Source organism: Eschrichtius robustus, chromosome X (assembly GCF_028021215.1).
Source record: "Eschrichtius robustus isolate mEscRob2 chromosome X, mEscRob2.pri, whole genome shotgun sequence".
NCBI lineage: Eukaryota > Metazoa > Chordata > Mammalia > Artiodactyla > Eschrichtiidae > Eschrichtius > Eschrichtius robustus.
The window spans coordinates 19,191,245-19,252,192 of NC_090845.1; the positions used below are offsets into that span (position 1 = coordinate 19,191,245).

Genomic DNA, 60,948 nt, shown 5'->3' on the forward strand with positions numbered 1-60,948 from the left:
ACTCTTCTGAATTCCTCAGGGAATGAGATTTATTTTGTCTCTTAAACTTCCAGTTGTCACTCCTCCAAATACTTCTTTTGCAATTAATTAATTAACTTATTTATTTATTTTTGGCTGCGTTGGGTCTTCGTTGCTGTGCGCGGGCTTTCTCCAGTTGCAGCGAGTGGGGGCTACTCTTTGTTGCGGCGCACAGGCTTCTCATTGCGGTGGCTTCTCTTGTCGCAGAGCACGGGCTCTAGGTGCATGGGCTTCAGTAGTTGTGGCACGTGGGCTCAGTAGTTGTGGCTCATGGGCTCTAGAGCACAGGCTCAGTCGTTGTGGCACACGGGCTTAGTTGCTCCACGGCATGTGGGACCTTCCTGAACTAGGGCTTGACCCCACATCCCCTGCATTGGCAGGCAGATTCTTAACCACTGCACCACCAGGGAAGTCCCCAACTACTTCTAATTGGGTCTATTACACCAAAATGGCGGACCAAGGGATTGAGATTTTACTTTTTTTTGTAATTTATTTTTGGCTGTTTTGGGTCTTCATTGATGCGCGCGGGCTTTCTCTAGTTGCGACAAGCAGGGGCTACTCTTCGTTGCGGTGCGCAGGCTTCTCATTGCGGTGGCTCCTCTTGTTGCGGAGCACGGGCTCTAGGTGCGTGGGCTCCAGTAGTTGCAGCACTCGGGCTCAGTAGTTGTGGCATGCAGGCCCTAGAGCACGCGGGGACTGAGATTTTAATCATACAAGACTCAGATCCAGGACTTGGAACTCAGAAATATTTCCAACTCGGTGTCTATTTTCCAAATTGAGGCAGGACTAGTCCCCCTTTTAGCAGGGAGTGGCCAGAGCTGTCGTAGCCCAGTTCCCTGAATTGAAACTGAGCAGGACTCTGTTGGGCTCTGGAGTACAAATCCTTTCTGTGTCCCCTATTTCTTGTTTGTAGGAAATAGGCTTCATTCAGCCTCCTTGACCTTCCCTGAGTTCCAAAGAGCAGATTCAAACAGTTGCTAATCAGGGAATGGTGGGGATATAGAAACAGGGGAGGAGCAGTCAAGGGATGGTATGGCCTTGGGGCAGGGTCCTGGTTCCTCCTCAAGGAGTATGCATAACAATATCTCTGAGTTCTTCTGCAGGAACTAAGGCCCCCACCCAGGTGAAGGATGGTAACTTCAGGCTGAGCACAAGACTCCTGGAGCACCGCCCTGTTACCTCACTACCAACCGATCAGAAAAAAGTCACACACACTGCAGCCCTCACCCCAAATTTTACCTTCCTTTTCTGGCCCCGGCAATGACCATCCTGTTCGGCCTCCTGTTTGGCCCTTGTCTATTTCAACTGCTAACAAGGTTCATCTCTGATAGGGTCCAACAGTTTCAGGCTAAACTGTTGTTACTACGAGGATGAATGCTGATTTGGGGCACAGAATACCTCGATTTAAATCAGGTGGAGAGAGTGGGACTTCCCTGGTGGCACAGTGGTTAAGAATCCACCTGCCAATGCAGAGGTCACAGGTTCGAACCCTGGTCCAGGAAGATCCCACATGCCGCGGAGCAACTAAGCCCGTGTGCCACAACTACTGAGCCTGTGCTCTAGAGCCCGCGAGCCACAACTACTGAAGTCCGTGCACCCTAGAGCCCACACGCCATAACTACTGAGCTTGTGTCCTGAAACTACTGAAGCCCATACACCTAGAGCCTGTGTTCCGCAACAAGAGAAGCCACCTCAATGAGAAGCCTGTGCGCTGCAACAAAGAGTAGCCCCCGCTTGCCGCAACTAGAGAAAGCCCGCATGCAGCAACGAAGACCCAACGCAGATCAATCAATCAGTCAATCAATCAGGTGGAGAAAGACTTCTATTCCACTAGGCAGGACTACGCCCACTCTCATCAGGAAGTAGTTACAGAAGAAAGAGACCTCTGCCCCAACTCCCAAGATGTATCTTGAGTATGAAGTCTCTCGGGGGGGAATTGTTAGGGGAACCACTGACTGAAACCACCCGCCCTAGCCAGGCACCATAGTAACCACTTACATGAGTTCTCTTACAACAGGAGGTCCTGGTAAGGAATGCGGAACTAACAAGCTACCACCAACCAGAAGAATTTGGGAAAGGTCAAAAGGAGAGAGGAGACACCAGTCCATATGTCCTACCAACCTCCCAGAATCCTTCTTGCTGGAATCCATCTTGGCTGAGCCATGCAAGTGCCACCAGGAAGGACCCTGAGTCAGAGTGATTGGCCAGAGACAACCAGGAAACTAACCCCATTACCATAAAACCCGAGGCTGCGAGCCACGTAGCAGAGCAGTTCTCCTGGGTTCCCTTACCCTGTTGCTCTCTGCCCCGGCGCCCCTTCCCAATGAAGTCTCTTGCTTTGTCAGCACGTGTGTCTCCTTGGACAATTCATTTCCCAGTGTTAGACAAGAGCCTACTCTCAGACCCTGGAAGGGACCCCTTTCCTACAACAGATTGATTGGGAGAAGGAAGGATTAACTACTTGCATCAAGTAAGGAGAACACTGGGGATCTTTCCCAAAGCAGTGTCTCCCCAAACACCAAAACTGGGGAAGTTTTAAGCTAAGGGTACATGCATATTCGTGAAGGGGTTTGGGCAGAGGTGACTATAGCATAGAATTGGGGTAAAGCTTGACAGAGTCCAAGCTGTAGTTGATCAAAGTCTTAAGGGTCAGAAAAGGTCAACATCCTCATTCCATCCTCCATCTGGGTGGGGGGTCTTAGTTCCTGAAGAACTCAAAGATATGTATCAGATTGTTATGTATATCCCTTAAGGAGGAACTAGGACTCTGTTTTATCTCTGAACTATTGTTTCTTGACTGTTTTTCCTTTGTTCCTGCATTCCCTCACTTCCCTTAAAATCATTACTTACTGAGACCTGTTCAAGGGCAAGCATTGTGGCCAGGCTTAGATCACAAAATGGCTTAGGCCAAAGATGGTTTATCTTATGTCAAGAAAGCCCTGCCTGGTTCTCTTTCTCTGGGGACCCCCTACCCTATCTGCTTACAGTCCTGGTCCCTGAGCCTTCATTTCACTAACAAGCATGTAAGCTTGAGCTGGTCCCTCAAACTTTCTGGATTTTTGTCCCATTAGGGAAGAAGTGTTGGCTGGAGAGAAACTAGGTCTAGTTGGAGGGGCGCTAGCATGCTGCCACTAATGCAAGGTGGAAAGTTCTTCACTGGAGAGCTGACTGCTGTGCTGTGGGAACACAGGTGAGCAAGGAAACGAGCAGTCAGCTCTGCCTGGATCAGGAGTGGCACCTGAGCTGGGCCTTCAGTGCTCACGTGCGGGCTTTTCCACTGGAGAAAGGAGGTGTTTCAGGTGAGGACAAAGACCCAAGTGTCCGGCACGTGAAAGAGCATGGTGCTGTAAAATGGCGGCTCATATCCAACCCCACTGCAGTCAGCTTCTGGGACTACCTCTGACTGTTGAGTTGTATCAAATACATCTAAGACAAGTGGACCCTCTGTGGGCTTTGGAAATCTTTTAGCTCTACTCTAGGGAAATGTTAACTGAAATGGGAGTTGCCCTGTAAACCCCAGGTACTCACCATTTGGACTGGGGCGAAGGAAACTACCAGTTAAACATAAGTCTTAACTCACTAATAATAATAACGAATCGTTCCATGGTGTGTTCTATGTGTCAGGCACTGTTGAAGTGCTATACTTCTATTAATTTATTTAATTCTCAGAACAATCATGTGAAAGAGGTGCTGTTGTGTTACTTCCTTCACAGATAAAGAAAGTTAGAAAAATTAGATCATTTGCCAAAGGTCACCTGCAAGGAAATGGAAGAATCAGAATTAGGATCCAGGCCCCCCGATCCTAACCATTCTGCAGGCTGCCTCCCTAGAGACTGAGGAAGTAAGGAATCAATGTTACAGAAAAATATAATAATAAAATAAAAAACATATATAGTTATATATATATATCATAATTTTTTAATCGAAGTATAGTTGTTTTACAACAGAAAAGTATATATTTAACTAGCACTAACAGTTGAGAATTTAGTCACATCTTTGAGTATAGCTGTAGGAAATGCTGCCTTCAGATGAGAAGCCAGGGCATTACTTTTGGTACCAAAACATGCTCTATTATTTGCTTTGGTAACAATTTTGATTGTGTCATTATTTGAGCATAGGCGCTTAGGTAATGCCTTACAACACTTCAGTCTCCCCTCCCCCTAATGCGCCATTCTTTGTTGGAAATGAGAGAAAAGAAGGAAGTGGAATGGGTTGGACAGCATTTTACTTGGAGCAATGTGGGCTTTGTAAAGAGTCTCAAGTGGAGATTCTCTTAAGGAAGGCTGGACCAGTGTGTCTTCTCTGGGCTGAGTGATGGAGCCTCAGGCTGCCAATCTTCCCTCTAAGTCAGGCTTTCTCAAACTGGAGGAACCCTTTGGTGGGGCGGGCGGTGTGCGGACATATCTCAGGGCACTGCGATTCTGCAAGGGTGAGGAAAGTGGCTGCAGGGTAATAATAGGAATCGACTTCTCATCCTTTTGTGTTCTACATGCTAATTCTAAAAGGGTCAGTGGGGACACAAATGAGGATTATGACTGGCACTCGGGGTGCTGGCTTGAAATGTCTTGCGGAAAACCTATTTTGTCATTTACTTTTCTTAAATAATCATCCAGAGGGTTCTGGCACTCGGGGTGCTGGCTTGAAATGTCTTGCGGAAAACCTATTTTGTCATTTACTTTTCTTAAATAATCATCCAGAGGGTTCTACCAACAAACTCTTAAGGAGGTTCTGAATGGGCTGTGAACTGCCTGGCACCCAGGGGGTCAGGAATACAGTTTGCCCCGGTATCTGTAGAGGATTGGTTCCAGGACCCCCCCACCCCAGCAAAATCTGAGGATGCTCAAGTCCCTTATATAAAATGGCCTAGTGTTTCCATTTAACCAACCTGGGCATACCCTCTAGTATACTTAAAACCGTCTCTCGGTTACTTTTTTTTTTTTTCTTTTGGGCGTGCCCCAAGGCTTGTGGGATCTTAGTTCCCCAACTAGGGATCTAGCCTGGGCCATTGGCAGTGAAAGCGCTGAGTCTTAACTGCCAGGGAATTCCCTCGGTTACTTATAATACCTAATATAATGTAAATACTATGTAAATAGTTGTAAATACAATGTATATGCTATGTAAATAGTTGCCAGACAGAGGCAAATTTAAGTTTTGTTTTTAGGGACTTTCTGGAATTTGTTTTTTTAATATTTTCAATCTGAGGTTGGTTGAATCTACAGATGTGGAACCCACGGATTCGGAGGGCCAACTGTATGAGTTGAATGACTGGGAGGAGAGTGGGGAAGTCCAGAGTGGGGAACAGAGTGGGTTGGCTGTCACCATCATCTCCCTTTCCCGACATAGGACTCCTGAGAACTGGGTCTCTGCTTGGGCTCCTTTGAGGTGTTGAGCATGATGCTCTATTCCTCAGTTCACTTCAAAGGACACAGATATGGAGCGCCTGCTGTGTGCCAGGCACAGTGCTAAGCACTGGGAACCCAAGGATGAAAGGTCAAGAGCCCTGAAGGAGCTCAGTGCCCAGAGTAGGGCGTGCCTTAGTAATAACATCAAACATCCTCATCGGCACAGCCATTTACTGAATACTTGTCATGTGTCCGATACTGCCCTCTACGCCGCTTGTCATATAGTTATTCATTTAATCCTCACACAGCTCTACTGTTAGTAGCTTCATTTTACAGAGAGGGGAAAGAGGCACAGAGAGGTCCGTGAACCTATTCACTGTCACACAGCTAGTAAGAGATTGGGTAGGGATTCAGCTCAGAAATTGGTGGAGATAGGCGATGGCTCCAGAGAGGAGGGGGGCAGGACACCCTCTCCAATCACACCCTCCGTGATGGGGAGGGGGCGCCTGCTGGTGGGAGGCGGGCAGACTCACACACCTCGGGTTTGGGGAGTTATAAGAAAAGTGGGGACACTTTGAGGCAACAGGCAGGGCAATCAGAAGCAGCACCATGAAGGGGTGACTAGCCAGACTCTGGAGCCACCTGCCTGGGTTTGAGTCCTGGCCCCAGCACTTTCTAGCTACCTAACCTCTTTGTGCCTCAGTTAATCCATTTGTAAAATGGGGATAATTGCACCTACCTCTTAGGGCTATTGTAAGGATTAAATAAGTTAGCATTCGAGGCTGAAGAATGCTTCTTTCTGGGAAAACCACAACCACGAGGCTGGTTTCGCAGCCGCCTTCAATTCTGCTCCTTTTTGCAAACATCTCACTTCAAGTCCACCCCATCAGGCATTTACTTGGAATTTGCTACAGGTGATGAAGTTCACTTAATTTCTATACAGCTTTACCTTACAAACTTGGTTTGGCTACATGTCTTTTTTTTTTTTTTTTAATTGAAGTAAAATGTACATAACATGGAAGTAGCCATTTTACAGTGAAAAATTCACCGGCATTTAGTACATTTACAATTTGGGGTAACTGTGTGTAATTCCAAGACATTTTCATCCCCCCCAATAGGAAACCCTATACCCATTAAGCAGTCACTTCACTTCCCTCCTTCTCCCAGCCCCTGGCAAGCACTAACCCGATTTCTGTCTCTGTGGATTTACCTATTCTGGACATTTCTAGTGGAATCATACAGTATTTGTCCTTTTGTGACTAGCTTCTTCCACTTAGCATAATGTTTTCGAGGTTCACCTAGGTTGTGCCATGTATCAGTACTTCATTCCTTTTTGTGGCTGAAAATATTTTGTTTATCCATTCATCTGTTGATGGAAATTTGGTTGTTTCCACCTTTTGGCCATTGTAAATAGTGCTGCCATAAACATTTGTGTACAAGTTTTTTTTTTTTTTTTTTTAATTTTTATTTATTTATTTATTTATTTATTTATGGCTGTGTTGGGTCTTCATTTCTGTGCGAGGGCTTTCTCCAGTTGCGGCAAGCGGGGGCCACTCTTCATCGCGGTGCGCGGGCCTCTCACTATCGCGGCCTCTCTTGTTGGGGAGCACAGGCTCCAGATGCGCAGGCTCAGTAATTGTGGCTCACGGGCCTAGTTGCTCCGCGGCATGTGGGATCTTCCCAGACCAGGGCTCGAACCCGTGTCCCCTGCATTGGCAGGCAGATTCTCAACCACTGCGCCACCAGGGAAGCCCCCAAGTTTTTTTTTTGAACAGCTGTTTTCCATTCTCTTGGGTATACAATACACCCAAGAGGGGAACGGCTGGGTTGCATGGAAACTGTTTTCCACAGTGGCTGCGCTCTTTGACATTCCCACCAGAAATCCCTCCACATCCTCGCCAACACTTGTTATTTTCTCGCTTTTAAAATGTATTTATTTACTTGTATCAGAGCCAGCCTCATGGCTTTATCTATTGGGGTTCACACTGCTTTGGGGGTTTGGCAGCGGCAGTCTTCACTTTGCACTGGAATCTCCTGGGTTTTTATATATTTATTTTAACAATCCAACGCCTGAGCTGCACCTGAGTCCGGGCCCAGGCAGCAGCAATAGCTTTTAAAGCTCCCTAGGTGATTCCAGTGTGCAGCCAAAGTTGAGAATCATTGTATCAAAGATTCCAGGCACCTCTCGGTTATACGCTCTTTTTAATCAGAAATTTAAATCGTGTTTAACTAGCTAGGCCAGGCCCACATTCATCTGAGAAATGGTGGGCTAGTGATCCAGATATCTGTCAGACATTGTAACCCTAACAGCTAAGGCCAGTTCTTCTTTTTTTTTTTTTTTAAGAGAGGAAGTGATTTCACCACAGCTGCACACAGGGGGCAGGGAGGCAGAATGTCTCCTAGGGTCCCAAGTGAACTGGTGAAAAAGCAAAAAACAAAACAGTAGAACAAACGGCTACTGGGTAGCGCTTGTCCCTGCCTCTCCCCCACCTCTCTTCACAAGGGAGGTTTGGACTGCAGCCCAATAGAATGGCCTGTGCATTCTTCCAGCTGGGGAAGTTTCCAGATAGCACCCCAACTTCCCTACCACGGCCACTATCTTCTCCTTTTTAACAGAAATCTTTTCTGTTTTCCATCCTCTTCTTCCCAGGAGATAGTTATTGTTGCTAACTGTGCAGGACAGTGTGGCTCTTTCTCTGAGTTTTTAAAAACTGTTGCAGACGTGCAAGTTGGCCTGACTGCCAATAAGCAGATGGGCCCATGTGAATGTGAGTTTTGGATAAGAGTAATATCTAACATCGAGTAGGATTTTGCTAAGAGGTCACTTTTCCGCTCTAAGTATTGACTTCAGCTTATTTTCACTGCCCTCCAGCCACTCCCCCCCACCCCTCAGGAGCACCTGCAGTGGAACAGCCGTGTACCATGGGGACCCGCGGGGCATCACAGCGAGAGGGCGTCAGGAAGGACCACAAGTAGCAGTGGGGCCTGTGTCTGGTGCTTTGGGGAGCGTTTAAGGAAGCCGGGCGTCGCTCTGGATTGGATGCTGTCAGGAAGCAGGGGTGAGTCCTGATCAGGGGTCTTAGTCATCTCACCTGAGAAGCGGGGAAGACCAGACAAAGGCTGGGATTGGTGAAGAAGCAGCAGTCTCTCCTAGGAGCCAGGACCCAGGGACGTTGGGTGGGTGACTTTGGTGGTTTGGACAAGTTCCTGCTTTGTCCGTGTTTTGACATGATTACGAAGTGGTCTTGTTCTTGTTCCGTCCCATCCTGGTCACAGAGTGGCCTTGTCTGATGTCAGGGTTCTGGGGAATTGTTTATGTTCAACAGGAGGGCACCTGGCCAGCTCCTGCTGGATGCCAGGTACTGCTTTTCTCTGTCTCAGGCCTCCTCTGGGCCAAGAGCAGACGAGGGCAGGCAAGAGGACATTAATCCATGATATCTACATTTTCACCATTGCCAGGATTTTGTTGATGAGGAAATGCAGGCTGGCTTTGGGTGAGCCTCTCCTGCTTTTTTGTTGCAGGATAAGTTGCTGAATTCTCTGATGTGGTAACAGTTGCACAGGATACACTGGTCAACTCTAACACAAGCAGTTCCCACAAACAAAGTGATTATTTGTCCTCTAACAGGCCTTGAAGCCAGGGGCCTAGATTATAAAACCCAGGCAAAGAGAACACGTTACAAAATCCAAATAGGTACCCACAGCCCAGTTGGAGGTATTTAAAAAGGCCTCAAGCCCTTGATTCCTGTCCATGTCCTACCTGTAACAGTCTCGCCAGGATTGTGTCATTGGTAGGTAATACAGGCACTGTGAACATGCTTAAAATTACCCAACAATGCCGGCTCCATTTCAAGGCCCATTTATCTCTGATGCTATGCTAACATTATGAAGCGTTAGGGTTTTGTTGTGGCTTTCTGATTAGTTAATGGCAGAGTATCTCAGGGACTTTTATCTCCGTCTATTTTGCACCTGCAGAAGCAAGGCGGGGCACTATCGCTGGCCACTGCCACCTGCCCTGGAGGACACAAGCTGCTGAGCAGGACCGGCTACATAATTTGCAGGCCCAGTACAAAATGAAAACACGGGGCCCCTTGTTCAAAAATTATTCACAATTTCAAGACAGCGAGAGCAGAAAGTTAAACCAAGTGCAGGGTCGTTCTGAGCCTGAGGAGGCCTGTGGAGCCTTGCTGCCCCTGCAATGTGGCAGACAAGGACAACTGGGTTCCCGGGGACCTGACTCCGGAGGAATGGCCAGAACTGGAGAGCATCCCAGGAAGCAAGCAAGAGCTGCAGTCTGAAGAATAGAGACTGAAGGCTGAGATAGCAGAAGAGCTATGGAAATTGAGGACCCTGGGATCCACAGAAGAAAGGAAAACATGCAGGGCAACAAACAGGTGGCCTGGGCTGGAGAAAATTAATGTGGGGGCTGAAAAGGGGCCCCGGTTCTTAACAGGATGGTCTATTAAAGGACACTTCTGAAGACACTGCCCAGTTCCTGTGGAAAGGTGAAGGACTCAGCAAAACAGCCACTAGGGACTGTTTGCAGGAGAGATTAAGCTTAATATCTAGGTTCCTCCTGCCCTTGTGGAGGTACAAGAGTTCACTGATCTAGACTTTGTCCAGCCATTACAGCAATTCCTGAGGAGCCTGGGAACGCCTAGAGAGGCACAGAGGACTGATGGGATGATGGAGGCATTTGCCCAGTGATACTGTCAGTGTCATAAAGAGGGCTTTAGTGCCCAGACACTGATGTTCTCTCCTTTGTCACATCTTGTTGATCACCAGCTACAACCCCGAAGTCAAAGACAAGCTCACAGCGAAAAGGTTCACTGCCACGAATGTAGACATCAGTGGGGGACGAGCAACTCTAGAAGCTGTAATTTCTCAAGTCAACATTAACAACGTTTTCCTCTCACTTGCTTCTTCCCCATTCCCATTTTTCGCAAAAACGTAGGCAACTAACTTGAATACCCAAGAGCTTTCTGTTCTGTGCCGAAACGCAGAGCCGGCCCTGGCTATAGATGATGGAAGTGACAATTCTAATAGATTAAGTTGTAGCATTTGAAGAGTTAAGGAAAAGGCGGCAGTACTTTTAGACTCCAGGGTGGATCCCAGCATTTTATTTTCTTGGCTTGGCCAGGAAATCAGAGGGGCCTGGGCTGGGGGGGGCCGGTCTCGGGGAAGTGCAGGGGGTGGGCCCCCCGGAAGTCGTGCTGCGTGGTTTAAACCTAAGGTGACCTAACGGATGGCGGGAGCGCCCGCCCGATCCTCAGCGCGGGGCGCGGCCATTGGTGACGCACGCCGGGGAGCACGGCGCCCACGTTTCCACCATTGCCTTAGCGCGGCCTCACACCCGGCGCTCGGAGTCCGGGGCTGCGGGCGTCCTCGCTTCCTCCCTCCCGGAGGCGGGCCCGACCCCGCCCCCGCGCCCCGGGTGGCTCCCGGCGGTCCCTCCTACCTCCTACCCTCGGCCTCCCCGGCGCGGCGCACTCCCCGCCGGCCGCAGCCTGACACGCCGCGCGGCCCCCCAGTCTCCCCGGCCGCCTCCCCCAGGCATGGCCCAGGGCCTCGCCTCACTATGGCAGCAGCACGGCACAGCACCCTTGACTTCATGCTCGGCGCCAAAGGTGAGGGCGCGCGCCCGCCACCTGCCCCGTCGCTCCCGCCGCCGGGCGGGTTGGGGCTGGCGGGGCCGGGCGGGGCGCGCGCCGCGGGCCGAACAATGCGGACGGCCGCGCGGCCCCGGCCCCGGCGCTGGCGTCTCCCGGGCTGCCGCTTGCACCGGCGCTCGCGTGGAGGCCGCGCTCCTGCTCCCGCCGCGCTCCGTCCCGGCGGCAGCGCGGGGCCCGGGGGGGCCGCGCCGGCTCCCTCCTCGACCCCGAGCGGGCCGCCGTCCGGGGCCCGGGTCGCCCACCCGCGCCCTACTCGGGCTCGGCCGCCCCCGCCGGGGGTCCCCTCGCGCCCTGGGCGCAGGAGGAAGAGTCCGGGTGGCCGCGGCCCCCCCCTGGGGCTTTCCCCGTTCCCCGAGGCGGGTAAATTCCCCCGGGGGTGGGGGCTCCCCTCGTGCGAGCCGGGGCTGGGGCAGGACCGCGCCGCGCTCGCAGAATTCTCAGCCGACTGCGTAGGAGACAGATCCCCCGGAAAGGGACGGGGCACGGGAAAAGGAAACGATGATTATATTATTATTGGGGGGGTGGGGGGTGAAGTCCCAGCGCGGGAACTATAAGTCTCCGAATCGGGGAGGCTCGGGAGACTGCGAGCTGGCCAGAACAGAGGGCTGGGAAAGTCCGGACCGACTGCAGAAATTGTGGAGAGGAAGGGTATTTTGCATCCTTTTTTCCTGGGTGCGTCTAAGGCGGAGGGGGGGAGGGGGGAGGGGTAGGTCTGCTGGTCTTTTTTCTGGTGGATTTTTTTTCTTTTTTTTTGCCGGGCCCAGCGGCATGCGGGATCTTAGTTCCCCGACCAGGGATCGAACACGTGCCCCCTGCATTGGGAGTGCGGAGTCTTAACCCCTGGACCGCCAGGGAAGTCCCTCTGGTGGCTTTTAAACGTGTGAGTGCCGCAGACTTGAATCTGCGCTTCCGGTTTGTCCCACTTGGAGCGTCTCACCCAGGTCTTGCTTTTTCACTGTCTTCCTCCAATTGGCTGGAGCCACCATTTCTGTTACCATTGAAAACATTACTTTCACACTTTCTTTCTTCCCTGCCCCTTTTTTTAAACTTCTGAGTAATCACTTTGCATTTTCTCCTCCAGTTTAAAGGATTTTCGAAGGCATAAGATGAGGGGAAAAAAAAAAGACCTCAGGGATTTGGACAAGACCTAGTTTTGTGTCCTGTGTTGATTGGCTCTGCTTGTGACTTCGGCTTTATTTCTCAACCTGTCTGAGCTGCTTCTTCCCTGTGGTAAAAAGGGGGAAGGGTAGGGCGCACTTCGTTGGGCACCCCCATCCCCCAGGGCTTTTAATGTTAATGGAATTGCTGGAAAACGCTACAGGGTTCTGAAGTAATATCAGTGTATTTGGGTGGTGGGGAAGTGACTAGGAGAAAAAGCATTTCTTTAGTTCCCTCCTTTCTTAGGTGAGGCTGGAGGGAAGGGAGGCGGCTGGGGAGAATCAGGAGATAAAATGGTGATTGGAGCCGGCTAAAAGGTTTTCTTGAGTAATTAGCCTGCCAGTTTCACTGGGAGGGTGAGGCTTGAGGAAGAAATAGTGGTTCAAGGCCACTCAGCTGCTGAGTTGAGTTTCTGGTGGCAGTCTTGTGTGAGCGCTCACCTGTGCTTATTGAGTGTGGGTTTTCCAGGCTCTAAGGAGGGTAACGATGAGGCCGGAAGATTCTGGCCCTTCCCTCAGCCTGAGTGTCCTTGCCTGAAGCCTTAAACAACTTTCAGCTAAATTCAGGTGTTGTCTGTTGAAATGGTTGCTCCCAATGGACTTATGTATTCTGTTGTAGAAGCCGGGAAAACCTTCCCTTAATTGTATGAAGAAAAAGTGAGAGAACCTGAACGTTTTGGGCAGGCACCGGCTAGGGAGGGAGAGAGAACCATGGACGTGCAGTTTGGAAGGGAGCAGGAGAAGCTGGCGGGCTCGAAGTTGGCGAGGTGTGGAAGTGGCATCTAAATAATTTAGTCGTGTGAAGAGAAAGTAAAAAATAAAAAAATTGAGAATTCCCAGTCACTCTTTTTTTTTTTTTTTGCCTGCGTTGGGTCGTCGTTGCTGCGCGCGGGCTTTCTCTAGTTGAGGCGAGCGGGGGCTAACTCTTTGTTGTGGTGCGCGGGCTTCTCACTGCGGTGGCTTCTCTTGTTGCGGAGCACGGGCTCTAGGCGCGCGGGCTTCAGTAGTTGTGGCGCACGGTGGCATGTGGGATCCTCCCGGACCAGGAATCGAACCCATGTCCCCTGCATTGGCAGGCGGATTCTTAACCACTGCGCCACCAGGAAAGTCCCCCAGCCAGTTACTCTTAATTCCCAGATTGTTGATCTTCAAGATGAGAAAGTTTTTTGTTTTTTGTTTTCAAAGATGAGAAAGTTTTGATGACAAGGTGAACATTCTAGAAAGAGATCCTAAGGGGACATGTATGTATGCATCTGTATTAGATCTTGAGTCCCTACAGAACTGTTTTGGGAGTAAGAGGACCCTGATTCTTATTGTATTCCCCCCATCACTTGATTCTGGGGGGAGGCATGATGCCCTTGCTGTCTGTAGGTATCCACCCTTGTAGAATAAGGGGATCTGGCTAAACTAGGATCTGTTTTTGGTTTTCATTAAGGGGCACTTGGTGAGAAGTCTACCACCTGTGAGGTCTTCAAAAACATTTATTTTAACTGATAATAATGAGTCAAAAGGCATTACTCTTGGCATGTGAGTATTGGATGTGACTCAAGGGTGAGTCAAATGCCTGTGGAGCCTGGAATTATGTTCTTTTTCTCATTTGTCAGTAATCCTTCCTCATGCTCCAGTTCCATGATGTGATTTTAATGGAATTAAACTTGAACCACTTAGTTATGTTATGTTGCGATTCTGTATAACTTGGTTACCAGTGCAAGCCAGCTAGTACCCAGCAGCCACTGGGCCACTGAGGGCAATTATAGGTTGGGCCTGGCGGTGCCTGTTTAGTTCTGGCTGATGAGGTAACTCAGGAAATTTTAATTTCTGCTGGAAAAAAATCTCACCTTTGATCCTCTCATAAGTGAAGTATTGGACTGTGAAGGCTCTTGAGCCCAGAAAACATTTTGTGACTTCTCAGCCTGAGGCTAGCAAGAATAAACATGTCCCACATTAGTATAGCTTAAGCATCTCTGGGCAGGTGGAGGACACGTGGTTTGTTTATGCTAGGCAGCCAGCGAGTGTTCTGCGTAGACCGAGTGAGGTACGCACGACCTCTGCCCACCCTGGAAGGGTAGGGTTGCAGTCTTCCTTTCCATGTCCATTTCTTCCCCGGGCTGGGAGTGTCTTTGAAGGGTGACCTCCAGGGTCTGTATCCTGGACACAGTTCTGCTACATCATAGATGTTTGAGAAGTACTGGTTAAATGGACCTGATTGATGTTATGATAAAGGTGGAAAGCTAGTTCAAGTCCACTAGGGGAAAACAAGGCACACATTTACCTTTAGAATTAAGAGGATGGGTCCTGAGTGAGGAGATGTGACTGATGCTGTTGTGTCTGTCCTTTGGATCACTGAGTTATAGTTTACGTAGGGAAACAGAGTGACTTGTGTCATTCAAATTAACAAATTAGTTTTATAACAGAAATTTATTTAGTAAATTAAGGACACGGGAGTTCCCTGGTGGCCTAGTGGTTAGGATTCTGGGCTTTCACTGCCATGGCCCAGGTTCAGTCCCTGGTCGGGGAACTGAGACCCCACAAGTGCGCAGCGCTGCCAAAAAAAAAAAAAAAAAAAAACCCAAAACAAAACAACAACAAAAAAACCATAAGCCTGCTCGGGAATTATGGGCTTAGCTGAAAAATGTTGAGGGTAAGGGTTCTTAAGTTGTGTGCCTTTGGCCCTCATTGGGGAAGCCTGTGGAGCGCTTCTCAGAATAAGAATTTTAAATGCGTAAAATAACCCATTTATTTAAAATAACATTCTCAAAATAAAACCCCTAATATGTGACATAGTAAATAGTAAGATGTGCTTCTTTCATAACACATTAAAATACAGTCTAGCTGCAGGCCTCATAATTTCCAAATTTCCGTAATTTCGGAGTAGAGCCGAGAAAATCAGTATTTCAGCTGTCATTTGATCAGGAAAAGCTGTGCTTCTGTTGTGACAATGGCCAGGTAGTTGATAATGTGTGGTTTTACAAGCATAATTGAAAAAAATGCTAAGTTTCAATTAGTGAAAATAAGGATGTATACTTTTTGCCATCCATGTTCACAGAGCCCCTGAATTGTGTCCCCTGGCCCTTGGGAGTCCATAGACCCCAGGTTCAGGCCCCCCAGGAGCTGGAGAGAGAACTGGGACTGTCATTTCTCTATATTGTTCCTTTTGGGAGGAGGTTTCCACTCAGGCCAAAGCTGTAAGCAAATGTCCCCACTTCTTCAAAACATCTTTTTGAAAACAAAAAAGCCAGTGTTTACTAATTGCTTCCTGGGCTACGCATTGCCCTAAGCGCATAACACATTATTTTATGTAATCCTCACAACAGCCCTATGGTGGGTTTTATCCCCATTTTAAAGATGAATAAATAGGCCCATTGAAGTTTTTCTCCTTTTAAGTGGGCTACCTGTGATTCAAAGCCCTGTCTATTTGATTCCAAGTCCTTTGTTAATTCCACAACCATGAAGCCTCTTAGTTAAGGCAATGGCTGCGTGTCCCGCCCCCCCCCCCCCCCCCCCCAGTTTATCACTATATGGAGACCTTTTTTGTCTCTTCACCTTGGGAGGTGCTACCAGCATCTAGTAGGCCAGGGGTGATTTTAAACATCCTACAGTGCACAGCATTGACAAGCCAACGTATCTGTGGTGCTGGGGTAGAGAATCCCCGGTGTAAGTTCTAACCAGGTTGTTGCAGTGATCTGGATGACAAATCATCAGCAAAATTTCCCTGGTTCTTTTTGGAAGTGTCCGTGGTGCAGGGAAGGAGGATGGGCCTTACCTTCCCCTGAGGTTTGCACTGGGGCCAGTTAGCACTTCCTACCGAGCAAAGCCTGTGGCTTCAGGTGACCCCCCCCCCCCATTTCCTGAACCATCTTGGACCTCTCCACCAAGCTCCCGCTCTTCCATGTATTTATTGAGCTCCTTTCTGGCGGAAGCATATCATCTTCATGTACTTAATTAATTAATTAATTTAACATCTTTATTGGAGTATAATTGCTTTACAATGTTGTGTTAGTTTCTGCTGTATAACAAAGTGAATCAGCTATATGTATACATATATCCCCATATCCCCTCCCTCTTGCGTCTCCCTCCCACTGTCTTCGTGTATTTTAAATTTATTTTATTTATTTATTTTGGCTGCATTGGGTCTTCGTTGCTGCGCGCGGGCCCTTTCCAGCTGCGGCGAGCAGGGGCCACTCTTCGTTGAGGTGCGCAGGCCTCTCATTGCGGTGGCCTATTTTGCTGTGGAGCACGGGCGCCAGGCGCGCCGGCTTCAGTAGTTGTGCCACGTGGGCTCAGTAGTTGTGGCTCGCGGGATCTAGAGCGCAGGCTCAGTAGTTGTGGCGCACGGGCCCAGCTGCTCTGCGGCATGTGGGATCTTCCTGGACCAGGGTTTGAACCCGTGTGCCCTGCACTGGGAGGCGGATTCCCAACCACTGCACCACCAGGGAAGCCCACCTTCGTGTATTTTAAATAGCTATAACTATAAGCATAAAACCTAAACAAGTTGTGATTGCATCTAGCTTTTTTGTTCTTTTGTTCAAGAGTAGAAAAAGCTTTCTCCCTACCCCCTCAGCATTATGATTGTCCCATCACACTTTATCCACCACTGTGATAGAGAACACCCACACCCGCTTTAACGATGAAACCTTGGGCGGCTGATGAATGGGAAAATGCATGCGTGGGCCCCACTCTAGACTGACTTGAATCACAGTCTTTGAGGGGAGGGTAGTACCTGGAATTTACATTTTTAACCAGCTTTCCTCCCAGCAATTCTGATGCTGATTTTATGAGAACCAGTATAATAGGATCCTCATTAAAAACAAAAAACCCCCGTGTATCAGAAACCTTCGAGGCACCCATCCACGTCATTAAGTCCTATGGATTCTACCTGCTGCCCTCTCAGATTCCTTGCTCACCTTTTTCCTGGCTACAGCCCTTGGCCACAGTCTCCCTACTTGTCTCCCTCCCTTGTTTGGGAAGGGCTCAGTCAACAGAAACGCCAACAGATCCCTGTCCCTTTTCCCATTTAAAAGCCCTCCTGTGAGTCCTCATTACTCTACAGATGAAGTTGAAACTCCTTATCAGCACTTCCAAGGTCCATGAAGGTCCATTTCTACCCGATTCTCCATCCTCACCCAACACACACTTGAGTCTCACACTCCTTGTGCTTCCAAGTAGAACCTGGACTCAATTTTCTAACAGCTCTGGGGAAGGTATTTTTCTGTGTGACGTAGGTGTTCTCTCATACCTTAATTGTCTCTGAAAATGTTTTCTGGATTGCTTGGGGGAGGTCCCTTGTTAGAGTCTGCCTACATTTGGCATGCTCCTTTGCTTTGTTGGGATTTAAAAAAAAACTCCCTTTTCCCCAACTCTGCAAGATTCTTAATTGCACTGATCATGCTCTATTTGACCCCAGGCTGAATAATTGCACATTGCTGGGAATTCATTTTGTGAGCTTGCCATTAAAAAATTGTGTAAACCTTAATGGTTTTTTAGAATATAGTTCCGCAGTTATACCTCTGTCTTTAAACCTGTAGAGGTGGTATATGGTAAAATTAGTTTGTGCTTTATATCAAAAAGCCTCATCTAGTTCCTACTTGGTAGTTCTCTATTGTTTTAAATGCTTTGGAAGGGATAACAGCTGTTTAAGAAATTGATTCCATAATCCAGGCATTTAGGAACAATCACCCCAGCTAACAAGGGAGGTATTTTTTCAAGTAATCTGAAGCTCTGCAGGTGATGTTTCTTTTTTTTTTTTTTTTTTATAAATTTTGTTTATTTATTTATTTATTTATTTATTTATTTATTTACTTATGGCTGTGTTGGGTCTTCGTTTCTGTGCGAGGGCCTTCTCTATTTGCGGCAAGCGGGGGCCACTCTTCATCGCGGTGCGCGGGCCTCTCACCATCGCGGCCTCTCTTGTTGCGGAGCACAGGCTCCAGTCGCGCAGGCTCAGTAATTGTGGCTCACGGGCCTAGTTGCTCCGCGGCACGCGGGATCCTCCCAGACCAGGGCTCGAACCCGCGTCCCCTGCATCGGCAGGCAGACTCTCAACCACTGCGCCACCAGGGAAGCCCTGATGTTTCTTAAAAAGAGTGTTTTCCAATTTAATAAGCAACTGGTAGATGATTTGTCTTTAGGGTGTTTTGTCTGTTTTGTTTTTGTGGGGGAAAGCCAGTTTTGTTTTGCACTGGAGGAGTTACCAATTTGGAATCTTTGTATCCTCTTTTTTTTTTTTTTTTTTTTGTTGGGCCTCCCTGCCTGGCATGTGGGATCTTAGTTCCCCCACCAGGGAATCAAACCTGTGCCCCCTGCAGTGGAAGCGCTGATTCTTAACCACTGCACCACCAGGGAAGTCCTGGAATCTTTGTATCCTCTTAATTGTATAATGAAATTGGCCATATTTGAATCAAAGGCCTTCCCTACCTTCTTGGGAGGTAGACTGAAGTGCTGTGGTCTCTCATAGCTTTGAAAAGTTAGAGCTTTTGGTGTTGGACTTGGGACCCTGGGTAAGATTTGGCATTACGGGCTTTATAATTTGAATTGAGACCACCGTGTTTATACTAACCCTTGGCACGTAAGGATTAGCTCGAAAGTTACTGGATTGTGGTTGGGCCTCTGTTTAAAAACGTGTTCAAGAAAGCTATTATTGAGTTTAGTTTTTGGAGTCACGCATGCTCTGCGCGTTTTAATCCACCATTTCACTGCAGTTGTAACCTAAGCCTGCTGGTGTGTGCTGCGGCTCCAACCACCATTTCATGGTAGTTTAATTACAGGCTCAGTTCTTTTGAAAAGTCAGGAAACCTCCTCAGTTGAATTCTGCCAGCCAAGTACGTAAACCATTGCACAAATGCTCTTTTAAACCCTTACGACTGGGCATTTTTCCAGACCCCAGGAAAAAGGCACCTCTGGAGCCCAAAGTTGTGGTGGGCCTGCAGTTCGTTAAACTGATGATGTCACCTGTGTTCTGGAATGAGCCCCTGAGTTAGTGGCCGCACCTGTGATCAAAGGCATTCATGGGCTAAGCGGCAAAGTCAAAAGGAGCTGGTAAGAGCCAGGAGCATGTTCTGGGTTCCTGAGCTGACTTGACCCTCTGGGTAGTTTCCCATGTACCTTAATTTCACCCTTTGCGTGAAGGCACCAGTGATACCAATATCCCACACACTGTGTTGTTGGGTGGGATGTCCAATAAAATGTTTGGAAGAGTGTGTCAAATGATACATAAAACACTTAACACTAATTGCAGTACTTAGCGCTGAGTACTTTGAAATTGTGCCAGTGGGTAAAGATGATCTGTTATAAAGAGGTGTGAATTTCACTTACTGAAAGATAAGGAAAGTTCTGCTGGCAGAAGAAGAGGCAGAAAATAAAGGGTTGGCATGTGATTTGAAGGTTGGTCTACTTAAAGGACCTCTCTAAGTTACTAAAGCAGAATTTTATGAAGACATTTTGATTTTTAAGATAACACTTCCATGGGTTTGTGTTGCATGACTGTTTTCCCTGGAATGGAAATTTCTCCTGTGAGAATCCTGAGCAATTTCTAGGATACTGTTACATTTAGCACCAAATTGTCTCTTCTGAAGGACTGCAGATCACAGTGGTCAAGCAAGACCGATAGGATAATGGGCATTCTGAATTTCTAGAAAATATTAGAAGATTTCTCAAACTGGGTTCAACATGGGGCCCTTTCTCTTTTTTTTATTGAGGTGTTACTGACACAATATTGTATTAGTTGCAGGCTACAACTAATTACAACATCGTAATTCGATACTTGTATGTGTTGTGAAATGATCACCACAATAAGTCTAGTTAACATCTGTCACCATACATAGGTTGAAAATTATTTTTTCCTGTGATGAGAACTTTTAACACCTACTCTTAGTAACTTTCACATATGCAGTATGGTATTAAAACTATAGTCACCATGCTGTACATTACATCCTATGACTTACTCATGGGACCCTTTTTCTTAGAACCAGTGCCATGGATCACACTTGGGGAAACAGTAGTGGTGTAGGTTTTATAAATGGTTTAACACTGAATTTTTGAACTGTTTAATGCTGCAGCTAAGTGGCCCAGTTGGTCTGGGGTTGTGAGGAAGGGGATCATGGGCCTGTCAGTCCAAGTGTTCCTAAGTGGGGTTTGTCTAGGTTGGAGAGAAAAAGAGCTTACTATCAGTTTATTCCCTTTGGAATATGATAGGTCTTAAAAAAAAAAAAAAGGCATTTTGTGAATGTTTTTTGTTTGTTAAGAGTTCCCATGTATATTTTTTTCTTTTGATGAAGGATATGGCTTTGCTTGAAGAAACTCCAGAAGCTGTTCAAATAATGGTTTATGCATTTGTCTTTTTACATGTTTTTGTTTAAGTTATGTGCTCATTTTAGACTACCTGCAGGGTGTAGGGAAATAGAAAGGGGGAAACCCAGATCTCTCATCTTATCACAAGTAGATAACCTGTTGATGCTTTGGTGTCTGGGACAAATGGCTTATTGTCCCATATTTAACTAATCAGGGGGCAACACAGTGTCATGATTAAAAGCACTGGATCTTTGGAGCCCGGCTGCTTGAGTTTGGATCCTAGCTCTTAGCTCTACCACTTACAAGCCTTAAATGTAACCTTGGGCACATCTTGACCTCTAGGCCTTATTGAGACATCCTTGCCTCCTTACTGATAGCATTCAGTCTATTACCATTAAGTAGGATGCTGGTTGTACGTTTTTTTTTTTAAATTTTTATTTATTTATTCATTTATTTTTGGCTGCGTTGGGTCTTTGTTGCTGCGCGCGGGCTTTCTCTAGTTGCGGCGAGCGGGGGCTACTCTTCGTGTGGTGCGCGGGATTCTCGTTGCGGTGGCTTTTCTTGTTGCGGAGCACAAGCTCTAGGTGCGTGCGCTTCAGTAGTTGTGGCTCGCGGGCTCTAGAGCGCAGGCTCAGTAGTTGTGGCGCACGGGCTTGGTTGCTCCATGGCATGTGGGATCTTCCCGGACCAGGGCTCGAACCCGTGTCCCCTGCATTGGGAGGTGGATTCTTATCCACTGCGCCACCAGGGGAGTCCCCAGTGTACAGTTCTGAGTTTTGACCAATGCATACTGTCCTGTGAACACACCACTGTGAAGATGAGAATATCTGAGAGGATTTTTAAAGCAGATACTTGAATGATTTCAAACTGTATTTGGAGTCCATTTTCCTTATCTTCCTCTTTTAGGTTTAGGGGTCTGTCGAGAAGACCAGAAAGCTGGTAAACTGCACAACCCAAGCCTGGCTCATAGGTTCTGTGACATGAGAGTCTGGGGTTTTTGGGAAAGGATACCTGCATTTATGTTTCCCCTTGCAGGGAGCTGCAAACGGATCTGCCAACAGCTTCGGGGCCATCTTCCCACTGAGCGCAATCTCTGAGAGGGGGAGGCGGGAGGAGGGGTGGGGCCTCTGACCTGGATGGTAAATGGGAAGTGTGCATGGAGGAGGCACATCAGGGGGCTCTGGAAATTCCAGGGTCTGGGGAGTGGGAGGTGGGATGGAAGGAGGCTGGGTTTTGGGCCTCACCACTTGGGCATGGTGCAACCATGGGAATAATTAACCACCTGTTGGAGCTTAAATTGCCCGAGCTTTGTGGGAGAGAGAGACCTAGGAGACAGTACAACTGGGGGGGGGGTGGTCCTTGATGGTGAAGTGTGGCATTTCCAGCGCATATAAAGATAACGTTTAGCAAGAATAGAAATTCATCTTCTAATTTTATAAGCCAGGTGCTGCTTAAATGTGAGAGAGCAGAGAGGAATGCAGCCACCTAATTTTGCAGAGGGGACTAGTGTGGCTCTGGCCCGCAGCTGGTGCAGGGTGATGACCCTGCAGCGGCAGAGACTTGGCATTGTGTAGCTTAAAGCCCTCATACTTTATGTCCAGGGTTTTCTTAGTTGAAGTGTTTGAAGTTGGAAAAGACTTAAAGGCACAAGTCATGGTCACGGGGTGGAGAGTCCCAGAGTTTTTCTGGAAGTGTGAGAATTGCTTATTTCCTGAGGGCAGCCTCTCTAGTGGAATTCACTTAGTTAAGGAGGTTACAGTATTTTAGCCTCTTGAAGCTGAGGAAGAGGGAATCTAACTGAAGCAGGGCGCCTGGTATAGATTTTTATTGGGTGGGACTCTCTTTTCTACTTGGGCTAGTAAGGTTGGGGGGCACAGCTAATCTACTTATGTCCACAGGGCTGCCCACCTGATGGGTAATGATTAAATGGCAGTGCCTGACTGTGAGGGACGGAGAGCTCGAACATTGGTGCTGGCTTCCTTATAGGAACCCTGTGAAGTGGTGCCTCCATTTTATGTTTGATGAAATGAGGTCTGTGAGTGAGGCCAGTGAGTTTGAGTGGTACAGAGAGGCTGTGGTGGGGGACTTGTGGGAGAAGCTTCAGGGGACCGTTAAGGGGGATCTTAAGTGGCAGAGGGGTATTAACCATTGGTGGGAAGGAGTGGGGAAGTCTGGACAGTGTGGTGAGCATTTGGGTGAGAGGCAGGTTGCAGCTGGATGTACAGGTTTGGGATTCGGCTGTCTGGAGCTGATGGCCAGGGTCAGAGGAATGAGGTTCATTCTCCAAGAGAGGCCTATAAATGGATCCCTGGGACAAAATGAGGCAGGGAGATGAAACCTTGTCTTCCCTTGTCTTCTTTTGACAGTGGTATATTTAATTTGGACTAGACCTCCAATAGACCTCCAAGTTGATTCTTCTTAAGTTATTGTTGAATAAACACACACAAAGTGGGCAGTGGTCTGGAAACGAGGACACTGAGTTGCCCATTGGACAAAGGACACATTTGCCCTGGGACAGGTCTCTGTGCTTCTGAGCACTTTGGAAGGCTCTGAGTGCTTCACTAGTTGCACATCATTCTTGCCTGGGCAGAGTTTTCTAAGAAGTTGTGCCAAGCAACATTTTATTAGCCTAGTTTAGATTACCATGTCTACCTGAAAGCAGTGTGCTTATATCTCTTTTAGCATTGAATCTATTTTCATATTTTCTGATTCATAGGCACTTAGACATCTCTGTTTTGTGTTCCCAAATTTGGGTGTGCTCTGACCCCAGGCTCCTGCTCACGCATGTGTAGAGCATCTAGTAGTTCTCAAGGGACTGCATTGCCCGCCTCCCTTCTGCCCCTGGGAAATTGGGGTGTGGGGTCTTTTTTTTTTTATTTTAACAAAGGCGGGCTCTTCTTGTATTTAGTGGGTATGGCTGGGATTATCAAAAGTCCTGTAAGGAACAGGAAAGTCATTTACACTGTATTTTCAACCCGCGTCGAGGAACCCTGATAGAGCAAGCCCATTTTGTTTGGTCGTGTTACGTGCTCCTTACTAGACAGGCATAAAGGTTGAAATTGGATAGTTAATTTCAGAGCATTTTCTGGGGGCCTGTCATGGGTTACCTGTGGCTATAGCTGGCAGGGAGTTTGGACTTTTTTCAGGCCTCCTGTTGTGTTGAATATTTTCTATAACCTTTTGGTGACTGGAGTGTAGTTAGCTTGGAGTTAGTGGGGGTTTATTTTTCTTTTTTTATCTAGTGGTTTAGATCAGTGGTTCTCACACGTGGCTGCACATTAGAATTTCCCAGGGAGCTTTAAAAAAGTGTTGCCTGGGTTCCACCCCCAGATTTTTCTTTAATTGGTCTAGGATGTGGCATCAAGTTTTATAACTCCCCAGGTGGTTATAATGCACAGCTAGGATTGAAAACCACTGGTCTAGGTGTTCCAGAAGCTCTGCAGAGATACAGGAATAAGGATGATTAATTTAGCTAGATGAGATTTTCATTTACCCACAAAACATTTGTTGAGCACTTGAGATCAAGATGACCAAGGAAGCTACCTTGTTAAGGCTAGTGGATCTCATTTCTTTGGTTTCCAGTTTTCATCTTAAAACCTTGGTTCTGGAAAAGAGATGCTAGGTAGTTGTTTCAGCTCCAGCTCTGCTTTCTGGAGTCCTCTCCAAGGGCTGGGAGCAGCTTGGGTGACAGGGGAGCCCCCAGGTCAGGAGGAAGGTGAATATGAAGTGAGGTGAACAGTGGGCAGAACGGCATGGTCCCCATGTCCCTGGCAGGGCCGGCACACTCTGGCCACAGGGACTGGGCGGTGGCGACAGCCAGCAGGATCATTCAGACCCGGGCTGTTTGTACTGAACTGGGGGCGTAAGCCCACAGTATAGGAATAAGGGAACACTAAACTGGATCTCTTTTGTAATGTGTTTTCCTTCAGTTTGAAACCTGGCTGGGGGGCCTCCATTAGCCCACTCAGTGCCTTTCTGCTAATTGTGCCAGTTTGAAAAAGGGGATGGTCGCCACGCTGGGCTTGGCCAGCAGTCAAGGGCTTTGCGTGTATCAGACAAAGACACCCCCTTTTCCTGCCCAGGGGACAGAGTTTGCTCCAGCTCAGCTCCAGGGCCCTCATTCGGTGCACAGCCTGGCCAGCGATCCGCAGGGTGGCCCTGCCTGCACAGCCCTCTTCACCAGCATGGGGGTTTTGTGTCCTGTTTTGTGATGTGCCAGCTGAACCCGGTCTTGAGGCCGTTTACCGGGAGTGATGATTTGTTTTATACACTTTCAAAACAGAAAACATCTGTTCTGGCCAGGGAGGGATTGAATAATTGCATAGTGGCTTTCCTAGTCACAATTCAAGTACTGCTGGGCGCACTTGTCTCCACCGCGCCGCAGCTCAGTCACTTCCACAGCTCAGTCACTTCCACGGTGGCCCGACCCCACCAGGCTTCGTTGACAAACACAAATGGAACGAGGTCAGTTCTTTGTATCAAGTTTGAAATTTTTTTCAGGGGCTGAATTCAGTCTTAAAACCACAGTTCTGGGGGATATAATTCAGGCCTCCCCCTTTTAATTTCCTGAAACCAGTTCCAGAGTAGCAAAGCCAGCTAGATGATTCTTTGCCAGATGAGTTTCCCAAAGGCACAGTTTTGCTGGGAACGAGGGAGACCCAAATGAGACAGGAGGCCGCTGCTCGTGCTGGGCGGTGCTTGTGCTCGGGTGGGGCGGTGGTGTGGGCGCTGCTCCGGTGGTCCCTTCCCGGTGGTCCCTTCCCGATGCGGGGCTTCTTCCTGAAGGGGCCTCAGGTCATTTTGGCCGGGCACAGGGCGTGGCTCCCCCCATGCTCTTCGACCCTGCCCAGGTCCCCGCGGCCTGCTGGGCGCTCGCTGCCTTCCCTGTTGGGTGAACCCCTGTTGGTATTTTTATGGGGGGGTTGCATTCCCTTCGCTCTGCTCACTTCTCTCACACTTGCTGGTACCCCACCAGGTCTCTGGGCCGGGGCTACTTGTCTCTACCTACTCCTGGTGTGCTGTTTGGGGATGCAGTCTGTCATTTAGTTTTGTTCTAAATGTTGTCTGTGAGGTTTGGTTGTGCTATCCTAATTGCTCCGTGTTTGGAGGTTGAGAAGATTAAAAAAATCACTACTCCTTCACTGCCATTTTTGCTACTCCATTTGCTTTTGTTTGTTAAGCAGAGTTAAAATAGGAATTTTGGTGGGTATATTAGTCAGCCAGGGCTGTTGTAACAAAGTACTGTAAACTGGGTGACGTAAAACTACAGAAACATGTTCTCTCCCAGTTTTGGAGGCTAGAGTCTGAAAACCAGAGTATCAGCAGGGCCACACTCACTCCCTCTAAGGGCTCTAGGGGAGAGTCCTTGCTTCCCTCTTCCAGCTTCTGTTGGCTCCACGTGTTCTTGGCTTGTGGCCATTTTCACGCCAGTCTCTACCTTTGTTGTCGTCGTTGTCTCCCCCTCCCCTCCTCCTCCCCCCTCCCCCTCCCCTTCCCCCTCCCCCTCCCCCTCCCCCCTCCCCCTCCCCTTCCCCCTCCCCCTCCCCCTCCCCCCTGTGTCTTCTAGGCCTCAGTCTCTAATAAGGACTTAACTGGAATTAGGACCCACCTGGATGCTCCAGGATGATCCATCTCTAGATCCTTAAATTAACTACATCTGCAAAAACCCTTTTCCAAATCAGGTCGCACTCCCAAGTTCTGGGGCTTAGGGTGTGGACGTATCTTTTGGGGGCCACTATTCCACCAACGACAGTTGGGGTGGATGAAATCATCTGCTTTTTAAGTGGCAATTTACATTTTTAAAAATGTCTGCGTAGGCCAGAATAAGACACATGTGCTGCCCAGTTTGGCCTCTGAACCCAGTTTGTGGCCTTCGTTCTTATCGTGCACCGGAAGGTGTTGGGAGCATAGTTCAGATGTCATTGGAGATGGACTCCTGCGTAGATTGAGGAAATCCTTCCAGTTTGTTTTGACACTCCTTAGTTTATGGAAGGAATTCTAGTGTAATTTTCTTGTGAAACCACACTGTGGTCAGCTGTGGATCTTGTTTTTTTTTCTTTTGCCCTCGGTTCAGGTCACAGGGATGCTTTGTTTTGATGCTTTGCAGCCCCTACTCTTTTCCTTCATGTGGAAAAAGCACCAGCCTGTGGAGGGCTCCTGAGACAGTACACAGAAATTCCTTTTGTCTCATCTTGGTTCTTTATCTTACCCTTCTCAAGGAGTGAGTACTTTTGCAGATACAACTAGATAAGAATAAATTGCATTTTGTTTTTACCTAAATATCATAATGATGGATGTTCTTGAAGATTGTGGCTTCAAGTGAACCTACAGCGGTTAATGCAATTTCTGTAACCTTGACCTCAGTCCTTGACCTGAGCTCCACTTTGGTAGCAGGGGGTGGGATGGGAGATGGGGTCACAACGCCTAGCAGCTTGTACCATATTGAATTGTTCAGTTTCTACCAGTTAGAGATAGGTTACTGAGTGGCACCATTTATTTTTTCCAATAATAAAAGCAAGCCATCCTTATTGTAGAACACCTGGAACACAAAGCCAAAAGTTTTGAAGTCGTTTATGATACCCATCAACAGTGGATGGAATTCTTTTTCTAGTACTTTGTATTCTCATTAACTTACTTAAGCTAAAGTGGAATGTCTTTTATTGTGTTTGTATTTCTGGTTTCTGGCTAGCCTGAATATTTTGTTAGGCTATTTCTAGTTTGCTGAATATCTGTCTGCATTTTTGGCACAGCTATTTTGTGGTTGGTGTTGCCATTCTTATTTTGTTCCCTGGTAATCTGAAGCCTCTCCTTGTAGGGTTCAGAACGTTCATGACAAAGGCGATAAACGACGCTGGCAGCTCTGTTCAGGTTTTCTTAAAAGTTCATTCATCAAACTGTGCCTCGCTGGCTTTGCTTCTGAATGTTTCACTCTGACCATCTTGCCTTCTCCCCCTGTTCTCCAGCTGATGGTGAGACCATTCTGAAAGGCCTCCAGGCCATTTTCCAGGAGCAGGGGATGACGGAGTCGGTGCACACCTGGCAGGACCATGGCTATTTAGCGACCTACATAAACAAAAACGGCAGGTGAGGCGGCCTTGAGTGCTCCTCTTCAGGTCTGAGCACTTCAGCAGTGTGTGTGTGTGTGTGTGTGTGTGTGGGGGGGGGGATGTGTGTTTGTGTGTGTGGGTGGATGTGTGTGTAAAGGGCGGTGGTGGGGTGGTGTCCTGGTTTTTTTCTTTCCTCCTTTGGCATCTTTGAGGAGGGGGCTAGAATTCAGTGCCTCTCAGCTCTAGCTGCACAGTAGAATTGCCTGGGAATGCCTTCACAAAATCCATGCCCAGGCACTCCCCCCAGAGATTGAGGCCACCGGGCATCGCTGTTTCTCCAAACACCCCCCGGTGATTCTGTGGGGCCAAGACCCAGAACCCTTGGGCAGCATAAGCAGTGTGAACCGGCAGGCAGCGATCCAGATGGCCGTGCTTCACTTCCAGAGTTTCTGCTGCAGCAGGTCTGAGGCAGCACCCCAAATAGCATTTCTGACAAGCTCCCAGGGGATGTCAATGCTGCCGGTCAGCTGACCCCACTGTGAGAAGCACTGTAATAAGTGGTTATCAATTAACGCAGACCGCAGTCAAATTCAGGATGAGAAAGTCTGCAAGTAGCTTGACAGGAAGCTGAAGGGATCCAGGTGCTGTTTTTGTTTGTTTTTTTTTTCTCCTTAAGACTTTATAGATGATCTAGACTTTTTACCTGATCAATCAATATGTAAATGAAAGTCAACCTAAGACTGGGAAAGGAAATGACTGATAACAGAAGACACTGGTGCATTGAGCTCTTTGCATTTCCCTAAGTCTTGGTTTGTATCTTCTAGACTGTCTTGTGTGTAAAACCGTTAAGATTCTTAGTAATTTGCACTATTAATTTTAAAATGTGAACTCTGGGTATTTTTGATGGCTTTCATTCCGTTCTCTAAGTTCTAGAATTCCACGTGGCTTCATTAATGTCCTATATTCTCTCCCTTGTTTTTCTAATTAAAAGAAGACCCTCCCCCCCAATCTTACAGAGGCCCAGAAGACAATGCTGTGAGGTGAGGGAAACTTGTACTTTTGAGCTCAGCCCCGCTTCCGTTATTTTCTTTATAAGGGTACATGGTTCACCCCTGTGGTGGTGATTGTTGTTTCTGACTATGTAGCAAACGTTCATATATGCCTGTAGCAGATACCTCCAACGTATCTAAAATGATTTCTTCTCAAGGGTGACCCAAACCCTCTACTGCCTCCGTCCTCGGGCTTTGGCCCAGTTAATGGTGAGTCCCATAGAAGCGGAGGTCTGCAGCTGGCCTTGCACCCTCCAGCCTCTCTTTTCCATCCTCCCTGCCCCCATGTCTCACTGTCCTAGCTGTGGTCCGTCATTTGGGGACACAGCAATCAGACCTTGCCTCTCTCCCAGCTCGGTAGGTTCCTCCTCCACTCCAGGTGAAGCCTTGCATCTCTTACCACCTCCTAAAGGCCTTTGCAGCTGGGCGCGACCAACCTCTTTACCTCAGTTCTTGAATCTTCTGCCCTAGACACCAATCCCAGTTTTCTGGAAGGCTTAGGATTCTTCCTGGAAGGGAGTTTTTGAGTAATGAGAGCTGTTGGAAGTTGGTTCTGAAAGCAAAAAAAAGAGAAAAATTAACATGCTTATTAGTTTACTTTTTTTTTTTTTTGGCCGTGCTGCACAGCTTGCAGGATCTTAGTTCCCCAACCAGGGATGGAACTTGGCCCCTTGCAGCAGAAGCACGGAGTCCTAACCATTAGTCTACTAGGGAATTCCCTAATATGCTTAGTTTAAAAACTTGTTTTCCACACTGGTCTTCCTCTCCTCTCAGTTGGTTAGCTGGGACCCATCCCCATGCGGCCTGTTGTGAAACCTCACTCCTCTCTTCCACGCCCAGGCACCTGTTGGCTCAGGGTAGGGACTGCAGCTCCCAGCCGGGCTTCTGGCCTGACTTCTGGTTAATGACCCCTTTGTGTGTGGTCCTGGTCCTCAGTCACCTTTTTTCTTGGTCTCCATTTTCTCCCCCTTGCAACTCTTCCTCTTTCTTTATTTCCGGTTTTAATCCGGTGAGGTTTGACTCTACCTTTCGGCATTCTCTGTGTTCCTAGGTTCTCTGGTGGGGGATTCTTTGCTAGAACCACCTAGCTGGTTAAGAGGTGGCATTTCTCTCTCCTTCCTTTACCCCTGGCCCCTCTCCTTTGTGCGGCTGGTGGTGGTGGTGGGTGGGGATGGTCAGCTCGTGCAGGTGCAGATGAGTTTGTGGTGTCCTGGGCCTGAACTTGATTTTGAGGCCATTTAAGGGCTGAAGGTGAAAATTAACTAGTTGTATTTTTTTTTTTAATATTTATTTATTTTATTTATTTGGCTGTATCGGGTCTTAGTTGCGGCACGCAGGATCTTCATTGCAGCACGCGGGATCTTTTGTTGCAGCACAGGCTCTCTAGTTGTACTGCGCAGGCTCTAGAGCGCACGGGCTTAGTTGCTCTGCAGCGTGTGGGATGTTAGTTCCTCGAACAGGGATTGAACCTGTGTCCCCTGCATTGGAAGGTGAATTCTTAACCACTGACCACCAGGGAAGTCCCACAGTTGTATTTATTTTTTAATCCAAGCACACTGCCCGTATTCTCCAAACAGAACTCTTCATCTTATTTAGTATCATTCAAACGTTTCTTTAACCACACCTTTTAGTAAGAAGTGATTTTATATCAGATGTGCACATACACATCTGCATATATACAAATATACATGTCTAATTGAAAGAAAAGTTTCTTCAGATAATTCTTACACATGTGTGATAGACTCTTTATTTCATAAAAAAGCTGGTCAGATACACTAAATTAGAGGTTAAAGCTTTTCCTGTAAGGAGCTACATAAGGTCTCTGTCACATACTCCCTCTTTTTTCTTAAGCAACTCTTTAAAAATGTAAAAAAACATATTTAATCTGCAGGCTTTACAAAACATGCCGGGGGCTGGATCTGGCTTGCAGGCCCCGAGCTCAGTGAATTTAGCCACCACCTGCTTGCAGTCAGAAAAATACGGCTCTGGGGACTTCCCTGGTGGCGCAGTGGTGAAGAATCCGCCTGCCAGTGCAGGGGACACGGGTTCGAGCCCTGGTCCAGAAAGGTCCCACATGCCGCGGAGCAACTCAGCTCGTGTGCCACAACTACTGAGCCTGCACTCTAGAGCCCGCGAGCCACAACTACTGAGCCCGCGTGCCACAACTACTAAAGCCTGTGCGCCTAGAGCCCGTGCTCAGCAACAAGAGAAGCCACCGTAATGAGAAGCCTGTGCACCGCAACAAAGAGTAGCCCCTGCTCACCGCAACTAGAGAAAGCCTGCGCACAGCAACGAAGACCCAACACAGCCATAAATAAATAAATAAATAAATTTATTCAAACAAACAAACAAAAGAAAAACCACGGCTCTGTTTTGAACTCTGAGGGTAATTGGGAGAACCCAGTTTGCTCTTCGCCACCCTCCCTTCCTTTTAAGGAGTAGTCAATCACTGCTGAGGAACCTTCTTAAAAATCAGATTCATAGAACTTGCTGCTGAATCACTTTCTGGACCCAAGAACCTGTTTTGAAAACCTTAGCACTTGATGGCTCTCTCTAAAAATCTTCCCTAAATGATTGGCTTCCCTGCCCCCATGAAGAGGCTCTAATGAGAAAGCAACAGGGATAATTATGTAATTTAGGGATAAAAAGAGCAGTGGTTTTGCCTTTTAACTGGGTTGGTGTCTTTTTTCTTTTGAGTGCCGTGATACAATTCCTAACCTTAAAATTATGCTTTCCTCTGTAGCTTTGCCAATTTGAGAATTTACCCGCATGGATTGGTGTTGCTGGACCTTCAGAGTTACGACGGTGATGCGCAAGGCAAAGAAGTTGACAGTGTCAGTTTTCCACTTTTATTTACTCAAGTATTTGAGGATCACAAAAACTGCTCAGTTTAATGAAAAAATTATTTTCACCTATTTGCTGACTTTCACTTAATTTTTTTTCAATACAATTTCTATTTTATCTTAAATATTCACTTAATTTTAAACTTGCCTCCCTTCAGATAAGTGATTTTAGAAGAAAAATAGTTGTTCCTCAGTAGTTTTTAGGAACCTGGCTGTCATCTTTCCCTTGACTGCTTGAGTACTGAGTTATGATTTTACTTTGCACTGGAGGGAATGTAAACCTTTATCTAGGATGTTACAGCTGCAATATCCTTGAGCCTTTCCCTTTGCCATTATTTTGTTGGTACCTTAGGCTGAAGTGAGGTTGGCACTATGTTGGGCTAGTTGGCGTGGGAGTGTGGAATTGGGCCAGGCCTGCAGGCTGCTTTAGGGGTTGGGGAGGACAAGTGTATCTGGGCATCTACCAGTGTCACAGCTCTGTCAACACGGCCTCAACCTCCTGGTCTGTTCTGGAATTTAGCTGTTCCACTCAGCTTATTCGATAAGCCCATTTCTTTTCTTTTAATTGCAGCTTTTGAACAAAGTAGAAGAAAGAATGAAAGAATTGAGTCAGGACAGTACTGAGCGGGTGAAGCGGTAAGTCCACTCCTGAATGTTCTTTTATATTTGGTTAATCGATAAAATAATCAGAATGGTGGTGTTATCCCTGAGCAGTGTCTAAGATGTAGAAGAGATCAAAGTCCTGCTTCTGGCCACTTGGTAGACTGAGGTAGTGGGCCCTTACAACAGAAGACTAACTGTATATGAGAGAGAGAGATGCTAGACAAAGTGGAACAAAGGCAGAAGGGAGTGTACAGTGATTCCAAGGGGCTGGAACTGTATAACGCAGAGAATTAGGTGGAGCTGGCACCTCAAAGGGGAGCTAGAAAACTCCTCCTCGACCCTGTCCAGTAAAGAGAAAAGATTGTCTTGTCTTTCCTCAGAGTTCTGGGCCCCAGAGTAGAATTAAGCAGTTTTAAGAGATTTTGACAGCATGGGATGATAGAAAATTTGCCTCAGTGCTTTCAGGTAAGATGACATTGATATTGCAAGGTACTAAGAATTTCAGAGGCCACCCACCTTGAGCAGCCCCTGGTGGGTTCTTTTCAGATGAAAACGAAGACCATTAACCTTTCTTGAGGAGTGCAGCCACTATGCCACATGTGACTATTTAAAACTAAGTTAATAAAAAAGAGTTCAGTTCCTCAGTCTCACCTCATGTCACTAGCTAGTGACTGCCATATTGGACAACACAGATAAAGAACATTTCTGTGGTGACAGAAATGTTCTGTTGGACAGAACAGAGGTATTTGTCAGTGGTGTCAGATGTTAAAAGAGCTTTGATAGAAGTAATAGTTTTGACATTTGTTGGGAGGGATAGAGTCTGGTAGGTCCTGGGAATTAATCATGGCTGCACAGCAGGTAATTCTGAGCGGTTTGGCCTTGCCCTGCCTGGGCGGCTCCTTACCAGGCCCTCAAAAGTGGGCTTGTCCGTTGCTCATAAAGGCAAACACACAGATGCAGAAACACACAGAGACTTCAGTAAGGTTGGGGCGTCACTGATGGACGTGGCCATCCAGAATACAGACTTCTCCATTTCAGGGCACTTCCCACCAGAGGGAATCCTTATTGGCTGTTTAAGGACGTTTAAGTACTTAATGGCTCATCCTGCTAAATTTGATCAGCCTAGAGGAAAGCCCCAGGGCAGATGTAAGATAACTGGAAAGTTGTTTAACCTCCAACATGGACACAAAGCAGGAAACTGCATGTGAAGAGAGCAGGACACAGTGTAGAACTCAGCCACTTGATTGAAATCTGTCTGGAGCACCCAGACTTGTTTACCCCACCCAAGTTCAGCTTACGTGTCCTCGGGCCCTTCCCCATCCTTAAAGAACTTGTCCACACCTACACTCTTTTCTGGAATTTCCCTCTTTTCCTGCTTACAGAGTTTTCCTAATCTTTCCTGGTCCATCTGAATTGAACGGGTTCCCACTGTGTCTTTAATTCGGTGATAATGAATTGGCCAACATCAAAATGCCTGATTTTTTTTTTTTTTTTTAAATTGGTCTGGTTTTTATTGGGATTGCTTCTAGGAGTGAGCAAATAGATGGAATGCATTTATGGGCTTCCGCACTCATGAGAAGTCTGGTTCCTTCGTGGTTTTGGTATGGGAGTTTTTGAATTGAGAATGCAGTTATACTTCCGATTTTCAGTTCAAAACACAGCACAGGCCTTGTTTTTCCTTGTCACTGTTTTTACATCTTTTCATAAAATCAGGGTGGAGGGGGCAGGAAGTTGTTGGGAATACTTTGTTGTAGGCCCTTTGTTTTTGGCCTCAAAAGGACAAGAACGGTGCCACTTTTCTGTCTGGGGAATGACATTGTTAGAGACTGAATCATTAACAAATGACTCAGTAACATCTGAAATGATTACTCCCCTGTGGCCAATGATTTAAATCTGAATTAAGAAGCCATGGGATTTATTAGAAACTTTATTTTCATATCCTACTATTCAAAAGAAAAGGAACAGGAAAAGCAAGCTTACATCAGTAATGTTTTGTTGAAAAGAAAAATTCTTGCAATTTACACGGTGTACCTGAGGCCCAGGACATATTCTGTCTTTCTCTCTACCATCTGTTTTCAATTTTCTGTAGTGAAGGTTGAAAAGAGAGTTATGTAGGGCTCCAGAATATCTCCCAAAGCCCATTTCAGGGAGATGCGCTTCATGTTAGTGAAGCCAAATCCAGCCTCTGTACCCCAACACTGAATTAAATCTTGGAGACAGAGTTTTGGCTGAAGTAGAAAAGAATAGGTTTATTGTTTTGCCAGGCAAAGGGGGCCACAGCGGGCTAATGCCCTCAAAACTGTGTGTCCCAACTTGGAGGGGGTAGTGAGAAATGTTATAGTAATGGTTCAAGGAGAGCGTGATCAGCTCATGGACATTCTTCCGATTGGCTGGTGGAGGTAAGTGGGCGTCAGTATCATCCACGTTCTGGTTCCAACCAGTCTGGGGTCTACGTGCTTGTGGGCAGCATGAAGTTAACTTCTCCCACCTGGTGGGGGCTTCAGTATCTGCAAAGCAGCTCAAAGATACTGTTACAGTGTGTGTATCCCTTGGGGGGAACCAGGACCCTGCCCCAGAGTTACACTATTGTTTCTCTTGACTGTTCCTCCCTTGTCTCTGTATCCCCTCCCTTCCCTAATTAGCATCTGTTTGAACTGCCCGTTGGCACTCAGGGAAGGTCTTGGAGGCTGAATGAAGCCCGGTTTCCTGTAATCAAGAAATGGGGGACACAGAAAGGCTTTTGTGCCCAGGAGCCCCACAGGGTCCTACTCGGTATGATCAAGGGGATGGCTTCCCCATCCTTAAAGATCCTTGCTTCTTTGCATGTCTTTAAAAACCACTGTGTTGCTGTGGAGGAAAGAGCTCTTACCTGCACCCAAGGCACCATTGACACAATTGAGAATGGACATTGTTTTCATTGGGTTTGTGCATAGTTCAGTAATTGCCTGTAGCTGGCTGGCTGTCGACCCCGAGGGGTGGGTTTCCTCCCCTGAAAGCCCTTGAGTTGCTATTTGTTACTTTCATCCAGTGTCACAGGTAAGCTCATGCTCCCACCTCATGCCACCCACCACCCATCAGCGAGAGGTGGAAGAGGCTTCCCCCAAGTCCTGTTTGCCTACTCTCGGGGTTTGTCCTGTTTGGGGTGCCACATTTTACAAGAAAAACCTCTGATCTGCCTAATTCCAACAGCTGAGTTTGTTCTCCTGGAAGATGAAGAAGTGGTTAAATTAGGAGGAGTTAGGATTAAATGACAGTTCATGGGAATTTGCTTTGTGAAGTCAGTGCTTTTTGCAGATGTTAGTATTTCCTCATAGAATGAACCTTTAACAGGTTCAGACTGTATTCTTGGAAACAGGTGAGCGGAAGAGCAAAGACTTATCAGAGTGAGTCAGAGGTAGCCCAGCCCAGCATTTTAGGTACCTGTGGCTTGTTTACTGTAAACCCCACTGTACTTGAGAACACAGGACTTGCCCACGGTTGTGTTACGTATGCAGTGAGTTCTCATCTTGTTTGTGTTCCACTTGATTTGCCAAGCCCCCTTTCCAGGTCTGGTTCTCCTTGTCATGTAGTGTCCTCTGCTGTTAGTTTCTAGTACATTCACCCTATCTAAAATACTCAGTATTAACAAAAAGAACTGAATGAGAAAATCATCAGTTTGCAGCTATTCTCGTAATAATTGGTTCAGGCAAGAATCTTCTAGATGCTAAAGCCACTGGTGAAGGTGTGTTGAGAGATCAGGACCTTGACCCAGTTTCACAGGACCGCTCCACACCCTGCTTAGTAATTTCAAAGGGAAAAAAGGTACCTTTGCAAGTGGAGGGATCTCGTGGGCATCCGCTTTAACCATGTGGTCACACTTAGCATCACCAGTAATAGGACAGGAACACACCTCGTGCCCCTGATGTGATGCTTGCATAATATGCCAACTTGACTCTGTTGAAGAGATCTTCAGGCAAACCCACTTGAGGGATTTCCTGCAGAACACCTGGTCTGGACTTTGCTGTGATGTGAATGTCATGAAACACACGGGGAAGGGGTGACGAGGCCAACAGACTGTCTTCTTTTTTAACATCTTTATTGGAGTATAATTGCTTCACAATGGTGTGTTAGTTTCTGCTGTATGACAAAGTGAATCAGCTATACGTATACATATATCCACATATCCCCTCCCTCTTGTGTCTCCCTCCCACCCTCCCTATCCCACCCCTCTAGGTGGTCACAAAGCACGGAGCTGATCTCCCTGTGCTATGCGGCTGCTCCCCACTAGCTATCTATTTTCCATTTGGTAGTATATATATGTCCATGTGACCCTCTCACTTCATCCCAGCTTACCCTTCCCCCTCCTCATGTCCTCAAGTCCATTCTCTGTCTGTGTCTATTCCTGCAACGGACTATTTTCGATTAAATGAGGGTAAAAAAGGACAAGAGCAAAATACAGTATATGATTCTTCATTCAAAAGTAGAATAGCTCTGAAGGAGATAATTGGCAGTTGGGGATACTTGAACATGGATTCCTTACTAGGTGCTGGTATTCCATCCATGTGGACTTGAATGGATGTGGTAGTGACAAAGTAGCTATGTAGGCAGTCTTAACAGATTCCTGCTGGAGTATTTGGGGGTGAAGGATGATGTCTGCAATGGCCATTTTCTCCAGCTTTTTTTTAGGGAAAATTTAAAGTATGCCAGAAAGGTTTTTTAAAAAGTAAATTCTTAATGTACAACAGTGTTGAAATTTGGTAGTGGCCATGTTTGTATAAACCTCAAAGCGCAAGTTTTAGATTGGTTGTGTACTATTTAGGAGTCTGCCTGGGGTCATGTGGCTTCTGTGCATGCTTGTTCCCAGGTCCTCTTTTAAGGCAGCCTCACCTAAGCAGCCTTTCTTTTAAGGCTCATTCCTGTTTTCCTTTTTTTCCAGATTACCACCCATAGTTCGAGGAGGGGCCATTGACAGATACTGGCCCACTGCAGATGGCCGCCTGGTTGAGTACGACATAGATGAAGTGGTATATGATGAAGACTCACCTTACCAGAACATTAAAATTTTACACTCAAAACAATTTGGAAATATTCTCATCCTCAGTGGGGATGTTAGTAAGTATTCCATCCCTACCCCAATCGCATGACAGAGTGACAATGTGTTAGATTGTGTTTTCCTGACAGATACCACCGTTGTGGATTTGTCCAGATTTGTCCATGGCCCTGCTGGGTTGTTTTTTTTTTTTTTTTTTTTTTTTTGAGATGAATATTTACATTGGATTAACCCTGTGGCTTGTCTGGGCTTTCATGTTTTATAGTAGAGCCATGAAAATTTTGTCTTGTTACTCTTTTTTCCTTAGTTTTCTTAGTGATTAGTATTTAGATTGTATTTCAAAAGAAAATGTAATTGCCTTTTTTTAAAAAAAATTTTTATTGAAGTATAGTTGATTTACAATGTTGTTAGTTTCAGGTGTACAGTAAAGTGATTCAGTTATACATATATATATAAATATATTTTTTCGTTATTTATATTCTCTCCCATTATAGGTTATTACAAGATATTGAGTAGAGTTCCCTGTGCTATACAGTAGGTCCTTGTTGGTTATCTATTTTATATTGCTTATTTTTTAAGAAGTCTTTTAGATGGGAAATTTCAAACCAAAGTAGACAAAACAGTACGATGAACCCACATATACTCACCATTGAGTGCCAACAATTATCAACTCCTGGCCAATCTTGTTTCCCCTGAACTCTGGTCTACTTTTCTCCCTCTCATATTCTTTTGAAGCAACTCTGCTTCATATTTCATCTGGAAACATGCAATTGCTTTTTAATTATCATATCAGAACAGGCTGAAGACTGAATTTTCTTCCTACTGACTAAAGTATATATGTATATAATCTATGTAGGGAACATTTTATGTTGGGTGTTAGATGAGTAGGGTTGATGAAAGTCCACAGTCCAAAAAAACCAAAAAACAACACCTCTGTATACTGCTGTTTTTAAAGATTGAAAATGAAAAATTCTGAATTTTGTAGATTCTAGCACTTTCTGGTATGATAAGTCAGGTGGTGTATGGCTCTGGTTAGAGTCACCATTTTGGATGTTTCTTCTCCCTAGATTTGGCGGAAAGTGATCTGGCGTATACCCGGGCCATCATGGGCAGCGGCAAAGAAGATTACACTGGCAAAGATGTACTGATTCTAGGAGGCGGAGATGGGGGCATATTATGTGAAATAGTCAAACTGAAACCAAAGATGGTCACTATGGTAGAGATATCCTTTGTTGTATAAGAGATCAAGTTAAGTGGGCTTTGTTTGTCTTCTTCCTCGTTTTTTGTCTTAAGACTCAAGTTAATGTTACGAGGTAAATTTGTTATAAAGACTACCTTGAACAAACATTTCCACTTAGTACCAGTACCTTTTTATATGGCCACCAACAAAGAAGCAGAGTTGAGAATTCAAGAGCAAGTAACCTTTGTACTGTGTCTACTGTTCAGCAGTTGCTGAAATGGCTTCTTCATTAGAAGAAAATTGAGTTCCTTTTGAGTGTCCTTGGTGCACAAATGAAGTCATTGTCTCATTTATCGTTTTTTAAACTTATGATACCCAAATTAGTGTTAAAAAAATGTTATGTTCATCTTAACCTTTTTAAAAAGTGTATTTCAGAATTCTTTGATACATCCAAATCCAGGGGAAATTTCTCCTTAACATATTTCGAACATTGACCAAATGGTGATTGACGGATGTAAGAAATACATGCGAAAAACATGTGGTGATGTCCTAGACAATCTTAAAGGAGACTGCTATCAGGTAATTATATTTACCAGATAATGTTTTTTATTATGTCAGTTGATAATATGTTGATCAGAAATGTGCCTTCTGAAAACAGCTTTAAGTACAATTGGTTAAGAAGATAAATAATCAAGATGATAGGTCATCTTGTAGGGGAGGAAAAATTTTCCCTCTACCCTTCTAGTACTTGCCTGAGACCCCCGTAATAAAAGAGTAACAAGAGGAAAAACAAGTTATTAAATGTTTTAAACTCATGTATTTATGGGAGATGCACAGAAAAGTGAGCAACTCAGAGGCTTAAATACGATCCTAATAGGGACAGAGGGACGTAGGTGTCTTAAGGGAGAGTAGATGACTTAGGAAAAATGAACAGGGCCCTTAGAAGAGTAGAAAAAGAGATAGTTTGTGACAGAGTTTGTCTGGGTGTGGTGTCAGCCTCGTCTGCTGTGATAAGAGGCCATCTTCCCTGGTTGAATTCCTCGGCGAGGGGATCTATGACAGTTGAATTCCTTTTGGAGGATCTGTCTTTAGGCAGATAAAGGGGAGTTCAGAGAAAGCCTCTCCCTACATTTGCTGTTTTTCAAGTGCCTACAGCTCAAAATGTTCAATATGCCAAAGCACCGTATTTTGAGGTAGCCTGTTCTGCTATCCTTTATTCTCTTTATGTGAGTTCTATATACATTTGTATTCAGGGAAGGTGTGTACATATAGTTTAAAAAAAAGAAAGAAAGAAATTGCTAACTCCAGATTCTTTGAATTTAATAACATTAATTCATTCTTGTATAAAAGATGCCCTGTACCTTTTTATGACCTGGCAACCACCACTTTTGACTTTTGTCTCTTTAGCCTGAGTCTCTCTGTGTCTGGGTCTTTGAGAAGGAATTCAGGTATTTAATTAGAGGGTGTAGACGATGTTTGATGTAGGAATAATTGCTTCTTGCTAAGCAAATAAATTCCTAAATTCTACTGTGCTTGTAAGTTGACCGATCATTATAGTTTGTAGGATACATTTTGTATTGTATTTTGAGGATTCATATGTTAGGTGCCCATACCTACATTATTTGGTAGAGCAAGATAACTAAGCAAATGCATATTTTTGTTTGACCAGAATCTTAAATGTGTACCTCTAGTTTTATAAACATATAGATGAATGCTTTCATTTGTTATGTAAATTACCTACACCTACCCATGTTCTCTAATATGTGTGTATCCAAATTTGATTTCATGGTACATATGTTAATTTTTTAAACAGAGAGAAATTATATCAATGTTAAAATGCAGTTGCGATAGTTTTATGGGCAAAAGGGAAAGAAAGTACATATTTTACTTACACTGTTGGAAAGTTTAAAAAGGGAGGGAGGATGCAGCAGTTCCAATCCTGGGTGTTTTATTTGAAGAAAAGGGTAACACTAATTCGAAAAGATACGTGCACCTCCATGTTTATTGCAGCATTATTTACAATAGCCAAGATATGGAAGCACCCTAACTGTCCATCAACAGATGAACGGATAAAGAAGATGTGGTGTATATATACACAATAGACTCCTACTCAGCCATAAAAAAAGAATGAAATCTTGACATTTGTGACAACATGGATGAACCTTGAGGGTATTATTTCCACTTAGCATAAAGTCAGATGGAGAAAGAAAAATACTGTAAAAATACTGATTTCACTCATGTGGAATATAAAAAAAATTTGAATAAAGGAACAAACCAAACCAAATAAAAATACATAGATACAGAGAACAGAGTAGTGCTTCCCAGAGGGGAAGGGGTAAGGGAGAGTGAAATGGATAAAGGGGATCAAACTGTATGGTAATGGATGGAAACTATGCTTTTGGCAGTGAGCATACTGTAGTATACACGGAAGTCAAAATATATAATGCTGTACACATGAAAAAGAAGAGGGGGAATTTAGGTTCTTCAGAGCATGACAGACTTTTCACAATGAGCTAAAAATTACCATTGTTTGCAAATGTTTGCATTGTTAGCCAGACCCTCTGCCTAAAGTGTTAATCCTCACATCTGTATCAAGCGGCTACTGTTTCTATTTTGTAGATGAAGACAGTAAGTTTAGAGAGTTTAAAGGGCAATTTATAGGGTAACTTTAGAGGAATGTTTCAAATTCATGTCTCCCTGGTGGCTCCTTAGGTTGACTTATGGCTTAAGAAAAAAATATAACAAGAACCGCAAACCTAGACCTTCAGTACTGTGGAGTTCCCTTTCGGGAACAGAACAGCCACCAGGGGGAGTCTGAAAAATTCTTCTGAGGCTGAGAGTTTTCCTGGAGCTCTAAAGGGGTGGGGGTTCCTGGTCTATGGGACAGCAGTACGCAAGCCCCTTAGCCATTAAAATACTACCATTAAAAAAATACCAGGTCCTTGCAACTGTTTATCATTTATAAAACATAATTAATGTTATCCTTTTTGAGAAAATAGATTTACAAGCAGTAAATCTAGCAGTTTAAAGAATTTTCAATTATGTTCAAAAAAAATTTAGTTAAGTATAAAGATATGAATCTTAAATCTGTTATCAACACAATCCCTAAATCTATTATCAACACAATCCATTATAAAAATAATAAAATAATTTGGTATTAACAGGTGACAAACCATTTGAGAATATTTAGCAGTCTTAATAAAAACTTGGTAAGAAAATTGCAAGAGAAGGGAAACTACCTAGACATAGTAGAAACGATCAGAAATGTAAAGATACTGTATTAAATGGCAAAATACATAAGCGGTTTCCACTAAAACTAGGAACTAGAAGAGGATGCTCTGTTTAAGCTTGTTTTTGAGTCCTTAATGCAGTAAGGTAGGAAAATGAAAACATTATAAACATAGACAGAATCACATTACTTGCAGAATATATGAATGCTCACAAAATACAGAAAACTCATCTAGAAAACAAGTTGAATTCATGAGAATTTGGTGTAGTGATAGGAGAAAGGCAGACTAAAACTTTTTTCCTTATTCTAAATGCAAAAGTTTGAATGGAAATTGAGTGTGGGCCAGAAATCCTTTTCAAAATAATGACCAGTTAATACTAGGAATAAATTTAACAAGAATGATTTTGAGACTGATAGAATTATGTTAAGATCTTATTGAAAGACAAGCAACTGAAGTGTGAATATGTGGAGAGACAAGTTATTTCTTAGATGAAAAAGTACCATAATCCCCAAGGGGGTTTTTAGAATTAGACCAAATGATTTTGAAGTTCTCTTGAAACCATAATTATCTAAGACTAGCCAAGAAAAAATTTAAAAATGATCACAGTGAAGGGAGATTTGCCCTCTTATTAATTTACTGTGAAGTACAGTAAGCAAATAGGAAGTATGATGATGACAAATATAGAAGTATGGCACAGAGTTGCCCACACCTTGGTGTATGTGTAGACACAAAGCTAATATATGGACTAAGGTGTTTTCAGTTTGGGAAAAGATTTAGTTGATTTAGTAAATGTTGACATAATGGGCTGTCCGTCTGCATGAGAACAAAATTAACCCTAGAAGCCATAGAAAAAATAATTTCAGATGACTTACGCTCTAGATACTAAAACTAATACATTTAGAGAAATTTAGAGTATCTAACCTTGGAGTTGGGAAACCTCATAATGAAAGACAAGAAACCAGTAACTAATAACATCATACTATATAAACAAAGCCAAAAGTCTGAAAATAATGGTAACAAACATGATAGGGAGTTAATCCCTTTAATAATACAAAGAGCCCCTACTAAAATTTTAAAATATTAACTAAAGGTGTAAAGGATATGAACTGGTGTTGTAGACCCCAAGTTCGAGTGCCCAGTGCACAGTGAGGCCAAACCAACTGAAATGGAATTTGGAGCAAAGTTTATTGCAAAGGGCAAGCAAAGAACAGGCAGCTCATGTTATAAAGACCCGGACTCCCTGGTGGTGTCTAGGGAAGTGGTTTTACGGGCAAAATTTGGGGGAAGGGCTGCAGGGTGTGTGACCTTCCTCTGATTGGTTGATGGTAACAGGGTGGTGGTCCAGAAATCTCAATCATCAGCCATCTTGTTTCAACCAGGCTGGGTCCATGTGCTTGTGCACAGCCTGAAGTTATTGTCCTCTGCCTGGGTGGTGGCTTTAGTTCCTGGTTAAGAGCTCAGTTATGTATCAGATTGTTATCTATAGGGACACAGAAAGACTTGTACCTGGGAGGGGCCTGCGGTGCCCCACTCACTTTAAATTCCCCCTTTTCTTTGATACTCCTCAGTCTTGATGGGAACAGGTGTGGGATAAGAAAGGGAATAAACTTTTGGATAAAGAGGTTAATCATAAACTCCGCCTAGGGAGTCCACTTTTGGGGGCTGGGGAGATGACTCAGTTTTAATCCCCCACCCCTGTTTCAACCTTCTCCAGATCTTTGAGGGAATGGGGTGATGCCCTGTCTGGCTACTTCCTGCTAAAATGGGGCATAGTCCTGCCTCACCGTGGGGAATGGACACTGAGTTGGAAATACTCCCAAGTTCCAAGTCTTGAATCAGAGTCTTGTATGATTAAGATCTCAGTTCCTGGGACTTCCCTGGTGGTCCAGTGGTTAAGACTTTGCCTTCCAATGCAGGGGGGTAGAGGTTCGATCCCTGGTCTGGGAGCTAGGATCCCACATGCCTCATGGCCTAAAAAACAAAACATAAAACAGAAGCAATATTGTAACAAATTCAATAAAGACTTTAAAAATGGTCCACATCAAAAAAAATCTTTGGAAAAAAAAAGATCTCAGTTCTTTAGTCCACTGTTTTGGTGTGCCAGATCTAGTTAGGAGTAGTAGTGACAACCCAAACAGACTTTGGAAAATAGATATCATTCCCTGAGAAATTCAGGAGAATGAGCCTGAAAACCAATCTGGACCTGGCACTTAGATAAAATTAGATTAACTGGTTACAAGTCTCCCCCTAAGTAGGTTATAACTTTTGATGTGATATTAACATACATGAAAGGAGCTATTGGCCATTACATGTCTCCTTTTTCTGCTAATGTATGATCTAAAGCAATTTTGTTGTCTAAAAAATTTAATAGTTACAAGAGGAGACCTTGAGATAAGGTTGCAGCTGCCAGCGGGCGCTCCTTTGATAATGGCTGGTGGTATCCCAGAGTGATACAGTTCAGAAAATTCAAGGTCTAAACAAGACAGATGTGTCTAAAATCATGTCCTCAAAGGCCACCTAGTTCTACCTTGGATGTCTGAACCACAGCTCTTCCATTTTGACTTGACAAATTCATTCCCCTCCTCAATGGCCAAAGCATATGTACCATATGACCAGGCCACTCTGGTCAGTAAAGTTTAAGTTAAACCTTGTAGAAGCCAGAATGACTCCCCCATACTTCCATATGTGAAGATTTTTCTATCATTTCCCCTTTTGATTGCAAATCTTTCAGTAGACCAAAGTACTTGTCCCTCGATGTCAGGGTGGTTGCTGCCTCCCCCTGGGTCCCTCATGTTCCTCTGTGCTAGGCCTCCTTTTTGTTTATATAAATTTGCCTAGGTATCTACTTTGGGGGAAAACTAATCAGATACTGTCAGCAGGCTCAGAGGTATGCTAATGGGGAAACATTTCATAGGCTACACATTTTGTTAAATTATACCGAATTGTAACACAAGCAGTGTGTATGTGCTTTTAGCAGTAGACTTAAAGCTAGCAATGATATATGTCATGTATGAGTAGTTATACCCTGACAACTTCACTAGAAAGTTTTCTTTCTATCCTGAACATTGGGGGCAACAATATGGTTAACACAGTAGCTTTCAATTTTGATAGGGCCTTGTCACACACAGGTCATGGGACATCTGATCTTCATCTCAAGATAGATTGCTGTTATAAGCTTCAGAAACAAACTCAGTGTCTTTAATAATTCGATTAAACTTTACAACTATATAACAAGGAGCTATCTGGGAAGTAAGTCTTAGGCAATAAATACAGACCCCAACAGAACTAGAATTTAATATCTATTGAAACAATCTTTCTCCAAAATTACCCTCATTTTTTACCAAATATTTTAGCCAAATTATTAAAGTCAGACTTTCACAAACTTGGTCTGATTATTTACATACGTGTAATTGATCCTTTAAATTGGCTGTGCTGGAACTTTTCATAAGGAATCCCAGACTGAATTTTTAAAAGGCCCCCTCAGGGCCAGGAAAGCTATGCCACGGGCTTGCCACGGATTCTGCCTGCCATGTCTGTAGATCTGGGTGAATTCCTCTCTTCTAGAGGTCTCCAAAACATCTTGAGACTCCTGCGCTTGTCAGGTAGTGACCTTTCTTGTTCACCTTGATAAGGTTGCTGGGAAATCTGAGTTGCCAATTTTTGGAGGGCTCAGGTAGGAAAAAAAAATCATTGTTTCATTGCTGTAAGTCATAATTAGCTTGAGGGGAAGTGTTTCCTTATATCTGGAAAACACAGATCAAAACCAGTAGTATTTTAGACAAAAACCATAAAAATTATAACCATATTCACCAGTTCACTCAGTAATCCTTTTTGTTAACAGTGTTTATGAAGCCACCAGGTTTTTCTGTTAGGATTCTGTAATTGCTTATCCAGTTCATCGATATGATCTGAAATTTATGAAACTTGGACACGTCAAAAAGTCCTTTCTATGAATCTTCATGAAGATGAAGCACTTTTGCAAAAACAGTAAAACAGTAACTGTCTGAGTGACAAGACTTAAAAGGTACAGTTAAACACCTGATCCCAATGTAATTGACAAAAAACTTGGTTATAATAACTAGAATTATGAGTAACATTTTATCAGGACACACCAGACTTTGAGAAATTCCATATGGTTAAAAAAAATTTATTGGAGTATAGTTGATTTATAATGTTGTGTTTCATATAATTTTAAGAATATAAAAACATTTGCCCATACCGTATAACCTGATAAGGCTTAACATTCATTTGACAATGCTTCCCATGTAATTTAACATACTGAAGTATCCTAGTTCATTTAATCTCTGAGATGCCTTAGGGTTCTTCTGAAGCATCCTAAAGTTAGCTGGAGGTCAAAACTTCGAAACTCTAACTTCGGTTAGAGTTTGGTATTTGGGACGTTTGTCAAACATATTAAAAAGTTTCAAAACACCTGGTCAAATAAGATCATAGGTCATTGTGAAACAATACCCATTCACCTAACCAAAATGACAATAAAAGATCTCAAAGGCAAATATAGAAAGTTACAGTCAGATCCCTCAGAAAGGCAAAAAAACTCACAATCTGTTATTGAAAGCAGCTTAGCATTCTAAGAAAACTTTGTTTTGCCAGCAGAGAGAGAAAACCAAAAAACCAAACTCCAGTCTTGCATCAGCCCATTCTTGATAACAAAATTTATTTACTTAAATTTAATCCAATCTTAGCCAATCCTGATCATGTACAAAACTTTTCTAAGTGTTTCTTTTTCACAAACGTTCTAAAACTTTCTGTACCCATGTTATTTTGTCCTTTATTTTCTTTTCTATTCAGAAACAACCAGCTCTCGGACAAAATTACCTTTTTCCCTTTAACAAAACACACTTCCATTCTTCATACCTTCTTTTACTGTAAACACATCCTACTTTCCTTGTATGTTGAAATATTTCCCTTATTTTTTAAACATTTGAAAAGAAAGTTTCACCTAGAAAACTTACCTAATTTACATTTAATTTACTCAAATGTCTCATCAAGTTGTTTTTCTTGTTGACAAATTTTATAACAATATGAACTTACTGACTTGCAGTAACCCTAGATGCCATAAAAGTATTATACTTAATACTGATGACTCTAAAGACGTGTATATTAAACCAACATGCTTAAGCTAGATTTAATACCAAATATCAATTTAATAATATTTCCCAGATCACATGAACCTGAAATTTACTCTAACTAGTTTTTTATATTTCTGAGAATTTAAATAAGCACATAATTTCTTTTAGGTCAGTTAAATGGAACTGATCCACAAACCAATCTTGGCAATGCCATTTGGAGATAGACACATATTTATAATGTACACATAGACATACATATGCCTATATAGACACAGATGTAAAAGTTTTCCTGTTTGCGTTAAAAAGCCCCCTTCCCTGTCCCTGTCGTCCCCCCCGCCTCCACCCCGGTCTCGGATCACAGACGATTAAAGTTTCTGAGAGCCCAGGTAGATCATTTTCATCTCGAAGGTAGTAGCTAACCTCTACTAACTGCACACACAGAAACCAGTTTTGGAATGTCAAAAGAGCCCCATCTTAGCCATTTTCAGGGTGCGATTTCCTTCAGTTTTAAAGTAGCCATTTCGGTTTAAAGCAATAACAGTAATAGACAGTAATACATATCACTTACGCACATTCACATGCTTCCCTTCCCAGATGAACTTGAATCAGCGTTCAGGTCACCATGACTCCCTTAATGAGGGTTAAAACCAGGAAGAGAGAACAGGATTGGGACTCGTGTACCGAGACACTCCTGCCCACACCCAAAATAAAAGCCAAACCAGTTCCAAAAGGCTCACTTAGATACAACATAGCATAAAAGCCTATACATAAGGAATTTCACCTCATTTCACTTCCCTTTTATAAAACAGTTCTAGTTGAAAGATGCTGTTATAATTTAGAGGGCCATTGTTGTCCAGATCCCAAGGCATACTGAGGCCAGGCAGTGTTAGGATGAAATATCATTTTCTTTCATTCATGGGAGCAAAGCTGATCTCCCAGTTCTGCAAAATGTACTCTAGGGGACTACAGGATGGTGCAGAGCTGTGGTCATCCACAGTTATTCATGGCTGGTGGTGTCAAATACCAAGCAAAGAGCAAACCAGTGCAATGCAGAGCAATCTCTCAGGGTCACAGTTCCCTAGCCCCAGAAAGGGAGATAGCCAACCAATGCCCTATCAGAGGTGAAGCCAAATGACCAAGCCTAGTCCCTTTATCTTAGGGAACTGTGTCAAGCTCGATTTCTCACTTGTTACATATGATTTTTTTTTTTTTTACATGAACATGTTTTTTGTAACTAGAAGGGAAGATTTCTTTGCTGTAGGCAAAGCCAGTGCAATAGGGAAGAATAACCCTGGTGTCAGTGTGAGCTCCATTACCAGAGATATCTCAACCAGCCAATGCAAGTACTGACTGATACACAGATATAAAAAACAAATACGGTCGCATAGACAAGAGATCAGATGAGGTATAGTTCAAAATTGCTTTCCCACTCCCTGATGGAGGCCTCCAAACAGATTCGTCTGACTCCCAAAAGAGAATCAGATTGACTCACAATGAGCCCAGAGTGGCTCACTTCCTGAAAGGGAATGAACCTAGACGGAGCCGGTAGAATTCCTAGCTCACGCATGCTGGAGAGACTCACCCCAAACCGATACCTAAGGTGGGCCGTAGGTTAGAATGTTTCTTGGTTCTAAACAGTCCTGTGCCGAAAGGGCTGGCATCTGGCATCGCCAGGGAGAGTCCCTCCAAGTTCCTCTGAGTGAAATGAGCTCTGGTGGCTGTTGGGGACTCAGGGACACAGGCTCTTGGCTGGCTCATCAAAACTGGTGAAACCAAATTCGTGTGCCTGATACACAGTGAGGCCGAACAAACTGAAACTTCAGCGTTTGGAGCAAAGAAAGGTTTATTGCAAGGGCCAAGCAAGGACAGGCAGCTCAAGCTCTAATGGGTTTTCAGGGAAGAGTTATTTATTTATTTATTTATTTATTTATGGCTGTGTTGGGTCTTCGTTTCTGTGCGAGGGCTTTCTCTAGTTGCGGCGAGCGGGGGCCACTCTTCATCGCGGTGCGCGGGCCTCTCACTATCGCGGCCTCTCTTGTTGCGGAGCACAGGCTCCAGACGCGCAGGCTCAGTAGTTGTGGCTCACGGGCCTAGTTGCTCCGCGGCATGTGGGATCTTCCCAGACCAGGGCTTGAACCCGTGTCCCCTGCATTGGCAGGTAGACTCTCAACCACTGCGCCACCAGGGAAGCCCCTCAGGGAAGAGTTTTTTAAGGCAAATTTGAGGGGAGGGCTGCAGGGTGTGTAGTTTTCTTCTGATTGGTTGGTGGTGAGGTAACCCGGTGGGTGGTGGTACTGGATTCTCAGTCATCAGTCTTCTGGTTCCATCCAGTCTGGGGTCCATGTGCTTGTGCTCAGCCTGAAGTTACCAGCCTCCACGTGGGTGGGGGCCTTAGTTCGTCTCGAAGATCCCAGAGTTATGTATCAGATTGTTAGGTGTAGGGATACAGAAAGGTTTTGTACTCGGGAGGGCCCGCAGGGCCCTGCTCAGTTTCAACACCCCCCCACCCCCACCTTTTTGGATACTCCTCAGACTTGAGGGGAACAGGTGTGGGACAAGAAAGGGAATAAAGTTTTGGATAGAGAGGTTAATCATAAAATTGGCAGAGGATTTCGGCTTTAGGGAGACTCGCTTTCATTGGTACTTTTCAGAAGACGAAAGTCAAATAGCCTGCAAACTTATGACAGGCTGCTTACCCCTATTGGTGGCGTGAAGTTCTTGTGAAAAGTTAGCAAGCGACTCGACAAAATAAAACAACAGGGACAACATCCAGTACTGGGAAGGCTGCAAGGACACAGGTGCTTTTTGGAGCAAGAATTGCCTTCAGAATTAAAAATTAAAGTACACATGCCTTTTGTTCTGGCAACCCAGTGTTTGGGCATCCAGGCAACAGTCATCTATACAGGAGGTTTGTTATGGCTGTGTTTGTAGAGACCAAGACTTGAAGATGGTAAGAATATATAGCATTTTTAGTGGTAGGTTACATTTTTAAAAAAACATTACCTGGAATGGTGTTAGGTGAAAGTTGCCAAGTTCAGAACGATGTGTGTAATCCTAGTTATACAAACGAGAACAAGCATTTGTGTTTATGTGCGGGTGAATGTGCACAAGACTTCATCTGAGCACAAGGGAAAACTGAGCATATCAAACAAGACTGATATGTAGTTGGAGGCAGCTGAGGTGTTAGTGCCTTCTAGATCTTTGCGTGGTTGCACTTGATGCATTAAATGAAACAAGTTATGTAACAACTGGACAGGAAGATCCAGTTTCTTCAAGAATTGTGGTTTTGAGGATATGTGTAAGAACATTTATAGGAAAAGATCTGGAATAGTTTATCTTAGGGAATTGCGGCAAGCTCGATTTCTGACTTGTTACATGTCATTTTTTTTTTTTTTTTTTTTTTAACACGAACATGTTTTTTGTAAGTAGAAAAATGAAAAGACAAGGAGAATAACCCCTTTCTTGTTCAGGAATTTGCCTACAGCTAGGTGGGTCCCTAAGCACATAGTTTCAATACTCCAAAGATACGGCAAACCCCAAACTTATTTCCTGTATTTACTGTAAAGGGTCTGTATGAGAATTCCAGCTCCTACCTGCTATACTCTGCTTGTTAATAACTGTGATTGTGAGAGCTGGCATTTATCACATGGCTTTATTACCATCAGTACTTGAGGTATTAGAGGTAAGATGCAAAAAATAAATCAATAGACAACAAAGTCATTCAGTGCTTAGTACAAAAGAAAAACTAAAAGTAGAAGAAAATACATGTAGTAGGAGAGGCAGTATAGATTAGAGTTAAAAGTGTGAACTTGGTTTTCAGATCTAGGTGTGCTTCTTGGGTCCGTTTCTTATTGGGTGCCTTTGAGCAGGCTTTGTGACCTCTCTCATTTGTGTCTCTATTTGTAAAATGGGGATGGTAATAGTACCTGCGAGGAGTTGTAAAGCATGCAGTAGTAGGTCCTGAATTTTAGCTCTTAGCAGGTATGGGTGGAAGTCATTTTTGCTTGTGCGGCAGGGTGCTGTGGCCCTCAGCCCCCGCATGCGTCTCCCCTTTCCTTCTACAAGTGTTTAACTACTTCCATATGTGTTGGCTCACCCGCATCTATTCCTGTTCTCTCTGGAAGGTTCTAATAGAAGACTGTATTCCAGTACTGAAGAGGTACGCCAAAGAAGGGAGAGAGTTTGATTATGTGATTAATGATTTGACAGCTGTTCCAATCTCCACATCTCCGGAAGAAGGTAGATTCTGTTTTTTCTTTTTAACCAAGATAATGTTCATGGAAATGTTTTTCTTGGCACCATGTGAGAATGAAAGGATCTTAAGAGATTGTCTAGTGAAGTTCCTTCATTTATTAAAGGTAGTTAAACGGAGGCCAGAGGTGGACAGATGGCTAGATTTGGCTTTGGTCAAATCCTGTTTTGCCATTAAATGAGCAAAATTAATTCAGTTGTTTGAAATAAGCATGAAATAAAATAACTCATAATCATACCATTGAGACATTAGCTTGTTGGATAACTTATTTTTACATACTGTGATTTTTTTAACCTGTACTGGGACAATATGGTGACCTTTCTAAGCAACACCAGAGACAGTTCCCCTTCTCAGACCACAACTCGAAATCACTGCTAGCTTAGGATTTCAGTGTTCATGTTTCTTCTATTACCTTGTCTTCCTGCTGAGTTTCCAGACTCGGATCACCACCTGATGACCCTCGCTGACCCTCACCCTTGCAGTTTCTCTCTTGAGATGTTGCTGCTTTCCCCCTTACTTAAAGCTGTTGTCTTTCAGATTTCAACCACTGCCTTTGTGTCAAATCTTTATGGGTATGGTGAGAACACTGCTACGTACGTGCACATTTGCTTTTGATCTTGCTTGTGTATGCGTGAATGTGCACATGTGTCCAAGACACAAAATATGTGACAGTATGCTGTCATTCATGAATAAGCCCTCAAATATTGGGTCTTAAGAAGCTCATGGCTATTTCTTTTTTTTATTTTTTGTATTGCTGATATTAATGTGAATGTTTGACTTTAGATGTTGTTTCTGATGTATGTAAACTCATATTTATAAAACTTAATTTTTTTTTTTTACATCCAGATTCCACATGGGAGTTTCTCAGACTGATTCTTGACCTCTCAATGAAAGTATTGAAACAGAATGGGAAATATTTTACACAGGTATAGACTTAAAACTTAAGTGTTTTTTCCCCAGAACTCTCAAATTTTATGTTTTGTGCTTCACACAGCCAGAATACTTAAGGAGACATTGACATAAAGACTAATGGTAGCACTAACTATTTAGTTACTTGTAAAATTAAGACTAAATGAAGGTTAAAAGGGAGTGCGTATAGTATGTAATGGCTGTATGCTCTGACGATGTAGGGATAGTACAACTACTAAAAATAGTGGTGAGTGGGGGAGACTGGGACAAGTATATGCAAAAATCTTTTGTGTATTTTCAGTAATCATGTTGGTGGTGATGGTATTAGTACTGTTATTCTGAGGTTGTTATATTTGTAATGTGGCATAAAGCAATTGAGCAATTATGCAATATTTTAATTCTGTCACCCCCAACATTGTCAATATGGAAGGAAGTAGTTGAAGATGTAATAGAGAAGTGGATAAATAAAGCCGTATTGTACTGAAAAAAATTTCAAGGACAGACCAGTATAATTGGATTATGTTCTCAAGCAGTAAGTTTGTAAATAGCTGGCCTGTCATTTTTAGAGAATTAATGAGTTCTGTTGTGTCCTGTTACCACAACCTTCCGATTTATTAAACTCGGACTTTGGCTGTAGTATGAGCCGCTGCCACCAGATGGAGACACAGACTGTGATTTCCCCCCCCATTCCCAAACTCTAGGACCAGGGGTCCCCAACTCCTGGGCCAAGGGCCGGTATCGGCCCGTGGCCTGTTAGGAACCGGGCTGCACAGCAGGAGGGGAGTGGCAAGTGAGCCAGCGAATCTTCGTCTGCCGCTCCCAGTTGCTCGCATTACCGCCTGAACCATCCCCCCCACCCTTCCGTGGAAAAATTGTCTTCCACAAGACCGGTCCCTGGTGCCAAAAAGGTTGGGGACCGCTGCTCTAGGAAATTCTTAGTGGAGAAGCCATCAGCATAATTTCATAAACTGCTTTGGCTTGGCTGTAGTATGAGTTGCTGCCACTAGATGGAGACACAGACCGTGGTTTTTCCCCTCATCCTCTAGGAGATTCTTAGTGGAAAAGCCATCAACCTAATTTCATAAACTGCTCTGGCTGTAGTATGAGCTGCTGCCACCAGGTGGAAGCAAATTGTATTTTCCTCATTTTCTAGAGGATTCTTAATTTTAAAAGGTCTGAAGTTAGTATTTCTTGATATGTAAAAAATACATATAATATATAACCTACTAAAGTCCTTAACACTTCGAAAATGACAGCAAAAGCAGCTAATTGATGATCCGTCTTTTTACTTGGTACAAAAATCCCTTGATTCGTAAGCAGAAGATAAACAGTATTGTACTCTGGTCCCTGTAATTAATTCTTCAGCATTTTCAGGAGAATTCCACCTCCCCCCCAACTTTTTTAAAGCATTATTATAGTTAAATGTCAAGAACTACTAGAAAGGTCCTAACTTTATTCTCCCGAGGAGGCATTTTTAAGCAGACCCCAGACAGTTTACGGGATCTGAGATTCATAGTGCCGAAAACAGCTTGGCAACTTAAGAGACACCTTGAATTAGTTTCCGTCCCATCCTGTTTTCTTCCTCCTCCCCCTGCACGGGTAATTAATCCTGGACCTTGCACTTGGTGAAAGTGTTGGCAAGCTTCAAGGGAACAGACAACTGTCTACGAATGGACTTTTTTTTACCCCGATCCTTAAGAATGATTTTTAAAACACATTCTAGAATTGACTTTTTAAAAGCCAGGGGTCCAGGGGTCCGTAAACCACGGGCCAGATCTCATCTACTGCTAGTTTTTGCAGTTTTCTTGGCACACAGTCATGCCCATTCATTATAGAGCGTCCATGGCTGCTTTTGCTACAGCGGCAGCTTTGGAGCACTTTTGGTGAAAACTATATATATGATCTGCAAAGCCTAAAATATTTTCTGTCTGGCCCTTTACAGGAACCCTGTAAAGGGTTCTGACCCCTGCTTTACAGGAACTCTACAATGAAACCTGCTCAAACCAAGTGGTCTTATTCTTATAAAAGCAACCCAAATTCAGTGAGTTGGATATTTCTCAAGCAGAGCATATATTGATAGAATTTGGTTCTTTTTATGTTTCTGCAAATAGAAGTCTCATGGAGCTTAAGTTGGGGAGAATGTGAGGCTCTGGCATCTTTAATCAAAAGTGGCTGAAAACAATTTGGATCTACTGCAAACCAGTCAGTTTGAGTAGAGAATAGGTACAGTTAGGAAGAAAGCGCGACTGTTTTCTTTTGTTGTATTTACCTGGTAGACTGCTTTCTTGGGGAACTGCTTTCTCAGTATGGACAACTAATAGAAAGGCTTACTTGACAGATCATCCCCGCCCATTCCTAAATACTAATGATTCAGGCTTTGATAACCTGGCCTTTGCCAACCAACTTTTACTAAAAATCACCTTAAATACTCAAGGCTGTGCTGGTTTCTAACAATTGTCCAAAAGATGTATTAGGACATGCTTCCCACCCCCACATTCATTATAGTTGGAAACTCAAGGCGATCTCTCTTTATGATGCCCGGGAATCCCACAGTATGTTGGGTGCTTGAATGTGTCATATGGACCAAGGGGGCGTAGGCCTTTGAAGAAGCAGTAGTCAAGAGCTGCAGTGTGGTTTGACTCAGTAGGTACTGATGTCATTCCCACAGTGTAATACTTTCTTCAACTACCACGTGGTATGCTCAGGAGATACCTTTAATTCACACCCACCCCCCTTCCCTGAGCCTGTAGCTTAGAAATGGAGTAAGGTTAAAGATGGGACAAAAATGTCGTTTGGCTTGTTAACTTGGTGACTGACAAAAGCTAAATGTTCCTGCCTAAAACTGCTTGCATCACAATGGCAAGTTCATGATGTCACTAGTGTCACTGTGGCTGGTTGAAGACAGCCTTGTCTGTGGGCCACAAAGCTGGGGAAGGCGTCCTGGAATGTGTGGGGATCCATCGATCCACCTCTGGCAGGCCAGGGGAATTTGAATCCAGGGGAGAATTGCTTTTGTGGGACTAGGAGGCAGGTTCCCCGCCCCCCCCATTAAAAAAAAAAACTGTAGGTTATTTCAAAGTACAGAAATATGTGTGTGACATTCATATTGGTTATGATACAAAGATATTAACTCCCCCGTCCCCCCGTAGTCGTGGATGTTACCAGTACGCTTGACTCGTCTGCATTCCTCCCTAATCCCCTCCCACCTTCTGGAAGTGTAACCCATTTTTAGTGTGATTTTTTTGTTTCAGTTACTCTTGTGCTTTCTTTATAGATGTTTTACACACGTGTGATCTCCTAAATCATCATATTGTTTTTGCTTGCTTTTGAACTAGATAAAAATGGTGTCATTAAGGAGGTATTCTTCCAGACTTCTTTTTTAGTTGCGGCATGTGGGATCTTTTCAGTTGCGGCATGCGAACTCTTAGTTGCGGCATGCATGTGGGATCATGTTCTCTGACCAGGGATCGAACCCGGGCCCCCTGCTTTGGGAGCGCGGAGTCTTAGCCACTGGACCACCAGGGAAGTCCAGACCTTTTTATGTTACAGAAATCACACAAGCTGTTTAAAAGATAACAAACAGAACTAAAATCTATAAAGTAATAAAGCAAGTGTCACCTACAGCTAACATGAGGCAAGGAGAAACTTCTTAATTCTTTGCTATTAGATTGTTATTATGCATCCCCCATGTGTCTTAAGAAAAGAACAGTGTAGTTCCATTTAAATATATAGAAAAGTGAAATGTATCACATTACTTTTTTGGGGTAGGTATCTGTGGGTTTTTTTTTTTCTTTTTTAAACTGCTTTTTGACAATTTTGGGGAAGCATATTTATGCTTTATTTATGTTTCAATTTTGAAACTATCCTATTTCTTTACCACATTCTTTGTAAGGAGGACTTCCCATATACCCTGTATAAAGAGAGAGCGTGGTGTCATTTTTAAGATGGCAAGGAAAACCTTGAACTGTGAACCTTGCTGGCATTTCCATTCTATAGCTTCCCCGGTAGTGAGGTGTTCTAAAAACAACCGGGCAGTGTTTTCTATTTGTGAATCTTAAATTACACTTGTGGTGTTTATATACTCTCATGGTGAACTTGATGTTGAAACCAAATTATATGCTGGCCAAGGGCACTTTGGCCAGTTCCCACTGCAGGACCCTAGATGATGGGTTACTAAACAGGCTGGCACTGACAGATGACGATGTGCTGAGCGAATGTGCTAGGTTAAAACCGCCCGGGCCAGCCCTTGGAATAGTTCTGTCTACCCACTTGCCCGTGACTGACTGGTTCTTTGGTTTTTTTTTTAATTTTTTTTTTATTTTTTTTTATTTTTAAAAGATTTATAACTTTAAGTGTTTTCACAACTTTTATCATTTAAGCCTCGTAATAACTTCACACAAATGTTTTTACATAGTTCTAAAGAAAGAGGTTCAGTTGGTTCTTTGGTTTTGAAAGCCATCCTCAGGAATGCTTATATCACAGGCTGCTTTATTTGTGAATAATTTTCATCTTACATTATACTTGGCTATTTTGAGGCAGATTGATAGCAAAGTTCTTATGAAGGAATGTGATCAGCGCATATATTCAGTTGTCTTCCAAATGTTAAGAACTTCAGAGGTTGGGACTTCCCTGGCGGCACAGTGGTTAAAACTACACGCTCCCAATGCAGGGGGCCCGGGTTTGATCCTTGGTCGGGGAACTAGATCCCACACGCATGCCGCAACTAAGAGTTCTCATGCTGCAACTAAGGAGCCTGTGAGCTGCAACTAAGGAGCCAGCAAACCGCAACTAAGGAGCCCTCGAGCCACAACTAAGGAGCCCACCAGCCACAACTAAAGAGTACATGTGCTGCAACTAAGGTGCTGGTGAGCTGCAACTAAGGAGCCTGCTGGCCACAACTAAGGAGTACATGTACCGCAACTAAGGAGCACGCCTGCCACAACCAAGACCTGCGCAACCAAATAAAATAAATAAATAAATATAAGAATTTTAGAGGTTAAGAGGAAATAGTTGGTATTAAATACCCATCTTGTTTTCTAAATCCATTATGAAAAGCTCTTGGGGGAAATTGTGCTCGAATGATAAACCCTACCCCAGATCTACTGAATGAAAATCTGCATTTTAATAAGTCCCCCTATGATTCATACATACATACATTAAAGATTGAGAATCACTGCTCTAGAATTAGGCAGGTACTGTATCCATTCAGCAGCTCTCCTATGTCTTGGCCAGCATCTCTGATTCCCTTCACCTTTTTTTTTTTTTTAAATGGTCATAGAGTGGCTGCTGCAGCTCCACATATCCCGTCTAAGTTGGAGGCTGGAAGAAAGTTGAAGGAGCCGGATCACTGTATTTATCCTTGATTGTCCAGAATCAAATATCACTTATATGTGGAATCTAAGAAATAATACAAATGAATCTATATATAAAACAGAAACAGACTCACAGACATAGAAAACAAACTTATAGTTACCAAAGGGGAAAGGGGAGGAGGAGGGATAAATTAGGAGTTTGGGATTAATAGATACAAACTACTATATATAAAATAGATAAACAACAAGGACCTACTGTATAGCACAGAGAGCTATACTCAATATCTTGTAATAACCTATAATGGAAAGTAACCTGAAAAGATAAATATATATTATATATAATATATATAGTATATATAACTGAATCACTTTGCTGTACAGCTGAAACTAACATAATACTGTAAATCAACTATACTTCAACAATTAAAAAAAAGAACACATTTCAAAAAATAAATCTTTCCCAGCAGACTTCCACTATATTTCATTGAGCACTCCTACCTGCTGGGGAGACAGAAAAGGGGTGGCAAAAAAGGGAGAAAATTTAGAACAATGAAGTCAAGAGAAAATGTTTGATAAAGAGTAGAACTGGGGAATATCCTTAGTGTATACATTCTGAATAGACTTTTGTTCTCTAATGCCTTAAATCACAGATTTTGGGGAAAAGCACAGAGGTGTGAATATAGTTCTGTGTCAACATCTTAGACTCTTAAGAGGGTTGTAGTTTAAGCTATTCTGGAAATCAAGAACATTATCTTTTTGATACTTCATTCTCAACACAGTGGTGACTATTGGGAAAACTTATTTTGAATGGGTTATGTGTATGAATCTTTGCTAATTGCATGGTGTTGATACAATGACTGTGTCACTAATGAGAAATTGGTCTCCTGCTTTCTGTTGCTTCATACTCGAATACGAATAATTTGAAATGGCTTGGTAAATGAGGTAGAAGGATAATGAGCTAATGGATCTATAAATAGAACTCAGTGCAATTTGTGAAAGTACAGAAGCCTTATCTCATTTTCAGAGATGAACTTTTTTTTTTTTTTTAATAAATTTATTTGTTTATTTATTTATTTTTTGGCTGTGTTGGGTCTTCGTTTCTGTGCGAGGGCTTTCTCTAGTTGCGGCGAGCGGGGGCCACTCTTCATCGCGGTGCGCGGGCCTCTCACTATCGCGGCCTCTCTTGTTGCGGAGCACAGGCTCCAGACGCGCAGGCTCAGTAGTTGTGGCCCACGGGCCCAGTTGCTCCGCGGCATGTGGGATCTTCCCAGACCAGGGCTCGAACCCGTGTCTCCTGCATTAGCAGGCAGATTCTCAACCACTGTGCCACCAGGGAAGCCCCAGAGATGAACTTTTATCTAAAGTTAGAATTGCTCATTTATTAGAGACCTTCAAATGAGTGGGACCCTCAGTAGGACTTAAGAATCCTATTGTTTGCTTTTCTCTCTTTGATTTAGGGGAACTGTGTCAATTTGACGGAAGCCCTGTCACTCTATGAAGAACAACTGGGGCGCCTGTATTGTCCTGTGGAATTCTCGAAGGAGATCGTCTGTGTCCCTTCATACTTGGAATTGTATCCTTTGACCACATCACTGTGTTGCCAAATCAGAACCTCCATGTAAATACCATGCCTGTTTAACATTTTAAAGAAACAGAATTAGTTGTATAGTACATGTAAGGCCCTAATTTCCACCCCCCCTAGATGCTGGGGTGTGGCCTGACACAGCTTCTCAGGTGGTTTTAATGGTCTGGCACCACTGGTTCTCACAGGCAGTCCCCAGACCTGTGGCATCCCCTGGGAACTAGTTTCTCAAGCCCTGCCCCAGCCTGCTGCCCAATCAGAAACACTGGAGGGTGGGGCCCGGTGACCTGTCTTGACCAGCCTGCCAGGAGATTGATGTGCACTTTAAAGCTTCAGAAGCCCCAGTCTAGACACGGTCCCAGCTGGAGCAGGCTGACTGAAGAAGCTCATTGTCCTTTTATGTTAAAGTTACCCTACTTTAATATTAGTTTCTACACTTCACTTGATTCTGATTTGCAGTAGAGATAGAGCTAAAAATAATGGTGGGCATCACAAAGTTAATGTTGATGTTCTCCATTAGTTCCACTTAGTAAAGTTAGTCCAGGGAAATAAGAAGAACCCAGAGAAAAGCCAAATGAAAGCATTATCATTGGAAATTTATAGTGCATTTCTTCCTCCTAAAAACTGGACTGTGCTCTGCAGACCAAAGCTACCTTACCGGAGGTGGCGGGGTCTAGCTTCCTGTGAGAGCAGGTTTTATGGCTGCCTGCTAGCCTGAGCTCTGTGACCATGACAGCCCCCCCAGGGAGGAGGGGCGGCCAGGTTCCTCCTGGCCTGTGGAGAGCTTTGACACCTCTCCCTGGCGAACAGGCGAGCATTTGTTATAGCCAGCTCTTCTTTATACGTTGAAAGAATTTAGAAGGCAGTTGATGACACCTGGAGAAAAGGCTTTCACCCTCTGGCTCCCCTTCCTCTCCATCCTTCCACCTTTTCCCCCCTTCCTAGCTCCCTCTCCTTCTCCCACCTCCCTCCTTTCTCTCTTCCTCCCATCCCCCCACCCCACTTCTCACCCCCCTCTTGTCTTTGTCTCTCCTCTCCTCCTCATTCTCTCGTACTGATTCCCCAAAACATTTTAGAGTCCTTGGAAGCAGAAGTGTTACCTGAGAGAATATTTGTGTCCCTTTAATCTTTTCTTTGCTCACCCGCCAACCCCCCCCCCCCCCCACGACGTCACAGGTGGTGGGCATCCTGGCTGCAAAGTGCCCTTGTTTAAGAGGCCTTCATTCTCATTACCACAGTGCTGTAAGCTCTGAAGCTTTCATCCATCTTCCAGTTTGTAGGCCAGTAAACAGATTTTAAGTGATGCCTGTTCTTCCTTGAATTACCTGTGCTTATTCCTTGACTCCTTGTCCAGGTGGGTATTTTACACTGTTTGGAAGAAAGCTAAACCTTGAAAATCAATTTCCCCTAATCATGTGTGCTGCAAATAGCCTTCCTGACCTTCGTATGCTGTACGTGACATCGAAAGGAGTCAGGCAATTGATTGTGAATTCCTTCAAGTTTCCTTTTTTTAATTATTTTTTAATTTAAAAATCAAATGCAAAATGTATATTTTGATGAGCTAGGGTGTTATTTTTTTGAAAGTCAGCTGAAGGATGATTAGACAGCACAGTGAAGGCTGCTAAATGCACTGAACCCCTAGAATGTGATTTTTGTTTTTGTTTTTGTTTTTCTGTGTGGGCTTTTTTTGTTTCTGTTTTGGTAGACTTCGAATTTGGTTGTTTGGAGGAATGAACATCATTGTTTTCTTCTGGAGGGAAGCTCTTGACGGGAGTTTCTTTCCCCCCCAAATTGACATAGGTATTACAATTTGGTGCTTATAAGGAAAGACTTTAAAAAATGAATAGCAATGCTTCGATTAAAATTACAAATGAGAAATTTCATGTGTCTGTTGTTTTATTTCAGCCAGGTCTTCTCTTTCTCACTTCTGATCTCACAGAACAAAGATGTCTCCTTGGTCTTTTTTTAGTTCTGTTATATCACTCGGTGCCATTTATCTCTTTCTAATAGGATGGCCTTAGGGCCTTTTTTGAACAGCAGTAATGACTTCATTTACCACCGTGGTAAATGACACACAACCTATTACATTCACCAGTTCTTCATTATAAAATTGACCTAAGGATAGGAAAAGATTTGGCCTTACTGTAAAGTTGAAAGTCAGAAGATTCTTTCTATTCCAACTCTTATTGGTATATTAGATGTGAAAATAAAGTCCACTTTGGAATGCTGCTGTGACGTTTTCTGAGTTTTTTGATGCATAGATAGATGGCAGTTGTGGAGAGGCCCACAGCCACAAGAGCAGCTTAAACTCACCTAAGGAAGTACGTGTAACAGCGTGGTAGTGTACT

At 44.2% G+C, this 60,948-nt stretch overlaps 1 protein-coding gene across 3 annotated transcripts; it reads left to right on the forward strand.

Moving 5' to 3' along the window:
- Nucleotides 1-8,299: 8,299 nt before the first annotated feature.
- On the forward strand, nt 8,300-60,480 carry SMS (spermine synthase). Of its 3 annotated transcripts, none has more exons than XM_068533899.1 (11): nt 8,300-8,419; nt 27,438-27,558; nt 31,314-31,404; nt 31,985-32,049; nt 36,932-37,107; nt 38,113-38,267; nt 38,715-38,804; nt 50,670-50,784; nt 51,644-51,723; nt 58,476-58,591; nt 59,955-60,480. In XM_068533899.1, exons 1-11 carry the CDS (start codon nt 8,401-8,403, stop codon nt 59,992-59,994), a joined length of 1,068 nt encoding a protein of 355 aa, XP_068390000.1. In that variant the 5' UTR covers nt 8,300-8,400; the 3' UTR covers nt 59,995-60,480. The 3 variants fall into 3 exon arrangements, with proteins under 3 accessions (XP_068390000.1, XP_068389999.1, XP_068390001.1); XM_068533898.1 differs by lacking the exon at nt 8,300-8,419 and adding an exon at nt 10,678-10,987; XM_068533900.1 differs by lacking the exon at nt 8,300-8,419 and adding an exon at nt 24,915-24,939.
- The last annotated feature ends 468 nt before the right edge of the window (nt 60,481-60,948 follow it).

Coding starts and splice junctions, on each gene's coding strand:
- SMS (XM_068533898.1), top strand. CDS start 10,939: ATGGCAGCAGCACGGCACAGCACCCTTGACTTCATGCTCGGCGCCAAA. Junction 27,559..31,313: donor TACATAAACAAAAACGGCAG/GTGAGGCGGCCT, acceptor TTTCCTCTGTAG/CTTTGCCAATTTGAGAATTT. Junction 51,724..58,475: donor ATGGGAAATATTTTACACAG/GTATAGACTTAA, acceptor TCTTTGATTTAG/GGGAACTGTGTCAATTTGAC.